The sequence below is a fragment of the Mercurialis annua genome, linkage group LG3 (assembly GCF_937616625.2).
Source record: "Mercurialis annua linkage group LG3, ddMerAnnu1.2, whole genome shotgun sequence".
Classification (NCBI taxonomy): domain Eukaryota; kingdom Viridiplantae; phylum Streptophyta; class Magnoliopsida; order Malpighiales; family Euphorbiaceae; genus Mercurialis; species Mercurialis annua.
Genome location: NC_065572.1, coordinates 63221664 through 63293752, shown reverse-complemented (window position 1 = coordinate 63293752; position 72089 = coordinate 63221664). Strand labels below are relative to the sequence as shown.

At 31.9% G+C, this 72089-nt stretch overlaps 6 protein-coding genes across 7 annotated transcripts in view; 4 read left to right on the top strand and 2 right to left on the bottom strand.

Moving 5' to 3' along the window:
* The first annotated feature begins 15637 nt into the window (after positions 1 to 15637).
* Positions 15638 to 20618, top strand: LOC126673356 (proline-rich receptor-like protein kinase PERK9). Its single transcript, XM_050367464.1, has 8 exons — positions 15638 to 17529; positions 17683 to 18093; positions 18183 to 18269; positions 18807 to 18877; positions 18956 to 19032; positions 19194 to 19341; positions 19883 to 20044; positions 20149 to 20618. Exons 1-8 carry the CDS (start codon positions 16446 to 16448, stop codon positions 20326 to 20328), a joined length of 2220 nt encoding a protein of 739 aa, XP_050223421.1. The 5' UTR covers positions 15638 to 16445; the 3' UTR covers positions 20329 to 20618.
* An 822-nt stretch (positions 20619 to 21440) lies between these two features.
* On the top strand, positions 21441 to 22184 carry LOC126674364 (uncharacterized). The gene has a single exon (XM_050368809.2). It carries the CDS (start codon positions 21661 to 21663, stop codon positions 22108 to 22110), a length of 450 nt encoding a protein of 149 aa, XP_050224766.1. The 5' UTR covers positions 21441 to 21660; the 3' UTR covers positions 22111 to 22184.
* Positions 22185 to 24993: 2809 nt separating this feature from the next.
* On the top strand, positions 24994 to 25940 carry LOC126674099 (probable calcium-binding protein CML16). Its single transcript, XM_050368475.2, has one exon. It carries the CDS (start codon positions 25316 to 25318, stop codon positions 25790 to 25792), a length of 477 nt encoding a protein of 158 aa, XP_050224432.1. The 5' UTR covers positions 24994 to 25315; the 3' UTR covers positions 25793 to 25940.
* Positions 25941 to 31896: 5956 nt separating this feature from the next.
* LOC126674116 (phospholipid-transporting ATPase 10-like) lies at positions 31897 to 37406 on the bottom strand. Its single transcript, XM_050368497.2, has 9 exons — positions 36804 to 37406; positions 34992 to 36337; positions 34517 to 34904; positions 34337 to 34425; positions 34138 to 34246; positions 33495 to 33701; positions 33253 to 33378; positions 32845 to 33135; positions 31897 to 32731 (listed from the first exon to the last, which is right to left on the bottom strand). The coding sequence occupies exons 1-9, from the start codon at positions 37203 to 37205 to the stop codon at positions 32129 to 32131; spliced, it is 3561 nt and encodes a 1186-aa protein (XP_050224454.1). The 5' UTR covers positions 37206 to 37406; the 3' UTR covers positions 31897 to 32128.
* Positions 37407 to 44093: 6687 nt separating this feature from the next.
* On the bottom strand, positions 44094 to 50242 carry LOC126674115 (phospholipid-transporting ATPase 10-like). Its single transcript, XM_050368496.2, has 10 exons — positions 50223 to 50242; positions 49145 to 49899; positions 47207 to 48552; positions 46738 to 47125; positions 46561 to 46649; positions 46359 to 46467; positions 45700 to 45906; positions 45440 to 45565; positions 45041 to 45331; positions 44094 to 44930 (listed from the first exon to the last, which is right to left on the bottom strand). Exons 2-10 carry the CDS (start codon positions 49544 to 49546, stop codon positions 44328 to 44330), a joined length of 3561 nt encoding a protein of 1186 aa, XP_050224453.1. The 5' UTR covers positions 49547 to 49899; positions 50223 to 50242; the 3' UTR covers positions 44094 to 44327.
* A 17027-nt stretch (positions 50243 to 67269) lies between these two features.
* LOC126673194 (tRNA(adenine(34)) deaminase, chloroplastic) overlaps positions 67270 to 72089 on the top strand; it is a 6241-nt gene continuing 1421 nt past the window's right edge. The window contains exons 1-2 of one of the 2 annotated variants that reach the window (XM_050367207.2): positions 67271 to 70774; positions 70857 to 70944. In XM_050367207.2, coding sequence (XP_050223164.1) covers positions 67467 to 70774; positions 70857 to 70944 — 3396 coding nt within the window. In that variant the 5' untranslated portion in view covers positions 67271 to 67466. Of the gene's footprint in view, positions 70775 to 70856; positions 70945 to 72089 lie in introns of both variants that reach the window. The other variant, XR_008790300.1, reaches the window with a different exon arrangement.

The window sequence follows — 72089 nt, the reverse complement described above, 5'->3', positions numbered from 1 at the left end:
GGTAGCTCGTCGATACATCAGTTACTTAGTCGAGTTACCTGTACGTTTAATCCATAAACGTAGGCTTAATATCAAAACTCTAAGTTATAAACTTAGGTTAATATAACCGTAGTTCAAATACGACTTTTAACCTTGATCGTATTCTAATACTTATGATATCTTTAAACTTTAGGGTTTAGTTTCATTCCGTTGAAGTTTCAAGTAGTTTTCAGGACAATTCGCAGGTGCTGCCTGCGCACTGACACTGTTTAGTAAAACAACGATCTCTCCCAATTGAACCGTTGGATCGAGATAAAATTGGACAGAGGCGTTCCTAAGAGGCAAATCTATAAACTGACCGTAGGGTTTCTGAATCTGGCAACTTTTAGATAGTGTGCGAACGCACACAATGAGTGTGCGAACGCACACCCTAAATTTCAAGGAGTGTGCGATCGCACACTCAATGTGTGCGAACGCACACCCTTGACAGCCCCCAGAAAAGTCATTTTCCGGGCGCTTCGCCGCTTTCCGGCACTCCCGACATGCTTCCGCTTCATTTTATCATATAACCCAACACAATTCTCACTAAAAATGGCTATAAAAACGCGATTACAATTCGTTTAATTCGTTAAAACGATATAACCCTAATTTACTAATTCTCACAATAAAAACGTCAAGCTTACCTCGATTTGAAGCTTAACGATGATAGAGGATCGAATTCTGGACGAATCGATATAAAGAACTCGCGATTTGGACGAGAAACGGCGAAACCGCGGCGGATCGCAATCGATCGTCGAAAACCCTTCGTCTGTTCTTTCTTTCCATTCTCTGATCATTCCTTCTTCTTAAGGAATCATTTATATATCTTGGTTAATTGTTCCTTTTAATCCTTCATTTCTTTAGCTCAAACCATTTCTCTTTTAAACTTTCTAATTTAACCAAATGGTTAAATTATTCTTTTAACTCAATTACTTACGTATTATTTATATCCAAATAAATAATACTAATCCATAATTATTATTTCCCGTCAATAATCTTTTAATTACTATTCTTGAGATTTATTTGGCTAATTTACGTTTTGGCCCTTGAACTTTTCAAAAGTTGTAATTTAGCCCAAAACGTATCCACGTCCAAATTTTAAAAGGTCTCCGATTGACCCGAAACTTTTACCACATATATTATAAAATATTTCGCGGACTTTGGCAAAGTAAATTTCCATTTTCGGGGCATAGTGGCTAAATTACCACTTTAGTCCCTGCACTTTGTTCTGGGACTTTCTTGACATTTTTCCCTTTAATTCCAATTCTAACTTAAGTACTGAGATATAATACTAAATTCTTTACTATAATATCTTTCAAAACCGATCTACTAAAACTTATTTATCTTACTTTTATCGGAAGACTTTCCGATATCGCCACTTTGGCGACTCAAAACTGGACACGTGGCCCAATTAGATAATTAAACATTTTGGGGTATTACATTCTTCCCCCCTTATAAAAATTCGTCCTCGAATTTTTTTATTCTTTTCTTCCTTTAATCCCATCTACATCTAGAATTCTTATTCATAGTAGGAATACCGTGTTCGTCTTACGACACTGATTAGCGTAAGTAATCGTTGTCTCACTTTCTGTACCTTTTGCACTTTGACGTCAGGTATCATTGACAATCTATCTTTGATCTCTTCTTTTTATTCTACAGCACAATCCATGTGTTTGACATTTATTACTATAAACACTTATAGTCGTACTTGAACTTTCAGTTCCTTACTGATGTTCAATGATAGCTTATCTTAATGATATTTTATCATTAAGAATGATAATGTTCGTCACTAAGCTTCCTTATTTAGACAATCCGTTAACCTTTTCTATTTGGTCGTTGTCACGACTTGATCTTATGCTCCAACACCGCCTAATCTTATTATTGTTTCTTGTTGAGTGATGTGGAGACTTAAGCAACTCGTGCTTTACTACTTACGTAGTTTCTCTTGTATGACTGTTGCCGTCGTCCGATTGTTATTTGTAGTAGCGTTAGGAACTTATCCCATTATCCGCTATTCTCTCTTGTCTCATTACTTTACTTCTCGTATGAAGATTCTTTCGCTATCGTCATCAATCATGGTTATCTATAAGGTGAATCCTCAGGATATATCCTTATGAGGTCTTTATTTACTTTCTTTGTAAAGCTTATTTACTTTTCTTTTTGTGTCAGTATATCTCGTATGTTTATTGACCTACTTCCTTTCCTTTAGCTTAACGCGCTATTCTTGAAACTTCTTGTTCCTTCATACTTTACATCAATCTGTTTTATCAATCTGGTTCTCACTCAGATAGGATTCTCATATTGGTCGCTAACTTCTTATGTTAAAGACAGCGTGTGACCTATGCTCACGTAAGCTTTCTTTGCTTAAAATCCTTAAATGAGGATCTTAATCTTCTTCCAATTATATACTTATATCAGAATGTTCCTTAATGACATCATGGCTCACTCCATGCTTGATCTTTTATTCATTATCCTTTTTCACTTCATCTACACTTTTCTCTTCTTTTTCCATTGTCTTTTTGACCTTGTTCATCTTTTGGCCTTCAAAGATGCTTTTAGCATTTATCACCATAATCCAGCTCTTTCTTAGCTTCTAAATCATTTCTCTTTATTATCACGTAGTACTAAACTTACTTCTTATTACTATTCATGATCCTTCCATTTCACTTGTTATTCCTACTTCTGTCCATATCGTAGGTATACTTCTTCGTTACTTTCTTTGACTTCTTGTCCTTAGTTAACCAATAGGAACAATAGTCTAAATGCTATGATCCTATGGTACTCTTATTGCGTTCCTAATTCACGTTCTTATCGTGTTTCTTAATCATCTTCTATTGCATTCTTTGCTTTCCTCCTCAGCGCATCTCGTACATCATGTACTACTTGTTTTTAATATCCACAACATCGATCACCAATTAAATAATGGGTTGCAGTTCTTTTGCCTGAATTATCGACGTAGTGCATTCTCGATTACATACATATCGTCCTATTGTACCCTTACTGACATCTTAACTGTCAGTGGATCCATTCATATGACTCTATCATCTTTATTCCTTTTTGTTTCTATGCGTTGATGACTACATAGAATTTAATCCATCTGATCCTCTCGTCATCTTTCCACGTGACTTTCTCTTTTTCATTTCTCAATAACTCTCATCAAGTTCCTTGCGACATACGCAGGTTATCCGTACTTTCCTTAACTCAGTTTACTTTAACTAATTTCTTATTATCCATAATCTACTTTTGCGTCTTTATACTTTATCATATACGTCATGTACCTTTGGAAATCCCTCGACCGTACGTAGGAAGTCAGTGGAATACTGTTCCACTGGTAGCATTCCTCGTAAAAAGGAGCGCATTCGCTTCCTACCCTGATCAGAGCCACTCGTGCCTGACCATTGGCTATCTCCGCATCCTCCCTCAGATTATGATATTTTCGTACACTGGATCAGAAATGCTTACTCTAGTACTCCTCGACATCGGACTAGTCTGATAACTCTTCTTCCTAGAAGTCCTCTTCCTGAGGATCTCTTTCTGGCAATGTATCAAACAAGTTTGATCGTGTTTAATACATCTTAATCCTTTAAGGATTATAATCAATCTTCTATATCGATCATATTATGCACTTTATTCTTTATTTGATCTAACTTGAAGTCTAAGGTTTAGCACTTCACAAGCATCCATTACATTTGTATTTTTCATAGCCTACTATTCTGCTTCATAATCGGAACCTTGAGGTGGAAGTTTCAACTCTCAATCCGCCGATTGCAGTTCTTGTTGTTTGTATCTTGATCTAAGCACCTTGATTTTTCCCGATTATCCTTAACCGGAACTAATAGTTGAAAGAATTTTCCAAATCGGGTCACAAACTTAGTTCATGTTATTTGGTCCTTCACTGCTCTAATTGCATGTCGGACTAATCATAGGTTGAATCTTTCATCGACATCTTTATTGACATTATTGTTTGTCCATCATCCGCTCGATGTGTACGAGCATCTTGCTTTACCTTCCTAGTGGATCTAGCATACCGCTTGACCCGTCAAACTCTTTTAGTCTTAACTTAAGTATACAAATATCAAATCTCCATAGGTGTCCCTTTCTTCACGTTGATACTATCTTTATATCCATAGTCCTATCATTGGCACACAATTCCTTATATCAGTTACTTTTACTGTTAACTGATTCTTAATGACGTTGGGTTACTGCGGCACTCCTGAGGCCTATACATTCCCACTTTATCGTGTTAGGTTCCTGTTGACCTTCATCACATTTCTGGCCTTTGCAGGCCAATTGGACTAGGTTGCATTCACCTTTGTCACCTCGATCTTCTTCTTGCGCCTCATATACTTGCTGTGCAACAGCACGCGTTCACGCAATTCTTCGTTCCTAGTATAACGATTATATAAAGGAATACTGATAAATTCCTTAAAATATAATCCTTACTAATCGTCACGTCTAATCGATGTCCACGTGCGTTGGACTTTAGAAACGTCTCCTCCCTTTTTACCTTCTATGATACGTCTCTTATTGCTAGTCTTCTGAGCGTTCTAACTCATTGTAGACTTAGCAATTTACTAAAACATATACTCGCATTGTATATGTTACACACATATATCCTCATAGCTATAAGCATTTACGTGGTCAGGATTCAAGAAAATCAGTGTTCCCTAGATTTCCTTGATTACGTATCATCACTTAAGTCTTGTGAGCATTCCGCTCACATGGACTTAATCAAACATCAAGAGTATTAAAAACATAGCATACATATCATACATTGTTAATCAGTTATGTTTTACTATCCGAACACATATCTATTATCCTAGTCATATACTAGTCTGTCTAATCAAGGCTAAGTTCATTAGCTAGAGGTACAAATCTTATGTTCTCACAACTATACGTATTCATTCGCCTCATAGCCTAGATCACAGCTTGCTCGCGAGCATCTCACTTCCGTCACAGAGTTTTGGTCTAGGTATACTTACATAAAAACAAAACTTCTTGAAAACTCTTTCAAATAAAACGACTCATTTGGAAATTCCATTTAAATCTTAGCAAAATTGTGCACTAGGGTGATGACGTCTCTCATCCCCAAAGAGTTGCCACATCTCACCTCTTCGTCTGAACATAATGCATATGATGCATGTCCTATTGATGCATGTATTGATGTATGTAGTGATGCATTTTCTATCGATGTCGTGGCATTTATCGATGGCTATTACGGGTCTAGGCACAATTATGCTTTTAGAATCATTAAACAAATAACTTTAACAAGTTATAAACTTCGAGTTTTGTAAGTTCTCTAGACCTTTAAACTCTGCTTCTGGAAAGTTCCTCAACTTCTACAACTTTGCATTCCTTATCCTCACTCTTTCTGAAATTTCGATCGATCGAATTCTATAGCATCTATCACGTTATCTGATGCTAAGCACACATATATATGACATCAAATTGCAATTATCTCAATATATTCTATTCATAGGAGGCAACACCTCTCCTAGAAGCTTCATTTCAAAAAGCACATTATTTATGCATGTCTCCTCGAAACAACATATACGCATATATTTCGTATATACGTGTTACAAGAAACAAACAAACGTTTCACAAATCAATTTGTTATACTGATCACCAAATAAATCACACTAACGACTTGGATAAGACAAACTCAACTCTATAGCTGCAGTAGTTCCTGGATTACTTAACCGACAAACGCATCTTAGCAGAGGTAACTGGACCAACTGCTCTGATACCACAATTGTCACGACCCAAATTATTGAGCCGAGACCGGCGCTAGGGAATGGGAGTGGTAGCTCCGAAACCCGTAGCAAGCCTAAAACCATTAATAATTTTTCGCAATTGAAAACATATTATTATATATAAAACGTTTTCAGAAAACTCTTTAAATAATATAATATAGATATTAAAATATCATATTAGAGTTTATATTCAAAACTAACTATTTGAAATCAATTTACCAATCTTAGATTGACAACTACTGACTACTGCAGCTCATGTAACTCATACTTGTGCAAGTCCAATGACTCCTGGCACAATGGAGATGGTTTGTCTGATCCGACTTCTACTACCTGCAAACATCAAAGTGAGGGGTCAGTATTTGGGAAAATACTGAGTGAGTTTGCAAGTTACTTATAGTATTATCAAAATATAGCGTCACACGCTTAATACGTATGCAAATTCCATACATAATATAAGCACACAGTAAACGTTCCTAATTAACAGACTCTATCAAAACTCTAATCCTTGATTCGCTAAACTTATATAATCGAATCAACTTGATCCAAATGGTCCAACCCGGGAGTGTTCACACTCGACCACGTCAGTCGCAACCAATCTCTTAATCCCAAAGTGTGAGTCCAACTCACTGGTGGGTCCAACCCACTAGATACGGGGCTCAGGTTACTTAACCGAGTTCACTCTCGTGGGGCTCAGGTTATTTTAACCGAGTTCACTCTCGTATCGCACTCTTATCGTATGCGCATTTCGTAATCTCATAGACAATCTAGACACGCTAGAATGACTTACTGATAATCTCATAGCCTATTGACACTCAATAGGTATTGACTTCTATAGATCTCATACTAGCTATTCATATTTAAACAATGAATACAAGAACGTGCATAATCAAACTCATCAAGCACAATATCTTATATGAACAACTCATATAGATACAATGTATATAATAATAACATTTATAATATAAGAAAATGACTTTTATAATAATACGTGAAAGTAAATTGCCACTCACAGTGACCGCTATCCAAAACTGCACTATTATAATCCCGCAAGCGTAAGCTCCATGCATTGTCCAATCACGTAAACACTCCGGCCCAATGGCTTGGTAGCTCGTCGATACATCAGTTACTTAGTCGAGTTACCTGTACGTTTAATCCATAAACGTAGGCTTAATATCAAAACTCTAAGTTATAAACTTAGGTTAATATAACCGTAGTTCAAATACGACTTTTAACCTTGATCGTATTCTAATACTTATGATATCTTTAAACTTTAGGGTTTAGTTTCATTCCGTTGAAGTTTCAAGTAGTTTTCAGGACAATTCGCAGGTGCTGCCTGCGCACTGACACTGTTTAGTAAAACGACGATCTCTCCCAATTGAACCGTTGGATCGAGATAAAATTGGACAGAGGCGTTCCTAAGAGGCAAATCTATAAACTGACCGTAGGGTTTCTGAATCTGGCAACTTTTAGGTAGTGTGCGAACGCACACAATGAGTGTGCGAACGCACACCCTAAATTTCAAGGAGTGTGCGATCGCACACTCAATGTGTGCGAACGCACACCCTTGACAGCCCCCGGAAAAGTCATTTTCCGGGCGCTTCGCCGCTTTCCGGCACTCCCGACATGCTTCCGCTTCATTTTATCATATAACCCAACACAATTCTCACTAAAAATGGCTATAAAAACGCGATTACAATTCGTTTAATTCGTTAAAACGATATAACCCTAATTTACTAATTCTCACAATAAAAACGTCAAGCTTACCTCGATTTGAAGCTTAACGATGATAGAGGATCGAATTCTGGACGAATCGATATAAAGAACTCGCGATTTGGACGAGAAACGGCGAAACCGCGGCGGATCGCAATCGATCGTCGAAAACCCTTCGTCTGTTCTTTCTTTCCATTCTTTGATCATTCCTTCTTCTTAAGGAATCATTTATATATCTTGGTTAATTGTTCCTTTTAATCCTTCATTTCTTTAGCTCAAACCATTTCTCTTTTAAACTTTCTAATTTAACCAAATGGTTAAATTATTCTTTTAACTCAATTACTTACGTATTATTTATATCCAAATAAATAATACTAATCCATAATTATTATTTCCCGTCAATAATCTTTTAATTACTAATCTTGAGATTTATTTGGCTAATTTACGTTTTGGCCCTTGAACTTTTCAAAAGTTGTAATTTAGCCCAAAACGTATCCACGTCCAAATTTTAAAAGGTCTCCGATTGACCCGAAACTTTTACCACATATATTATAAAATATTTCGCGGACTTTGGCAAAGTAAATTTCCATTTTCGGGGCATAGTGGCTAAATTACCACTTTAGTCCCTGCACTTTGTTCTGGGACTTTCTTGACATTTTTCCCTTTAATTCCAATTCTAACTTAAGTACTGAGATATAATACTAAATTCTTTACTATAATATCTTTCAAAACCGATCTACTAAAACTTATTTATCTTACTTTTATCGGAAGACTTTCCGATATATCGCCACTTTGGCGACTCAAAACTGGACACGTGGCCCAATTAGATAATTAAACATTTTGGGGTATTACAAATATATATTCTATACTCTATCTAATATGATGTTATGATTTTTTTTTGTTTCTACTCTGGTGTTGGATCTCAATCTCTGGTGTGCGATTGATGTGTGAATCGGATGGTACCAATTACCAAATAAAGGTATGAGCCTCTGGCTTTGGCTCTGTTTTTTTGTATGTTACTTTCTTTTAAATTCTTTTTAAATCTAATATGTTTTTACTTCTCTGTTATATGTTTGGTTCCTGAATCGTTCGGTTTCTGTTTGATTTGGTGACTCTCTATCTCTGAATATATGGATCCAAAAGGTATGAAGTTGATTTTGACGATTTTAAAAGTTTTATGTTTTAACTTCAATGTAAATCGTGAACTCAAATATGATTTCATTTTTTCTGTTATATGTTTGGTTGCTATCCGATTCGGTGATTCTCTGAAAATCTGGAATGGTTGCTTGCTGGCTCTGGCTGATTTTTTTGGTTCGCGGTGCTATATTGAAAAAGGTATGATCAACTCATAGTTTATTGAATTCATAAGTTGAGTCTGTTTCTGTGTTTCATGTCTGATGTTGTCATCTGATATGAATATGATCTTGTATAATCTGTAGGTCTACTGGTTTACATTATTGATTGGTGGTGGAAGCAATAGGTTGTGTAGTCTCTGTGTTTGAACTAATTCATTAACTTAGTGAATCAGTTGGTGGAAGCACTAATCTACTTGTTGCTAAATTGGTTTATCAGTTGCATCTTAATATGGTGAGAATGTTAATTGTCTATGATTTTGATTCAATTAGTTGTATATGTTAGTTTGTTGATGTGATTAATTGATTGGTTGCATCTATATTTTGCTTAGATGTCTAACTGTGAGCAAGAGCCTGTTGTTGTTGATTCTGGTGACAGTGGTGAGTTACCTCTGGCTTCAGAGCAGCAGCATGGTGTTGCTGGTGAGGGCTCATCTCAGCCCTCTCAGCAGCAACATGTTGTTGATGCTGATGGTACTGGAAATAAACCAAAACCAGTAGACAAGAAAAGAAAGGCCCCTGTAGTTAGATCCAAAGTTTGGGATCACTTTGAACGCATTTGTGATGAAAATGGTAAACTGTTGTTGGCTAAGTGTATGTATTGTAAAAAAGTTTATAACTCTGACACTAAATTGAATGGCACCTCTACACTTAGATCACATAATATGGCATGCTTAAAAAATCCTCATAGTAAAGACACTAGGCAAGCCTTGCTTACATTGCAGCCTGTTGTTATATGTGATGGGGAAGGGGGGGATGGACAGTTAGGGTCTTGGAAGTTTTCACTAGATGTTGTGAGGGATGCTCTTGCTTATATAATTGTAGTTGATGAGCTTCCCTTCAGATTTGTTGAGGGTATGGGCTTTAAAAAGTTGATGAATGTTGCCTGTTCTAGGTTTAAAATACCATCTAGGTGGACTATAACCAGAGACTGCCACCAATTGTATCTTGATGAGAAGTTAAAACTGAAAAATGTGTTAAAAAATCAAAGTCAAAGAGTCAGTATTACAACTGATACGTGGACCAGTATTCAAAGGGTCAACTATATGTATGTAACATGCCATTGGATTGACAATGATTGGAACTTGCATAAGAGAATTATTTCATTTGTTCCTGTATGTGGCCATAAGGGTGATTACATCTCTAAAACCTTAGAAAACTGTCTTCTTGCATGGGGTCTGAAAAAAGTGTTTACTGTCACCATGGATAATGCAGGCAGCAATGGCACTGCCATTGCTGCTTTTAAGTTGAAAATGCAGTCTTGGGGCACAGATGTTTCTAAGTGTCAATATTTGCATATGAGGTGTATTGCACATATTTTGAACTTGGTTGTTTCTGATGGCTTAAAAGAAATGAACTCCTCTGTTAAGAAAGTTAGGGATTGCATTAGATATGTGAGAAATAGTCCATCTAGACTTAAAAAGTTTAATGATCTTGTTGCTGATGCTGCCCTTGGTACTAAGAAGTCTTTATGTCTTGATGTGCCAACAAGATGGAACTCCACATATCTAATGCTTGATACTGCATGTATTTTTAAATCTGTCTTTGAAACTTATGAGGAAGTTGATGAATCATTCAGGGCAGATATGGTTGATAGTATCCCTAACTATCTTGATTGGGAAAATGTAAGGAAGTTTGCTACATGTCTCTCTTATTTTTATTTCACCACTTTGCGCATTTCTGGATCTTTATATGTCACATCCAATATGCATTTTCAAGAGATCTGTGATTTGTCTGTAATGTTGGATGAAATGATTGCAAGTGAGGATATACAAATTATGCAAATGAGGAAGAAAATGAGAGAGAAGTTTAACAAATATTGGGGTGACCCCCATAAGATTAACAAATTGATTTTCTTTTCACATATTCTTGATCCTACTTCTAAACTGAATGATTTGAAGTTTGCTCTGTGCAATTTATTTGGTTCTGAGCATGGGAGTGTTTTATTTGAGACTGTGAAGTATGAATTGACTGTTCTTTTTGATGAGTACAAATCTTGTGAGGGAGCTTCTGTTTTTGCCCAAACGCCAGTCCTGCCTGTTCCACCTCCTGTTAAGAAGCATATCTCCCTTATGAAGGCAAAGTTCATGGAGCACAATAAGGAAATGGGAGAAACTGGCAGCAAGAAATCCGAGTTGGAAGTGTACCTGAGTGAGGCTACGGTTGAAAATGATGATGGCTATGATATTTTGAAGTGGTGGAAGCTAAACTCAGGTCGTTTTCCTATCCTTTCAAGGATGGCTCGTGATGTACTTGCTGTTCCAATTTCAACCGTTGCTTCTGAATCTGCCTTCAGTACCTCTGGCAGAGTTCTTGATTGTTTCAGGAGTTCATTAACTCCCAAACCGGTGGAAGCATTGGTGTGCACTCAGGATTGGCTTAGGGCAGAGACTCAACCTCTGGTTGTTGAGGAGTCCCTCGATGAGCTTGAGAATTTTGAAAAAGGTTATGTGCTCAATTTCTTAACACTTTTTATAGATTCCTGAATTCTGCTTTGTTTGATTGGACTTTGGCTAATAAACTGTTTTTCTGGTATATGCAGATTTGCCAAACTGATTGAGTACTTCAAGTTGGATTCTTTTGGAAATCTATTTTGCTTTTGGTGGAAGCATATTGGCAATGCTGCATTGCTGTGATGCTGTCTGTTCTGTCCCTACTTCTGTCCTGTCCATGATTCTGTTTTGATTGGGATTCTGATATGAATCCTAAATCCTAAGAGGCTATTGAAAAGTCTGAAATGGTGGTGGAAGCTGGCTGATAATATCTTCATTTTGAAACTGTAAAGTGTTCAACTCATTCTCTTTTTTCTATTTATGTTAAATTTTTAAGTTCTTCAATTTTTCAACTCATTCTGTTTTTAACTATATTCTCACTTTGTTTCAAAATTTTAAACTCCTCTTTCATTTTTTTGTCCTCAATTTAAGGCTTTAACTTCTGTTTCTGGTTCAATTTATGTAAAGACTCAGTTTAAAACTTTTAAACTCATTCTCTTCTAAATTATTCTTTTTTTTTGGGCTATGATGAAGTTTCCACCACTTCAAAATCTGATTAAATAAGGCATTCTAATTTGCACGAGGAGGCTCTGTAAATTTTTGATACAGAGAAACCGTGCGAATAGGATCGCCTTATAGTGATCTGACAATTATATAATTCTGAGCCCCCTTTTTAAAATTCTTTTTAGTAGTTTTATAATTTAAGTAGGTTGGTTTACTTGTTAAGTTGTTATCTATCAAATTTGTAATTTGTTTTTCATTCTACACAGAATGAAATTCTGGTAGAATCATTTTACTGGTTGATTGCTTGCTTGCTGCGTTGCTTAAGTTGCTTTGCTTGCCAGTTGCCACTGCTCAAGTCTCCATCTCTGCACTTGCTGTTGGTTGCATCAATTTTTTGTTGCTTAAATTGGATTAGAACTGATTGAATTTTTGAGTATCAGTTCATCATATAATTTTGCTTTTTTGTAAAGGTATACAGATCAGAACATTTCATTGTGTAATAGATTTATACATTTGTAATCAGTAAATGTTAATTATACAGCTTGCTCAATTTGTAATTGCAGTAAAAAATGTACTAAAACTGTAAATGGAATATATATATTTATTCAGATGTAAATTTTATCTTTTTTTTATAAGGCTTTTGGTTTGTTTTCTTGTTAAAATATGGGCCTATTTAAGAAGCCCAAACCGAAATGAAATCACCGAAACCGAACCGTGCCGACCGAAATTTTCGGTTGAAATAATTTTCGGTTTTATGGCTTTTTTAAAACGGTTCGGTTGGTCATTTAATTACTTTCGGTATGGTCGGTTTGGGGATTTACAAAACCGAACCGATCGACCCGAACCGATGCACAGCCCTAATCAAGAGTTTTGTGATTGATGCATTTGAGCTTATTGGTGTCCATAATATGTCTAATCATTATTCAAAAGGTAATAAATTAGATGTATTAACTCAAAAGAAAAAAGCTTAATCACCTTAAAATTACAAAGTCTTGCCGGATTAGTTATAACCAAATTTTTAAAAATCACCTCATTTAATTTGTTTTGGAATGATGGATTTTTTTTATAGTCATTGGTGAACCAAACTAATTTTTGTTGCCCCCAAAGCGTCACACATAGAATTATATAGTTTTGGAAACAAACCAGGTATCACAATCTATTGTTTTACGGAATATTCAGATCAGTCAGACATGAAGTATCCGTCAGGATATTTTACGTCTTTAACAATGTTTGTAGGACTGTCAATTCCATCACATTAGCAAAAACGGTGACACATCATATAGCTCAAACACTTAGTTCACAATTCAAATTTTGTAGCAAATAATTTTTTTGTACTGATATATATCGACTAGCTCAAATTGTTAGTTCACAATCCAAATTTTGTAGCAAATACGTTCTGTTGTATAGATATATATATATCTTTGAAAAAAGTGGAGAAAACAATAGATTTTAGATTAAAGATAATATAAAGTAAAGAAAGATAAAAAGACAATATATGGCCATAATATAAAATAAATTTCCAGGTCATGAATGACATACTATTTTATCTAATACTTCACACTTTGAGAATAATTCCTTCTAATCAGAGGAGCAATAACATAATACAAGCTTCCACTTTGTTCTTATAAAAAATTTAGAAAATGGTTACCCATTTGCAAATTAGAATAATAATAAAAAATAATTTCTTTTTAGGTTTAAAAAAGACATAGTCACATTTTATATGTTTCATCTAAAAAGATCATATCGTGTTTTGTATATCAATTTATATTGCACTTCTACTTTATCTTTTCAAGTATTCTAATATTGTATTAAATGTAATTCAATTTACTAATATATTTATTTTAGGGTTAATTCCTAAAAAAATCACAAACTTTACACGAAGTTTCATTTTAATCATGACCTTTAAAAGTTGCCATTTAAAAGCACGAACTTTCATATTGTTTCAAATTCATCATTTCAGTGTATTTTTATTGACTAAATTCTTCACTAAACCATTAATTAAAGATCCAAGTTATTAATCAACATCAAATCTTATTATCTTTCAATTAGAGTATTTAGGATTAGAAATTTTTAGTCAGATAAAATACACCGAATTTTATTTTGGTGATAGATTGAAATAAAATGAAAGTTTGTGCCTTTAAATGACAACTTTTAAAGGTCGTGATTAAAATGAAATTTCGTGTAAAGTTCGTGATTTTTTTTAGGAATTAACCCTTTATTTTATTATTAGATGAGATCACACTGATTAATACTCCGTAGACATATTAATTAAAAAAAAAATACTCTGTAAACATGATAATATAAAATATTGTTTTATTCTATTAATTTTGATATAAAATTCATTTGTCCCTTCTTAAACGGGATGGAAGTAGAGGTGTAAATGAACCGAGCCGTTCGCGAGCAGCTCGGTGTTCTGCTCGATAAGAGCTCAGTTCATGTTCATTCGTATTCTAAACGAACCGAGTTGGATCTTGATTTTATGTTCGTTAATATAAACGAGCCGAATATGAGTATAGCGGTGTTCGACTCGTTTACGTTCACGTACAGCTCGAATAAGAGTTCGTGAACAAGCTCGTAAACGAGTTCGATTAAGAGTTCGTGAACAAGCTCGCGGACGAGTTCGATTAAAAGTTCGTGAACGAGCTCGTATATAGTTCTTGTGTTTTTTCGTTTAACAACTCGCGTTCGTTTATCCGCTAAACGAGCGGGCTCGCAAACAAGCTCATTCAGTACTTATCGAGCTCGTTAGCGAGCTTATTCGTGAACGAGCTTATTCGTGAACGAGCTCGTTTAGTACTTATCGAGCTCGTTCGCGAACTTGTTCGTTTAGCGGCTAAACGAACAAACACGAGCTGAACACGAACCGAACATGAACACTAGAAAATCTAAACAAACCGAACATGAACACTCTATTCAAAGCTCGACTGAACATGAATATTCGCTAAACGAGCAGAACATGAACACTTCAAAACTCGGCTCGGCTTGGTTCATTTACACCCCTAGACGGAAGGAATATGAAAAATTAAGTATTTTTATTTAATAGATTTTGAAAACTATATAATAAAATAATAATTATTTATTAACAATAAGTAGAGTCAAACAAAAACCTCACGGCTCCAAAAGAAAAGTCCAAACAAGCAAACGAAAAACAGAGCATTACACCATTAATTTATAGTATCAAACACGGCCCCAGAAAACAGAATAAAGTATATATCTTTGTCAAATTGTCATGTAAATTGTAATAAAGATTTTTATGATAAAAAATTAAAGGTTAACCCATCAAAAAGCTCTTGAATTTTCAATTTATTTTATATATAGTCCTTCTCAAAAGTTTCCTATTTGACCGTTTTATGGACAAAAATTATGAGTATAATTCAATTGTTGTTCGTAATTAAATTTTTCCACGCCGAAAACAATAAAAAAATTCTTTTATTTTTATCTATTTAATCATCTTTTCAAGTTTTATACTTAATATATCCATGTAGATATAAGTTTTGTTTCTTTGTTTTCTTTCCAAATTTGACGATATAATTCATTTTAAGAGCTTGTCAACTCACTTTAACATTTAAATTCAGATTCACGCACGTTGTACTACAAGTGTACTAATTTACACTTATTTTCCGTTTAAAAAAATTAAAAATTAAAAATAAATTAAATTTAAGGGCTAGATAAAAACAAAATTTTGAAAAAAGAACAAATAAATAAATTAAAAAAGTACAGGGACCTAAAGATTAATTTAGCCTTTTTAGTTTACATGGACTTGACGTTACCATAAAGCAAACTCTGTCTCTGTGCACAGTTCTTTCTGATCCTAAATATTATGAAAAAATAATGAAGCTGATGATTATAATGATGCCATGATATTACTCACCTTTCACATTTCAAAACAAAACAAACTTATATTTTTATTGATTACAAAAAAGGGTCTCAATCAAAATTAATTTGGAATTGAGACCCCACAAATCGTGTTCTATTTTGAGCTTCCTATGTAACAGGAGAGAGAAGGCTCAAGAACAGTTACACAACCCAATTCTAAACATTTCACTTTATAACTAACACACAGACACACAGTTCTGATTCAAAGGTATGATCTTTGCCTTTAAGGTGGTCTTGATATAAAGGTTCTGCATTTGCTGACTGATAAAAGTGAGTTTTTTGTGTACTTTTATCAGTTTTATCAGTTATTTTTGGAAGTTGGAGATTGAATTTCTGAAATTGGTAATCTGGGTATTGTTTAAAAGTTGTTTGGTGATGTGGGTTTTGAGTTTTGAGTGATTTAGTGATCTAGGTTTTAGCTGAAATTTGTGTTGTGATCCGAGTTTTTGCTCAAGAACATGAACAGTGATTAGGGTTTTGTTCTGATATTAGGTGGTGATGGTTGTTCTGATAGAGGTTACTTTGTTGTGAAGAATGAATGTTTGGTGAAATTAGGTGATTTTTGATATTAATTCATTGTGAAGATTGAATTTTTAGATGATGAATTGTGTGCACAAATTTGTTGCTTTAATGGAGTTAAGGGGAGGTGAAAGAAATTAATGGCTGACTGAATATTTTGGCATGTGAATTGTATGTGCTGAAATTGAGTGATTTGATATTTGATTTTGATAATTAAATTGATGGCTACTGTATCTCCAACACCAAATTCATCACCTTCTGCTGTCCCACCTGTTTCAACTCCACCTCCACCAACATCCACCTCTAATCCGCCGCCGCCGCAATCCTCGTCTCCTCCACCGGACGCTTCTATAGCTTCTCCACCTCCACAGTCTAATGTGACTACTCCGTCGCCTCCTCCTCCTCGGACTCCGTCTGCTGTTGTTGTAATTCCTCCTTCTGCCACTCCACAACCACCTGTGGAATCACCACCACCTACAACTTCACCTCCTCCACCTTCACCAAATGTTGATCCTCCAACCTCCAATCCTCCTCCACCACCTGTACAGTCGTCGTCGCCTCCACCTATTGTATCACCTCCACCATCAACTCCAGCTAATCCACCTGCCTCTCCAACACCTCCAACTTCTCCTCCACCACAACCATCAACACCACCACCGGAGAATCCTCCTCCACCAGCATTACCAAGTCCACCTCAAACCTCACCTCCACCACCATCAAAGCCTCCTGAAAAGTCTCCATCACCACCACCACCAAGAACCCCGTCACAACCACCTGCCAGTTCACCCCCTCCACCAACACCGGTGCCACCTCCCAGAAGGTCACCTCCGCCACCATCTTCAAACCCTCCTGAAGTAAACTCACCTCCTCCTCCACCAGCATCAACTCCTCCGGAAAATTCACCTCCTCCACCGGCATCAATAGCCCCTACCTCGCCTAATGCACCACCACCTCCTGCAGGTATTCCGACTCCCCCTTCTCAACCAACACCGGCACCTTCAAATTCTACTCCAGGTGGCTCATCACCCTCTCCACCATTGATAAGAATGAGTCCACCTCCTCCCTCACTCAGCTCTCCACCACCATCTGGCAATAATACGATTCCTAGTGCACCAGAAAGTGCAAATTCAAAAAATGAAGGCATTGGTACTGGAGGCATAGTGGCTATTGGTGTAGTAGTAGGTTTCATAATTCTCGGCCTTGTTGGGTTGACAGTCTGGTGCATGAGGAAGCAAAGGAAGCAGGCACCTAGAGCCGCTGGTGGTTTTATTTTGCCGTCTTCATTAGGCTCTTCCCCAAGAGCAGGTAATTCTTTCGCATAGCATTTCATTATTTTTTCTTTAGTGTGGTATGAACTACTTGGATATAGAAATGTAGACAATGACATGTGTTTTTCGTAATCTAAAGAGATTGTTGGTAGGATTCTGAAGTTATTTATTTTTTGGTGCACCTGTCCAGATTCAAATTTTACAAAGGCTCAAACTACAGTGCCCTTAATGGGAAGTGGGTCTAGCCCTGAATATGGTTATTCACCAAGTGGTTCTGGTGGATTAGGCAATTCAAGGCCGTGGTTTACCTATGATGAATTACACAATGCCACAAATGGATTTTCGTCCCAAAATCTTTTAGGGGAGGGTGGATTTGGTTCTGTATATAAAGGTAGCCTACCAGATGGGAGGGAGGTGGCAGTAAAACAGCTTAAAGTTGGCGGAGGTCAGGGCGAGCGAGAATTTAAAGCTGAAGTTGAGATTATTAGTCGGATACACCATCGCCATTTGGTTTCACTTGTGGGTTACTGCATCTCTGACAACCGAAGATTGCTTGTTTATGATTATGTTTCAAACAATACCCTTCACTTCCATCTTCATGGTAAAGATACAACTTGCAACATAGAATTTGAAGTATAGATTCAACTTCAACTGTTTAACGATTTGCATCTTAACTCCTGCATTCTATAGGGGAAGGGAGACCAGTTCTGGACTGGGCAGCACGTGTTAAAGTTGCTGCTGGCGCAGCTCGTGGAATAGCTTATCTTCATGAAGACTGTAAGTAATTTATTTCAAATTTTATTTAATATATTAATTTTCATTTATATATTATATTCCATTCTGAATTCTGCACACCATTCGCACGTTTTATATATGATTCCAAGTCGAATTTGCCAATTTCAAATATTATGATTTATTGTTAAAATTACTGTTATTTTCATAAAATGGTCTGCAAACTTCAGTCTGATGAACTTAAGAAGGTCGTAAAGCATCACGCATCGTTTTTAAATGATATCTTATTTGGGAAGAAGATCATATAATGACAAAGTTAACGATCGAAGTACCTTCTCCTGATCATTTCTAAGTGGCATCTCCTCTAATCCTTTCCTCCTTTTTCATTGAAAATTCTGGTTGACCAAAATGTCGTTATCTTCATGGTTACCTCTTCGTCTGAATGCTGAGCACTGAGTTATATTGGGAATATAGATTTTAATAATTCAATCTAGTTCTGAATTCTACCTAAAAAGGATGTAAACAATTTTTGTTCCATCAAGATAAATATGTTATTGATTTCGTTTATTCTTATGCATGCAGGTCATCCTCGGATTATTCACAGGGATATTAAGACATCCAACATTCTTTTGGATAACAATTTTGAAGCGAAGGTATGCACTCCTCTACCTTGGTAGATTTATGGAATATATGTCTTATCCAGATTATGTTTTAATTTTTTCACTTTGTAGGTTTCGGACTTTGGGCTTGCCAAGTTAGCCCTCGATGCAAATACACATGTTACTACACGCGTTATGGGGACTTTTGGGTAGGTAGCATTTCTTTTATTTGCTTTGATACCCATGACTGCTGATCGTTGTTACACTTCACTCTTTATTTTGCTGTTGTTTTTGGAAGTGGAGATAATTTACAATGCCTACGTATTTCAACCATGCCTATTCTCATTTAATAGTTTGATTGGCTATACAGATACATGGCCCCGGAATATGCATCAAGTGGCAAACTAACTGATAAATCTGATGTATTTTCGTATGGAGTTGTGCTTTTGGAGCTAATTACCGGACGGAGGCCTGTGGATTCATCCCAACCCATTGGAGATGAGAGTCTTGTGCAATGGGTAATTAATTTGGTCCCCAGCTTCTTGATACTATTATTCTACCAAAAGATTCCTCATTTCAGTTTCTTAAAACTCTCATCCCTTCTATAACTGTATATATGCTTTGACCCCACATTGATCTGCTGAACTTGAATCTTTCATAGTAACACATCATTCAGTAACATTTGCATAAAAAATATAAGCTTTGTTGTGCTGTTCGTCGCACTATCTTGTATGGTTCTGTTTGTGGATGTTGATGAAATATTATTGAGGAATCCCAAAAGCTGATGTAACTATATTCTGAACTTCTTGTTTACTCAAGGAATAGTTGATAAAAAAAAAAGTATACCTTTGTTTTTAACTGTTTTTTTTTAATTGAATAATATTTTTCATGCCATGAAAAATAATAAATTCCAAAACAGAGGCTCATGCAGACTTGATTTCAAAAAATAAAAACTGAAAAAATTAATTGTTGTCGTATGAAGGTAAAACAATAGTACGCCTTGAGAAACTAATTCTTTGTGAATTTTGATCTTCAACAAAATTGCTAATTTTTCTGCAGGCTCGACCTCTACTTGGTCATGCACTGGCGAATGAAGAATTTAATGGTTTGGTAGATCCAAAGCTTGAAAATAATTTTGTTGAAAGTGAAATGTTTATAATGATCGAGGCTGCAGCAGCCTGCGTCCGGCATTCAGCTGCCAAGAGACCACGTATGGGACAGGTAAGAAGAATTTGTCCACTCGACTTGGTGGAAATTCTCGCTCCTGAGTTTCAACAGAAAAATTCCAAATCCTTTGCTTATTACTTCTGTGTTTTACTTGTTAGGTTGTCAGAGCTTTCGATGGTTTAGCTACCGCAGATCTAAGCAACGGAATGCGAGTGGGGGAAAGTGAGGTATTCAACTCAGCACAACAATCAGCAGAAATCAGATTATTTCAAAGAATGGCATTTGGTAGTCAAAATTACAGTACAGATTTTTACAGCCAGATTAGCTTGGATAGTTAACAGAAGACCAAGTATACATCTTTAGCGACAGGGTTTGTCGAGTAGAGACGAAATATTAGTCCTACGCGATGATAGCTTTATTATTGCGCGCGGAGGCTCACCTCTAGATCCCGATGATGTGTAAATCTGGCACCGTCTGCATCTCTAATCCAAACCCTGATTAGTAGTTACCACTTACAGGTTATTTGATCTTTTGCACATATATCACACGCTATTCAATTTTTCTTGTAAGTAGCCCATGCAAATTTTGTTCCTATCATCAATAAAGCTATGATTCAATTTTTGTTCCATTTCTTCTCTGTTCCTCAGGACTGCATACTGTTTGCTATTCAATTTTCATGAGTTTGTTATATTTTCCAGTGTAAGATTCCAACATTTTGCTTTAATATATATTAGTTACAACCATAAAGCAATTGAAGCAGGGATAAGAATCTAAACATTTGAGAATTTTCTGAAACCTATATTGTACATAAATAAAAATGCTGAAACAGACACGTCGACATGAAAAATGATCAAAGATATTTTTATCAGAATATGTTATAGATAAAAAGCTTCGAAAATGAAGCATCAAAATGAGACATAGGACTCGATAAATTTTTAAGATACAGAATTTGGAGAGTATCTCTTCGCTAGGAGTGCGAAAACGATAAGTTCAGTTAAAAAATTGATCGATTTAATCACAATTGAATTAATCAAATTATTTAAATCTTTAAGTAAACAAATCAAATTGACTGGATTAGCTGAAACCAAATTGATTAAAATCTTAAAAAAACATAATCAAATTGTTCAAAGTATTTAGTTAGTTTGACCAAACCGATAAAATGATAACGGATAAATATTCGGCTAACCAAATTCTTAAAACCTCTGATGATATCAAAGCCAAAAAAGTTTATTATCCGAATCGAACTGACTAAATTAACTAAATTGATGAAAAACTTTTAATTGAATTAACCAAAATAGATCGAAATAATTCGGTTTAACTGAATTTTTGCTCACCCCTACAATTAGCCACAATAAAAATAAGAAAAATTGCTTTATTTTTGTAAAGACATAATCCAAAACTCACAAGGCAAGGCATGAAGTCATTCAAGTAACCTTCAAATTCCCCTAAAAGAGTAGAATTCAAGAAACAAAAATATTCCTTTACGTCCAATATTCTATTATAATTCAATCATCCCCACTCCATGATTTTCTCTTAATCTATACATGTTTGCTTCACCCTTTTCCTAATAGCCTCTTAAGAGGACAACCAACTTAACCCTTATCATAACTTCATCAAGCCATGATTTTTTATAAACCATTTTTCACCTGCCTCTTCATTTCTTCACAACCATGGAAGATCGGAACGCGCTCGTCGCGGATTGTATTGTTATATCATGTTGCTGCCAATGCTTGGTGTTGAAGGTCATAGTCTTCTTATTTCTTAACCTTCCTTGCAAACTTGTTAAAAAGAGTATAAAATTTGCAAAGGAGAAATTTAGAAAGAAAGCATCGAATACGGGGATAGAATTAGCGACGAAGGGAGGAAATGGCGACGAGCATTTCGAAACTTGTGATGGGAGCTTCAGAATTATTATAGAAGAGTTTGATGATTGTGGAAAATGCATGGGAGATATTGAAGGGGTTTTAGAGGAATTGTCCAAAAAGGGAGAGTTTGCATTTGGAAGCTTTTGGGGTAGGGATGGAATGGAAAATGGTGTGGTCGCTAAACAAGAATTTGATGTAAGCCTTGTACAGTTTGAATTAGTTGAATTAGTTCATTCTTTTGGTCACTCAAATTGATCTTTGGCGGCCAATTATGCAATTAGTTATATATGTTGTTAACTTTAGTGACGAAATTTAGTTTCATTTGATGATGCATTATGATCATTTCAGTTTGGAAAGCCTACATCATGCGTATATATACACACACACACTACCAGATCAATAGATTATAGACAATTTATTTATACTCATATTCTGTCTTAATTTAACAAATTTCTTTTAGTATTTTATTTTATTTGATAATTTCTATTTATAAATATTTTTTATATTCTATTCTTTTATCTTATTTAATTCTAGTTTAGCTACATGTAACATGGGGATATAAAAATAAAATTGATAAATTCTTTTAAACAATGTATCAAAATGAGAGTAGTACAGTTATAATTGATTGATATGCTTGTTTTAACTTTTAAAAACAATCGTTCAAATATTATAATTTTACTAATTTATTAGCTATGCTGGATTTTAAAGTCGCTTCTTATCCAGAATTTGACTATAAATCTCTATTTAAGCGAAAAGGGGATATTAAACTCCATTTGACACTGAACTTATCTATTATTATAAAAAGGATATTAAAATTTATTTAGTTACAAAAAGGTCACTAAGTTATACCTTCTATTATAAAAAGATTTGTATTGTCACAAAAAAGGCAGTATCCTTCTCGTGAATTATAAAAAAGTTCACCGAATTATACCTTTTATTACAAAAAGGTCGTCTGTTTGTAATTTTGGCTTGCCACGTCAGTAAAAATGACGTCGTTTGGCATGGGTGAACCCCTTTGTGACAAAAAATATAGCTCAATGATTTTTTTAAAATAAAATTTAGTATTTTTTTTGTAATAGCAAGTAAATTCAGTGATATAACTATATAAAGGAGTTTAATATCCAGTGAAAAGGAGTCCATGCCGCTCCATTCAAACTGATAGCACAGTTCTTAAGTAAGTTAATTTAAAGAATGATAGCAATTTTAATCTCATTTCAAAAATCAATTAATTAGCTTAATGATATATGATACATTAAAAAAATTAATTTTGATAAGTTATGTATGTAAAAAGATAAATATAAAATGAATATATTGTAATTAACTAAAATTGAAAAATTAGTGAAATTAAAATGAATAATTAGAGAAATTGACTAAAATTATTATTAGTTTTTTAAATTAATTAAAATTTTACCAATGAATTGTAGTTCAAATGGTATAAACACTAGACAACAATTATGCTAGGTTGTGGGTTCAATTTCTCTTACAAACGCTCCCTCTTTTTCAATTATTAAAAAAAGATTAATTAAAATTTTTAAAAATTAAACTTTAAAGAAAATGGTGAAAACATTTGAACTTTTTGCACGATTTAAGCATGGATTATCCTTCAATTTGGGCAGAAGATTTTGCCGGATTTTATAGAAATCCCGGCTAAACTTTGATCTCGCTTTGGCATCACACCATATGGAATTGAATAATCTTCTTTCATTGTAGTATTGTGTCATTATCTTGAAAAGTAGTGCCCCACTTTTTATATTGATTGATTAAATATAATTTGCAATTAACCAGAGAACTAGTACAATTAATTTCCCCTTCTAATTTATCTTTAAAAGGTTCAAGTTGTCCTATATGTATGAGTAATGAGTTTACACAGAGATGCTATATTAGCAATATCACTTTTAAGAGCAAAATTAATTTAACATTCATATATCTATTATTTTTGTACTTTTGTACTTTTCAACTAATAGTTAACTAGGGTGTTCAAAAACAAAATAAAATAGGATGTATACAAATTCAAAACGAACCAAATAACAAAACCGAACTAATAAATTTGGTTTGATTTTATGTTATAAAAAAATGCTTTTTTTGTTTCAATTTAAAATTATAATCCAGCTAACTTTTGATATAACTTGAATCAAAATAAATCAATTGAACCAACTGATTTAGTTTGATTAAATTTTAAAAAGTTAATTTTTTATAAATTGTTTGGCCTAATTGTGTTTGATTTTTTAAAATATAAATCTTAATTTAGTTTAGTTTATTTGGATACCTCTACTAAACTATTTCAAGATATTAATTGAGTGATGTCTTACCTCCCAAACCTGCAATTTTAGACACGATACAATTAAATGATACAACATGACACGAACTTAAACGAGTTTGGGTTTAATGTAAATGAGTTTGGTCAACCCGTTTATGACACGATTAATTTCGTATTTAAATGGGTTTTACAAGCCTAACCCGTTTAAACCCGTTTAAACACGGTTAACTAGTTTTAATTAACTAATATTTATTTTTATAGTTTAAATATTATTAAATTCTTGATTTTAATTAAATTTTTTCTATTATCTATAGTACTTATCTCAAAATATAGTAATATTTCTTTTAGTATTATATTAAATAAATTAAAAAAATAGTTAAATAATTAAACGAGTTTAAACGTGTCATTTTAAACGGGTTGATGCATTAACACGTTTAGATAAACGTGTTTATACGTGTCATGTCGTGTAATCCGTATAATATATGTGTCGTGTTTGAGTTTTGTATATCAAACCCGATTAATAATCATGTCGTGTTCGTGTTTAGGCTAATCATGTTCGTGTTTAAACGGGTTTTGACCTGTTTATGACCCCCAGACACGAATTGTCAGGTCTAACATATATACATTATCTATTTAAATTTAGTTTTAAGTTTATTCAAAGCTCAATTGATCGTGTGAGCTATACAATCAAAACTACTATATATCTTATAATATTTGTTAGAAAAATAACAAATTTTAATCTAAATAGACGAGTATAATCGTATAAATAATAAAATTCCGCAAATTTTTCAGAATATGAATCACACAACTCATTCATAAAATTAGAATAAATAATAGAAAAAGGCACCGATATCCACTCCACATGCATTCATGTGCCCTAACAAGAGTCATAACCTAACCTTCATACCTCATTTACACCTACAAATGAACCTCAACAGAAACTTCCCTTCCCCATCCCTTTCCATTACATCTTTTTTCTCTCGACAAAACAAAACAAAACACAACCCAACACAACTCAACACAACACAACACGCTTTCATTTTTGAACCATTCCAATAAAAGACACAAAAACAATCACACAAGCCTCACATCACACATCTACCACAAACCAAAAATACCTCAAAAACACAATTGAAACCAAAAATAAACAAGAAAAAAATCAAACATTCTTTTTTTCTTCTTCATTAAATCCATCATTTAGCCATGATGGCCACTCTCCAATCCGACCAAATAAAGCAACTAAAGGACATATTCATGAGGTTCGACATGGATTCCGACGGCAGCCTAACGCAGCTAGAACTCGCGGCCCTTCTCCGATCTCTCGGCTTAAAACCCACCGGGGATCAACTCCAAGCTTTGTTATCAAACATGGATTCAAATGGCAATGGTTACGTCGAGTTCGACGAGTTGGTTAGCGCCATTTTACCCGATATGAACGAAGACGTGTTGATCAATCAAGAACAATTGTTAGAAGTTTTTAGGTCATTTGATAGAGATGGTAATGGTTTTATTACAGCGGCTGAGCTGGCCGGATCAATGGCTAAAATGGGACATCCATTGACTTATAAAGAATTGTCTGAAATGATGAGAGAAGCTGATACGAATGGAGATGGTGTTATTAGTTTTCATGAATTTGCTCATATTATGGCTAAATCTGCCTCTGATTTTCTTGGTATTTAGTGCATTTTTGTATATATTTAAGATGTTCTTGATTTTTTTTGTTGATAAATTTGGTGATATGATCATGATCAAGCTCAAGATTCATTTTCGTTTGAAGATTTCATTCGTTTTTGTTAATAACATATTTTTTTATGGATTTTCTTGTTGATCATGATCTGGAAAATGTTCAATAATGGTGATGATTTCAAGGATCATAATTTTGGATGACCTCTCAAATAAATCTATTGACTTTTCTAGTCACAATGCAATTGTCAATTTTACATTTTTCACATACTTCAATGAAATTAAATTGATATTTTAATTTTTTACTAGTTTACTGTCTTTTATTTAATTTTATTTTAATCTTATTAAAAATTATGACTAAATTCACTTATTTAGAATAATAGCGGCAAACAATAAATTTTAAAGAAGAACAATACAGAAATATTATTTTTAAAGATTATGATTTACAAAAAAATTGATAAATATTTTTGGAAAAGAAAAAGTGAAAAAGAACTGTTGGAACGTAAATTTTTTTTTTTTGGAAAATGAGATGCTTTGTTTATTTTTATATGCACGCTGAAAATGAAAATTCCAAAATAGAAATCCCAAAAAAATGAACGGTATTTTTATAATAAGATTTTATAAATATTCAATTTCAGAGTTTTTAAAATAGATTAGAAACTGAAATACAAGATTTAAAACTTTTATTTGTTTTCATATTAAAAAGATCGGAACGAGAGAGTGCGAGATTGAAATGACTACAAATGAAATGAAAATATACATCCGGACACCTTCATTTCCAATGTAAATCATCTATTATATTTTAGGAGGTTGGATTTTGATGCTTTTTGAAGAAATTTAATCTTAAGACTTTAAAAGAAAAAAAATAGAAAAATATATACTAATTGAGCTACAAGCATCGGTATATATTTTTAATACCACTTGCATATAATGTATATTGTATTTATTGTTAGTGGTTTAACATTAAATTTGACATGAAAGTGATATTCTTGAATCTATTGACTTGACTTTTAGTAGTGTTCATGATATAGATTTTTTCAAAAATGATATTTTCTTGTATTTGTCAAACATTACTATTCATGGTGGTATCATCTACATATTTAATTTCTAGTATTACTTTTACAATTGTTAGTAATATCTTTTTTAAGCGAATAACTTGGCTTTATTTTCATTACTAAAAATACTATGTACCATAAGAAAATAATAATTTAATTAGGATTGTAATTTCTATTTTTGCCAATTATTAGAATTGGCTGAAGAAAAGAAAGATCCAAATAGTTGTATGTATCCAACCATACATGAGAGGCAAACCAGATCAATATTTTTAAAACTGGACTGGTAATCAAACCGTCTTCACAAGGGGTCGTGCTTGGACCAAATCCACCAGTTTAATTAATTTGATTATTTTTAATTTAATAAATAATAATCATTAAATTTAAAAATATATAATATAAAAGTTTTAAATAAGAAATATGGTGATCCATTAAAATTAAAATAATAATTAAATTTTATTGTATGAAATATAATTACAATTATTCAATGTTTAAAAATAGGCTTAATTACTTAAAAAACCTTCATCTTTTAATATTTTTTCGTTTATACCATGACCTAGGAAAAGTTTATTTGTACCCTTTTTTGATTTTTTGTTTTCAACTCTACCCTAAAGCACTAAATTGAACTTTTTTTATCTAGAAAAAGCTTAAAATAATCCTTCATTTTTTAACTTATTTGTATTTCTTCAAATAGAAAAAAGATGATATAACCCTTCTATTTAATTATTTTTAATATTTTCATCCTATAATTAATTAAATTGTCAAAAAATAAAATTTTGGGGTACAATTGAAAACGAAAATTCAAAAAAGGGTAAAAATGAACTTTTTCCTAGGTCAGGGTATAAACAAAAAATTGTTTTAAGGTGGGGGTTTTTAAGTAATTAGGCCTTAAGAATATGTAGAATAGTTCTTTTATATGGGAGAGATAATAAAGGTATGATTTATTTTTTTCAAAATTTTAATAACAACGGTTATTAAATTAAAACAAAATTATGAATAAAAAATACAATGACAGAATTAAATAAAAATATTACTATTAAATTTGATTATGTAAATATAACTATAAACAATTAAAACTTAAAAATATGTAAAATGACGAATATGTATTAAAGGAAGAACGAGATTAAGAGCGTCCTATGAAAGAAAAGTAGGTTCAATCATTCAAAAACATATCTTTTTTATTTTTTATTTATATTTTTTATTTTTTTATTTATATTTTAAATTTTTTAAATTGTCAATTTTACCTCATTTTCTAATGGTCAACTTCAATTATATCATTTTTTTTAATTTGGAGTTCTTTACTATAAAAAATATTCAAATATATTCTACATATTCGGCATGTATCTAAATCAAAGTTTAATATTTTTGAAAGAATTAAAAATAAAAACTATGAGTCAAAAAAGAAGTACATATTTGAATTCTTTTCAAATGAGAAAACTAAATTTTTTAAAAATGGATACAATTAAAACAAAAAGTGGATAAAACTAACAATTTTAAAAACTAGATTACTAAACACCACCCCTAACTTTACCATTTTACCCTTTTCTTTATAAAAAACAAATTCTCTGTATTCATTCAAATCTATCAAACGAGAACCATATTTTATAGTGTAAATACCAGATTCCGGGCGAGATAGAAGTCGGGAACCGCCGATGAGCATTCGATTTTAAATTTTTTTATCGTATTGATGTTTTTTATTTTTATTTTACAAAAAAATTTCCTAGCGGACGTCCCCGGTTCACGTCCGGCCTCCGGGCTGATGTTAACCAGTGACATCCCCAAGAAAAAAAGACATAAAAATTGGGAGATGTCGAGAGACGTCCCTCTTCTGGGGAGACGTCCTCGAAGGACGTCTTCCCATTGGGCCGACGCCCCCAGTTGGCGTTAGGGGTGTTCAAATTCAGTTTGGTTGGGTTATGAGCTTATAACCACCCAAACTGAATTTCTATGGGTTATAACCAAAATAATTTGGGTTATGTTAGTTTAATTATTCAAAACCAACATGGGTTATATGGGTTATTTAACTTACTTTTTTTTGCTTTTTATCACTTTAGATGAAAAATTTAAAACCCAAATTTCAATCTGATTTTTTTAAAAAAATATATATATATTTCCAGAAAAAAAAATATTTTCAGGAAAAATATTTAAAATTTTTTTCCAGAAAAAATATATTTTGATAAAAAAAATAATTGTTTTTTTTAAAAAAATTTCCAGAATTTTTTTTTAAAAAAAATATTTATTTCCAGAAAAAAATATATGAAAAAAATTTAAAAAAAATTTTAAATTTTTTTTTCAGAAAAAATATATTTTGATAAAAAAATTTTAAAAAAAAATTTCCAGAATTTTTTTTTTAAATATTGTTCCAAAAATATTTATTTCCAGAAAAAAATAATTTTTTTGAAAAAACTTGGTGAATCAATCAACAAATGTATATGCACTTTAAATAGGCCTAATTACTTAAAAAAAACCCACCTTATAATATTTTTTTCGTTTATACCCCGACCTAGGAAAAAATTCATTTGTACCCTTTTTTTGATTTTTCGTTTTCAACTGTACCCCAAAATTTTATTTTTTGACAATTTATTTAATTTAAGGATGAAAACATTAAAAATAATTAAATAGAAGGATTATATCAACTTTTTTCTGTTTGAAAAAAATACAAATAAATCCTTCAACTTTAAAAATGTTTAAATAAATCCAACAAATCAATTATATTTAAATTTTTATTAACAAACTAAATAAATTAAAAAACAATTCCGACAAACCACCGTACTCTTTCAATTTATACACCGTTACAGATTTTTTTACAAAATTTTTTTTTTTTAATTTTTTTTCGGGTCGCTCGAAAGGAGGAGCAACCCGCTCTTCCTCCATGGAGGAGGAGCAGAGATCTGCTCCTCCTTCAATGTCAGGGAGGAGCAGATCGCTCCTCCTTCCATGTCAGGGAGGAGCAGATCGCTCCTCCTTGGCAAGTAAGGAGGAGCGATCTACTCCTCCTTGACAGAAAGGAGGAGGAGCTGCTCCTCCTTGACAGTAAGGAGGAGCGATCTGCTCCTCCTTACTGTCAAGGAGGAGCAGCTCCTCCTCCTCCGGACGGAGAATTCGATTGTTTTTTTTAAAAAAAAATTATATAATTTTACGGTTTTGTGTTTAAAAATTATTTATAGATAATACAAATTCAATAATTATTATAATTTTAATTTTATAAAGAAAAAGGTATTTTTGTATTAATAATAACATTAAAGTCTAATTAGAATATAGGTTATAAAATGAAGGACTATTTTAAACTTTTTTTTAGCGAAAAAAAGTTCAATTTAGTGCTTTAGGGTAGAGTTGAAAACGAAAAATCAAAAAAAGGGTACAAATGAATTTTTTCCTAGGTCGGGGTATAAACGTAAAAATATTACAAGTTAGGGGTTTTTTAAATAATTAGGCCCTTTAAATAATATATAATCCAAACAAACCCAGATAAACCAAGAAACTGTTTTAGTTGGGTTATAAAATTTCAATAACCCAATGGTTTATGATTAAAATGAATATAGTGTTTTGGGTTGGTTTCACATGGTTGGTTTGGGTGGGTTATGTAAATTTTCTACACCCCTAGTTGGCGTCGACCCACTGGAAAATTTTAAAAAAAATAACGAAAAAAATACGATTTTACTTCGAAAAAGTCGGAAAAACTTGTTTCGGAAAGTCGATACTCGTTACCCGCATGTGATTAAGAGTTTTTTTTCTTTTTTTGGAGAAGGGTAAAAAGGTATTTTTAGGAGCGGTGTCAAGTAATTAGAGGCGGCGAATAGTAAATTCTTTTAAAAATTTGAAACAAATAAAATAATAAAAAAATGAGACATTTTTAAATTATTAAACTAACAAATATTGTGTGAGGGATAATATTGTTTGTGTAATAGAGAAAGAGAGAGAGCGCATATGGATAAGAGCAAAAGCCAACTAGGGGTATAAACGAGTTAAGTTACTCGCGAGTTATTCGATAGCGACTCGAAAAATTTAAGTCTAGCTCGAATATCAATTAAGAAGGCTCGCGAGTCTAAACAGAACTAAATGAGTTTCATACAGACACAATATAATAGTTTATTTTTATTATATTTATCTTTTAAATCTTAAAATTTAATTGTAAACCATTTTAATTGGTCATATATAATATTCTATGGTGAATTTTTAAAAAATACATGAAATAATATAATGTTTTAGCAATTAGTTTTATTTTTTTTATTAAATTTAAGTCGAGTTTGAGCTCGAATAAGCTCATGAACTAGAATTTTTATAAGACATTCGAGCTTAAATTTGACGTAGTTCGGATTCGACTTGGCTTCTTTATACTCCTAAGAGTGTTTATCCCATGCAACCGTTGCGCCACGTCATTTTTACATCAAGCCAATGAGCATTTGCGATAGGGAATCTTTTAATTATTACTTATTTTTTTTATCATTCAATTTTCCACGTGGCTAACGCACAATTGGTTTGTTGCACGAATGACATGGCGCAAGGGTTGTGTGCAATAATTTTTCTACTCCTAAAGGCAACACATATTTTTTGGACAAAAAATGCTGCTTATATGTCAAAAATTGGATTTGTCCGCCATTAATATATATATAAGAATTTGTTTATAGATGTCTGATAAGAAAGATGAAACTTATATATTGAAACCTGAGAATCAAGTTTTTACACTATTAACACTGAAAAATTTGATTTTTACCAACACGATTCCTTACAATTTAGTAACTTGACTATCAATTTTTTTTCTTGTAATTGCATGTGATATTGAGCAATTAATCTCATAATAAATTTTTTAAAATTAATTCATTGTTTTTTTACTTTTTATCCATTACCTTATATATATATATATCAATTATAATTTTAATGGGCTAATTAACTAATAATTATTTTGATTAATTGGTAAAAATTAATAAATTTAAGGGACTGAATGATTTAAAAAATTTAATTTAATGTTAATTGTTCATTACATATAAGTTCAAGAGGAAAATGAATATTTGCATTCAGTGTGATATAACATAAAGAAGGAAAAAAAAGTTTGATAAGATAATTTTACATTATTATTGAATTTCAAAATGTACAACAGAAAGTTGTATAGAATGTGTAAGAAAAATAAAATAAAAAAGGCAGTATACATCAATATCTCACTTCTATGCTAAACACACAGAGTAACTAACTTATACAAAATCAAGTATACAACAAAGAATATAACTATCCTACTCCATGGAGAATGATGTGCTGATATCTCTGTGTGGTTCCGGATCGGTCGCTACGAACGTCTAACTGATGCTTTACGTGCTGTGAAACCTACCGTTGCTGTGCTTACCGATCTTTGTCGCACCATTTCAGAAAACTCGGGATCACTTTTACCCTCATGATTCATCCACTGTAGCATTTGGTGATACATTGGAAAGAACTGCATTTGAATAGCTGAAAATAGGAAATACGGGATCAGCGTCGTGAGCATTACGAATAAGGTAACAAGCCAGTAAGACGGAGTTGGGGCGAGGGCTTCTACGAAGAGCATATAAGCGTTTCCGGATGATACAGGACCTACAGCTCCATAGATCATAAGGAAAATATACCATAAAGCGATAGAACCCCAAACTAAGGCGTGTTGTACACGAGTGAAATAGTTTATGAAAAGAGCCATTTGAACGTTAACAGCCCATACGACACATGTGTACATTGTTGCACCTAAGATGTCCCTCCCAACCGTTCTGCCATCTTCGTCGAAAGCTTGATGCTCTAATGCTTTTGTGCATAAAAAGAAAATCATTATGGCGCTGTAGATACCGTTAAACATCCAGCTAATTATTCGACGCCAGCTGAAGAGTACGTTTTGGACACCTTGTTGGTACAATAGAGGAAACTGCAACAAAAAAATTCAGAGTTAAAAAATCATTGCAAATATATGACTGCGAACCTCTACAGAACATAATGGCGAACAAACGAGTTTGCTCGATCAATATGCATTATATATACCTTGAAGATAGATTCTTGGGATACATCCTGGTCGAGAATTCCCAAAGCAACAACGGGAAACGAACTGAAGAAGATACTATACAAGGACATAAACCAATCATTATATAAAGGTTGCCCGGAGAATGATGCAAATGCCTCGTATAAGAAAAGAGTGAAGCCAAATGTGATATTTTTGTAGAAGAAGTAGCAGATCATTGACGAGATTCTCCGATAACACCAATGTCCGTGCAAGAGAAGCAAACGCTCTAAATAACGAAACTGAGCTATGGAAACGTCACTTGACATGACAGCCTAAGATGGAAACCAGAATAAGATCAGATTCACAAGCAATAAGAACTACATCAAGAAAAATTTATATGTATATACAAGATTCAAATTGATTATAATAAACCATTCCGAAAAACACACCTGCATTCCTTCAACACCACTAATTCCTATTCCGATATCTGCTTCTTGAAGCATACCCACATCATTGGCACCATCACCAATTGCCAATGTTGTTTTTCCAGTTCCTTCTTTCACTAGCTTAGTGACCTGTCAGTTTTAATTAAGTTAACCATTTTTAGCAATGTTTCAACCAAAGTACAGTAACATAGACGTAAAACAAAATAACGGAAAACAAGAACAAATGTAATAAAATGATAACTCACCAGTGCTTTCTGTTTTGGTGATGATCGGCAGCAAATTACAGACGCACAACCAACAGCAAGCTCTAGAAACACATTCTTAATGTCATCATCCAAAGCATAAGTAAGTGATTTTCCATCAATAATCAATGCATGAGCATCAGAGCCTGTCGATCCTTGTATCAGAGCCTTCCCGTCATTTATTTGGCGTAAAATACTGTCTTTCGATGCCTTAAAAAAAGAATCAACAAATCCATTGTTACTTACTTACTACAGATAAATTTTGCAATTTAATCTATATGTGAAAACAACGATGCTTCTGAATGTAATGCATTACTAATCTCATTCGGTTTTATTATGCCTGGAATGGCATTTTTATGCAATACTAGGCAGGCAATTGAAACATTTTAACTGGGTTGAACTGGACACACTTTGATGACTTAGATCTTTCGCGTAGTTTTCACAATATTATTTCGAGCAACTAGCCATTTGTCAAGTGGACTCTTAATATGTAAAGTGCATGAAAATGACCGAAACTACCAATCGACAGAACTAATTTCTAGACTATTAATAGCATGTATATTGTGTTGAGTAACTGAAAATTGCACCCTCCCAAGAAACTCACAAAACTGGAATGAACCTATTTATGATCTTAAATAATATTTACCTTGGCAATCGCGTTTTTGTCCCCTGCTTTTTCCAATGCTTGAATATCCGGAGTCTCCAAAGTGATCAAAATTTGTTTCATTCCTTGTCTAAGCAAACTACAAGCGAAACTGCAAATACATATACTTGTATCAGTCTCCGTGGAATAACAAGTACTCTAGGCATCATCTTAAAACTCTCATAGAAAAACAAGTTCTTACCCAATGTTGATGGCAGTCTCCATTTTATCTCCTGTCAGAACCCATATTTTAATTCCAGCTTGAGCAAGTTTGTCAATGCATTCAGGAACCTGATAGTGGAAAAGACGAAAAAACATTTCAAAATCTTTAAAAATGCTTCCTTACTTAAATTATTATGGTCTATTATTTCTCCCAACTCACCCCCTTTTGGAGTTTGTCTTCGACAGCAGTTGCACCAAGAAGAATTAGATTCCTCTCCATATTCTCTGCCAAGTCATCAATCAATGTATCGCGATCTGCACTTACTGAATTCTTCGCCTCCGTAAATTTCTGATTAAAATCTACGTATTCTTCTTCCTTAAGTTCTCGGTAGGCAAGTAACAGAGTCCTTAAGCCTGCATCTGCATACTCATTCACATGCTCCCTAGTCTTATCTTCATACTCCTTACCATTCAGAGCAAGCCTTTCAAACATAACGCTGTCAGCACCTTTACAAAGTAATAAAATATTTCCCTCTTCATCTCTTACTATCGCAGACATTCGTTTCCTTGCACTGTTAAACTCTAAAACATTCAAAAGTTTGTATGACCTGCATGAAAACATAACATTGATTAGATACTTTCACAAATATATCTGTCATAAACCAATAGAAAGATGATATATGTAAGATACTGACCTTTCTACTCGCCTTCTCGTCTCCAGAACCAACTCCCTCACTGAAATAGTTGTTTGAGTCCTGCCGCAGAATTCAAAACCAAGTTCTCTTGCTGCAATCACAAATGAAGCTTCATCTGGTGATTCAGCTTCATATGAAATCTTCCCAGTCTGTTCATCTTCTTCAGCTATAGCGGTATGACAGACCGCTAATAAACGTAAAAACTTCTGTATAACAGAAGCATTAGGCTCATGAACCCAGTTTCCATTCATTATCCTCTCATCTTCAAAATTAAAACCTTTAACAAGTGGTGTTCTATCCTCAGAAGAATTATGACCCTGACCGTTTACTTCTTGAATCTCTGCAGTTCCTTTTCTTCTATCCATAGCTCTCCCAACTTCCGTATCACCACGGCCATAAGCTGTCCCAGCCACAGTACACTTGATGAACTCCATGGCATTGCATGTCAATGTTCCAGTCTTGTCAGATAAAACTGTATCCACTTGCCCAAGTTCCTCCGTCAAATTTGAGGTACGAGCATGGGCTGGTTTGTCGGTCAGCTCATAATACATTTGAATATCTCTATTGATGAATACACTTTGAAGAATTTTAACAATCTCTATCGACACATACAAGGAGATGGGAATAAAGAAGGTATATAGCAATAAAGCGGTCAAAAAATGAAGAAAAGCGGCTGTTGATGCTTCCTTAGGATCAAAGTAAACATCAGAATCATCAGGTCTGAGGTACCACCTTTTCATCCTTCCATTTTTCAAGTCATTTTCAGTTTCAACACCGAACACAATAGATCCAACTAACGCCATTAAAAACACAAGACTCAACAATACATACACAATCAGATCCATCTTCCTTTCAGTTCTGCTTCTCTTTGAAGGAGGAGCTCTAGAATTTTGCATAACCTTGGTGTCATGTCCAGTGAATACAACTGCTCCAACTATGTATTCTGTATTTCGGAGTTTGGAATCTCTAAGGAGAAGTTGTTGAGGACTGAGGGGATACTGGTTTTCTTCATAATCAAACGTTCCAACAAACGCATACAAATTTGCATTTGGATCCTCACATCGGATAGTAGCTCTGAAATCCTTATAGTTTGAATCCTCACCTAAGTCAGCAGTTGCTGGCAATGCCTGTTTTACTTTCAAATTCGTCTCCCCATCGAGGTTCATGGTTTCAACATAGCAGACTGCATCGTCAAAACTAGAAGAAAGCAAAAGGAGATCAGCCGGAAAGTATTGATCCTTCTCCACCTTCACTATATCTCCTACTTTCAGATTCTTCCATTCTGTCTGCTTGAAAACACCATCACCTTGATGCACCTTAACTACTCTATTGTTCATCTCAACATCCTGAGTAAATGAATGAACAAGCAAATGATAAGTTTCCAGTAAACGACGACATTTTTTACATAAAGCACAACCAATAGGATTTAGCTGCTATTAACACATTTATTATGACAATCAACAGAAAATGCAGGCATTCTCAAAGTTCACTATAAAATATAACCTCTACGAATTATTCTGAGCATTCGTATCAAAGGACTCAAACATAGATTGAACAGAATTATAGCATCAACCTCCATTTGCACAGGCCACAAAATTGAAGTCATTTTGGTTTACATTCTTTATATGCAAATCAATACACCATACTCTACGCTGCACGAAAACTTGTCATTCCAAAAATGCTTCCAAAACTCATAAATTTACATTTTGCAGCATAATAATTTCAAAGTTTAACCATTTCATTCGACGTTTTCGTTTCATGCAACACAGATTAAATTCAATAGTACCAAAAAAGATGAAACCATAATTTTACCTGCTGTCTTCTCTTCAAATCCTCAATGAGTTCCTTAACCATAGTAGCTGCAATAATAAAAATAAGAGGAATAATAACACTGACAGCTCCATAAGGAGCCAAATCAGTAAAAGATAAGATACCACAAACCAAGAAGTAAAAATTGGCCACTCTTCTAAACTGCTCAAACAATGACTTAGGAACAAAAGAAACAGGAGTATACTTAGTAGTCCTCACATAATTGTCAACATAGTTCCGAATTCCAGCTTCGAAACTCTCTGATTCATTACAGAACACAACTCTTGAAAACCCTGGCCCTCCTATCTGAGAATGGTCATCTTTGTCTGATTGTTTCCCACATGCAAATGAATAGATTTTGCTCAGACGCAGTCTCCTTTTCTTACCACCTCGACCAACTGCCATTTTGACTCTATTATGTTGCTGTAAGGTACTGAAGTTTGGTTCTTGAAACAGAAGCCCAGAATCAAGAATTTTCGAGGAACTAATTTGTTTAGTTTGGTTTATACATTTGTAAGAATGTTCAAATAATAAGTTTTGAATTGAGAATGAGAAGAGTTGGTGTTGAATGCCATATTTAATAGGACAGGAAATGTGAACATGTAATCAAATTTTGCTTGCCCTTGGGGTTATGACTCTGATGACTTTGATAATGTATAAAAGATAATGTGGTACTTTGAACTATTCTTGGAAAGGAAATGAGTAAGAAAGTGAAGAAGAAAAGTAAAAAGAGAGGGTGTATATTGGAAGTTGGAACGATTTGAACATAGACTAACGACTTTGGGATGTTGATGGTTGATGGTTGAGGTTAATGTTTTTTTAAAAAAAGGGATAAATATGCCCTTAATGTTTATTATGAGGCTGAGATAATGCTCTTAAAGTCTAAAAAAATGTTAAAAATGGCTTGCTGTCTTTAAAAAGGGTCAAGAATGCCCCTCGTTCTAACGTGGTGTTGACTTCTGTTAACAAAAGCTAACGGTAGGTTAGACAAATTAAAAGAAAGAGAAAATTATGAAAAAAAGAAGAGAAATTTATGTTAAATTTCTTAACACGTCATTGAATAGGTTCATGGATAATTGATGGATCAGGTTTATATTAGGGCCTCTTTGGATCAATTCTAGTGTAGAATTCATTTCATTTCTAAATGAATTCAACATGAAAATCATTTGAAAAATGAACTTTTGTATTTGATTTTCCGAATTTTAAATATAAAAATAATAATAAATTAAGTGAAATAAATTGAATATTGTATTTCGAGTATAAATATAAATTTAAATTGTGAAAATTCATTTGAATCTAACACATACCTTATAGAAATTCAATTGAATTCCATAAAAATTGTGAAATTCATTTGAACCAAACAGACCCTAGAATTTTCCATTATATATGGCGAGCTAAAATCACATGCAAGTTTGACGTGATTAATAAGACCTTTACTCTATGACGGTCATATTATGCAATTGAAAATAAAAGGCCAAACCCATGTAGAGGTCTCTATACTTTACATTTTTTTTCCGTAGGTCCTTATACTTCATTTTTGTATTATCTGGTCCCTCTACTTACCTATTTTTGATTTTCAGGTTCTTTGTGAATTTTTTCCAGTCCCTCTATTTACAATTTTTGTTTCCTCAAGTCCCTCTACTTACAATTTTTGTTTCCTCCAGCCATACAAAAGGACCGAAAAAAACTCATAAAGGACCTGAAAATCAAAAATAGGTAAGTAGAGGGATCAAATAATACAAAAATGAAGTATAAGGACTTACGGAAAAAAATGTGTAAAGTACAGGGATCTTTATATGGGTTAAGCTAAAATAAAATTAAAAATTAATCTGCAAACAAAATTAAAATCCCTAACAAAATCTTTTTTATTTTTTTGGAATTACAAAAAAATCTCCAAATCTTCAAAACAAAATGACCGTGTTAAAGTAAAAGGGAAGGTAGAAGGGAATTTCTTATTTGAGTGCTGCTCATTATAGATATGTACCAAAGGTTTCTATGTGTCTTTTCCCTTTCTTTTTGTGCAATTGTTGTATGTTGGATACTTTACATTGTTAGTATAAATTTTTTGAATTTGGATAATCTTTGGTTTTATTTAATGTGGCGGCATAAGGGTGTTTGGTTCAAACAATTAATTAATAAAAGTAAAAAAATTGTGTATTTAAATAATTTATCTATTACTTTGTTATAAAAATAATAATCCATTATTTCATAAATTTACATTTTAATAAACTACTGATGAATATTTATTTGCATGCAATTTACAATGATGAACAGTTTAGCAGTTGGAGATGATTTAGATAGCTTGCTATCAAGAACTTGGATCCGTATGCTATTTTCATGTACAAGGAATATCTACTACTACACAACACATTTGTCTGTGCGAGAATTGAATATTCTCATATTCTAGAATGCCAATATTTTCTGCTACAACTTTTTGAATAGGAAAAATAACAATTTAAGAAATAATACTTTTTGTATTTTTTTCGGTAATGTTAATGTGGAAATGATAATGGAATTGAGAAATTTTTAAGTTTCTTGGAAATTCTTACAACTACGCGTTCAATTTGATTTATCATCAAGTGGCTAATTACATTAACAAGAAATTAATGGATAGAAATCCTCAATATGATATACTCACTACAAGAAATTTTGTATATGGCAACAAATTATTTTGCAGCTAATTTTTTTTTACTGCTAAAAAACATTTTGCAGCATTAATTTTAAAAGTTGTTGCCATTAGTTAAGTTATAGCAGCATTTTATATTAAATTTTGTTACCAATTATTTAACGCAACGTTTTATTAGCAGTAACATGACACAATTTTTTTTTTGTTACTATATATTAATTGTAACAATTTTAGTATTATTAGCAGCAAAAATGTTTGCTGCTAATTCTAGTATTTTTTGTAGTGACTATTAGTAGAAATATCTTCCATAATTACTACTCGTTTAGTCGAAAAATAAAGACCATCTAAAAAGAACATGAACAGTTATATTGTTTTTTCTTCTAGTACCAAACACAAAAAATGACTGAAAAATATCTTCCATAAAAAGGTTTAATACGAAAATTATAAATTTTTCGTTGTAGCGCATGTACTATTGTCGAGCGTCACTCTTGATGTTATATTTCCGAGCAAACAGTCTCAAGCCATGCATAGCCCGTAGAAGATTGTTGGAGCTTCTACTCGAATAACATCAAGAACCGGCAAACTTCGCTTAGCCGCAAAGACCATTCCTAATAACAGTCTCGAACCTAGTTGAGCTCCCATTTGTTGGAATAATTTTTAAAATTCTATTTGTGTTAGGAGTTCACTAATGAAATATTGCGATGAATGGTAATTTTGTTGTCATCAGACAATTAGAAAGTTTAATCCAATGAGAAATAATATTTGTTGTGAGATTAGTCGCAGTGTAATAACAGAAAATTAATTAATAAATCAAACTTATGACAAAATATAGAATCGAACTAAAACAAGCACAAGATTTACGTGATTCGTCAAAGACTAATCTATGGACAAAATAATGAGTTTTATTCACTAATAAATGAAAGTTACAAAAGAATGATAGAGATTTTTCTAATGATCAGACCCAACAATAACCCAAAATAATGTTTTGGACGTACTAATTTGCCTCGCACTTTTAAAAATTTTACAAGTCATGTAATTTGTCTATTTATAGAGTTTAAAAAGATCAAAAGAATAAGGAGTCCAAATCTAAACAGGATTGTAGTTCCTTTCCTACACAAAGAACAATAATAAGTATAATTAATATTCAACACATATTAAGGTAAATTAAATAACTAAACTAATTAAAATTATAGAAATAATCCTAATAGTCTCCTCCCTTAACTAGAATTCTTTTGCATCTTCAATAAATTAGAATAACACTCCACCTTCTCCACTTTACCATAACCAGTTATTACAATTGAGAAATTTTAAATAAGTCCAGAAACGTCTTGAACTTTTCAATGCTAAATGACACAACAGATAAATCAAATAATTTATCAACCAATTAGCACGTAGCTGCAAATTTGTTGGTCTTGATCTTGGTACCGTCATCAGTAGAATTTGACGAAAGAGACGAACTCGTAACTAATCCATCAATCTCATACGAATGACCAATTCTATGAGCTTTCAATAACACCACATCATCTTACACAATATCTAAATCTCCATTCCTACCATAAACTCATACCCACAAATTTCTAAATTGGATAGAGAGATGGGATTCTTACTCATTTCAAGAACATGTCGAACATCGATGAATGTTCTAACTTCTCCATCATGCATATTGGTCTTGAATGAATCAATGCCCAAAAATTTGCAAGTTCAACTGTTTCTCATAACTACAATCCACTATGAATTATGTTGTAGTCGAAAAACCAATCTAAATCGAAACAAATGTGATATGAACAACCTAAATCTGCATAAAATTTCGAAGTTACAAATTTGTGCTGCACTTTTGGACCAAGTCGGTTCTCTCGGTTAAACCGGTTATAGAACTGGCTCCCCCTAAAACCCAAACTACTAGAACCTTTTTATAGTCCTCATCTGATTCATCTTCAACAATGTTGGATTGAATATTAGCCTTTCGATAGTTTTTGGTTTTTGAAATTTTTTTCAACAATCAATTTTCCCTTTTTTTTGCAATTACAAGTAGAGTTTTTGTGTTTCGGACACTTGTTATCATAATCTATTTTTATGCTAGTATTGATTGTAAAGATAGTATCAGACATCTGACTAGCATTACACATTAGCTTCTTATCCATTACCTCCTTCTAAAATAGGGCCTATTTAACTCTTTTAATAGAAAGCGTATCATGATTAAATATTAATTTTCACGAAATTGCTTATAATCAGAAGATAATGAATAAAGAAATATAAGAGACAAATCTTCTTCATCATATTTAATATCTATATTCTTCAAATCCATTATAATGGAATTGAATTCCTCAAGTTGTGCTTTCAATGACGTACCTTCAGCCATGTGGAGCATATATAGACGGTTTTTGACAACAAGTTTATTGGTGAGATTTTTCTTCAAGAACTGCATTCCGAATTTCTTCCACCAATTCAAAGCGGATTTTTCGCGTAGAACTTCACGTAAAATATCATCAGATAAACATAGCTGGGTGGTAGATAATGCTCTCTCATCAAATCTTCAATCTCGTCTTCAGTCATCTTCTATAGCAGCTTCATCTTCTCCACTGATGCTTTTCTTAATCCAGCTTGTGAATCACGCATCTTGATTTTCCATAAGAAAATACTCTTTGTGCGATCAAACTTCTCGATTTCAAATTTTGTCATAGCCAATATAAAAAAAATACCAAATAAATATCAAATTAAAATTGTCGCTCTGATGCCACTTATTGTAAGATTAGTCTTAACGGAATAGCATAAAATTAATTAGGAAATCAAGCTTATGGAAAAATATAGAATCGAACAAAAACAAGCATAAGATTTATGTGATTCGTCAAAGACTAATCAACGGAAAAAATTGTTTGTACAAAATCAAATTAGATTTATACAACTTTTAAAGAGTTTCAAACAGTTTTCAAAAACAAAATTTGCAACCACTATCTACAAAAAGTTTTAAAAAATAGTTTCAAACAGTTTAAAAGCATTAAAAAACAGTTTCAAATAGCTTATAAAGTTTTCAAAAACTGAACAAAGACTTCAAACAGTTTCAAACAATTTAAAACAGTTTCTATAAACAGTTTCAAATAATTTATAAAAAAATTAAATTAATTATAAAAAATAGTTTCAAAAACTCTTTTAAACAGTTTTAAACACTTTTTAAAAACACTATTTGCAAGTTTTATCTAAAATAATTTCAGAAAAAAAGTTGGAAATAGTTTACAAAAATTTCAAACCGATTATAAAGATTTCAAACAATTTCAAACAACTTACAAAAGTTTCATAACAGTTTATAAAGATTTCAAACAATTTAAAACGGTTTGGAAAAATAATTTCAAACAGTTTATAATGGTTTCTACAAACAGTTTCAAACTATTGACAATGGTTTTAAATATTTTTATATCGCTTCTAAAAATAGTTTCAAACCGTCTCAAGAAAATAAAAAAATTAGTTGGAAACGGTTAAAAACGGTTTCTAAAATTAATTTGAAAAAAATAAGAACAAAGGGTCAAGTCGCCCCTGAAATTGTGACATGGATCATCTAATTCAATTTATACGTTTTTGAGCAATTGACCCCAAAACTCTTCATTTTTGGATATGACCCGATAATTTATATTTTTATTGCAAAAAATAGATTTAGGTTAATTTTATCACAACAATTAGGATATTCTCTAATTTCTTTTCCGCATCCCTCACTTCCTATTTGTATTTTACATGTTTTAAAAATACAATTATGGGATAATATGACCCAAAAATGAAGAGTTTTAAGGTTAGTTGCTAAAAAAAGTATAAATTGAGTTTAATGACCCCGTATTACAAGTTTAGCGGGCGCGTTGACCCCTTTGTTCGAAAAAATAATATGAACAAAATCGTCAATATTAATTGACAATTAACAGATAACAGAATAAAAAGAGGAAGAAGACGATAAAAATAAGAGGATGCAGTGGTGGTGATGACATAAAATTTTCAATTTCTTTAAGACATGCGATTTAATTTTTCATTGGTAATTTCTTATTTATCTCGTATTTTTGATTGTTTGTATTATGAATCAAAAATATTAGATGACCTATAAAAAAATAAAATAAAATTTTAAAATAGAATAAAAAAAGTCGAAGAAGAAGAAGAAGAAACATGAGGAGAAAGAATACGACATACAAATGTTTAAAGGAATAGAATAAAAATGCTAATAGGTTAAATTTTTGTTGAGAGTACAATTAGAAATAATATAAAAATAAATTTTTAAAAATAAAATACTCATGACAAATAAGTCAAAAAATTGAGTCTTTTCTGCAAATTCTTCTTTATATATTACCAACAAATCTCAAAATCAACTTTTCTGTTAAGTAATTCCTTAAAACTTTTTAAACGGTAGGACCACATATATAAATTTTAAAAAAAATACTGTAGCGGGCTAATTAATTAAAAGAATTGATTAATTGATCATAATTTAGATTATTTGATAAGAATTTATAAATTTGAAGGACTCGTTGATAAACAAATTAATATTAATATTAATTGTTAATTACGGTAGGAAAATTAATATTTGCATTTAGTGTGATTTAAGGTACTGATTGACAAACAAATTAATTTTAATATTAATTGTTAATTGTTAATTATGTATAAAATCAAGAGGATTTAAGGTATAGAAAGGAAAAAAATGAGAAAACAATTTTACATTATTATTGAATTTCAAAATGTACAACAGAAAGTTGTATATAATGTGTAAGAAAAATAAAATAAAAAAGGCAGTATACATCAATATCTCACTTCTATGCTAAACACACACAGTAACTAACTTATACAAAATCAAGTATACAACAAAGAATTAATATAACTATCCTATTCCATGGAGAATGATGTGCTGATATCTCTGTGTGGTTCCGGATTGGTCGCTACGAACGTCTAACTGATGCTTTACGTGCTGTGAAACCCACCGTTGCTGTGCTTACTGATCTTTGTCGCACCATTTCACAATACTCGGGATCACTTTTACCCTCATGATTCATCCACTGTATCATTTGATGATACATAGGAAAGAACTGCATTTGAATAGCGGAAAATAGGAAATACGGGATCAGTGTCGTAAGCATCACAAATAATATGACAAGCCAGTAAGATGGCGTTGGGGCGAGGGCTTCTACGAAGATCATATAAGCGTTTCCGGATGTTACTGGACCCATGGCTCCATAGATCATGAGGAAAATGTACCATAAAGCGATAGAACCCCAAACTAAGGCATGTTGTATGCGAGTGAAATAGTTGATGAAAAGCGCCATTTGAATGTTAACAGCCCATACAACGCATGAGTACATTGTTGCACCTAAGATGTCCCTCCCAACCGTTCTGCCCTCTTCATCGAAAGCTTGATGCTCTAATGCTTTTGAGCACAAAAAGAAAATCATTATGGCGCTGTAGATACCGTTAAACATCCAGCTTATTATTCGACGCCAGCTGAAGAGTACGTTTTGTACACCTTGTTGGTACAATAGAGGAAACTGCAACAGAAGATTTCACAGTTAAAAAATCATTGCAAATATATGACTCAGAAACTCTAAACAACAAAATGGGTATATGAACGAGTTTGCATGATGAATTTGCAATATACCTTGAAGATAGATTCTTCGGATACATCCTGGTCGAGAATTCCCATAGCAACAACGGGAAATGAACTGAAGAAGACACTATACAAGGACATAAACCAATCATTGTACAAGGGTTGTCCGGAGAATGATGCAAATGCTTCATATAAGAAAAGAGTGAAGCCGAATGTGATATTTTTGTAGAAGAAGTAGCATATCATGGATGAGATTCTTCGATAACACCAATGTCCATGCAAGAGAAGCAACCGCTCTAAATACCGAAACTGAGCTATCGACACATCACTTGACATGACAGCCTAAGATAAAATCCAGAATAAGATCAGATTCATAAGCAAGAAGAAATATATCAAAGAAAACATAAATATAGAAGATTCAAATCGATTATAAACTATTCTGAAGCACACCTGCATTCCTTCAACACCACTGATTCCTATTCCGATATCTGCTTCTTGAAGCATACCCACATCATTAGCACCATCACCAATTGCCAATGTTGTTTTTCCAGTTCCTTCTTTAACTAGCTTAGTGACCTGTCAGTTTTCAATAAGATGACCACTTTTAGCAACGCTTCGACCAAACAAGAACAAATGTAGTGAACTGAGACAAGTGAGAAAACTACAGAAAGAATGAACTGGAGAAAATGACAGTAAAAATGATAACTCACCAATGCTTTCTGTTTTGGTGATGAACGGCAGCAAATTACAGATGCACAACCAACAGCAAGCTCGAGAAACAAATTCTTAATGTCATCATCCAAAGCATAAGTAAGTGATTTCCCATCAATAATCAATGCATGAGTATCAGAGCCTGTTGATCCTTGTATCAGAGCCTTCCCGTCATGTATTTGGCGTAAGATACTGTCCTTTGATGCCTAAAAAAATGAATCAGCATACCATTGTTATTATAAATAAATTGTACAACTTTTGATATATATTTAAGTCTACCGCACTGTACCACAACAATAACACCAAGAAAGACTAAATAAAAACAATGATGCTTCTAGATGAAATGCATTGCTAATCTCATTCAGTTGTTGAAACTTTATTACGCCTGGAACGGCATTTTATGCAATATTATTGTCCAATCCAAGGAAGCAATTGAAACATCTAAACCAAGTTGAACTAGACCCACTTTAATGACTTAGATCTTTCACGTATTCTTCAGAAAATCCTTTTCAAGCAACAAGCCATTTATCAAGCGGACTCTCAAGAAGTAATATCTGGACTATTTATTGTTCAAATAATAGCATGTGTCGAGTAACTGAAAATAGCAATACCCTCCCAAGAAACTCATCAAACTGGAATAATCTTAAATAATCTTTACCTTGGCAATGGCGTTTTTGTCCCCTGCCTTTTCCAATGCTTGAATATCTGGAGTCTCTAAAGTGATCAGAATTTGCTTCATTCCTTGTCTAAGCAAACTACACGCGAAACTGCAAACGTATATATTTGTATCAGAGTCTCCGCGTAAATAACAGAAACTCTAGGCATCATCTTAAAACTCTAATCAGTAAACAAATTCTTACCCAATGTTGATGGCAGTCTCCATTTTATCTCCAGTCAAAACCCAGATCTTAATTCCAGCTTGCGCGAGTTTGTCTATGCATTCAGGAACCTGGTGAATGGTAAAAAGAAAAATCATTTCAAAATCTTAAAAGATGGTTCGTTACTTAAATTTTTAAGGTCTATTTCTCCCAACTCACCCCTTTTTGGAGTTTGTCTTCAACAGCAGTAGCACCAAGAAGAACTAGATTCCTCTCCATCTTCTCTGACAAGTCATCAATCAACGCGTCCCGATCTGCACTCACTGAATTCTTTGCCTCGGTAAATTTCTGATTAAAATCTCGGTATTCATCTTCCTTTAGTTCTCGGTAAGCAAGTAACAGTGTCCTCAAGCCTGCATCTGCATACTCATTCACATGCTCCCTGGTCTTCTCTTCATACTCCTTACCATTCAGGGCGAGCCTTTCAAACATAACGCTGTCGGCACCTTTACAAAGTAATAAAAGTTTTCCCTCTTCATCTCTTACTATTGCAGACATTCGTTTTCTTGCACTGTTAAACTCTAAAACATTCAAAAGTTTATATGACCTGCATAAAGCATAACATTGATTAGATACTTTCAGAGATCTGTAATGAAACTAATATAAAGATGATAAATGAGATACTGACCTTTCAACTCGCCTTCTGGTCTCCAGATCCAACTCCCTCACTGAAATAGTTGTTTGAGTCCTGCCGCAGAATTCAAAACCAAGTTCTCTTGCTGCAATCACAAATGAAGCTTCATCCGGTGATTCAGCTTCATATGAAATCTTCCCAGTCTGTTCATCTTCTTCAGCTATAGCAGTATGACAGACTGCTAGTAAACGTAAAAACTTCTGTATAACAGAAGCATTAGGCTCATGAACCCAGTTTCCATTCATCATCCTCTCATCTTCAAAATTAAAACCTTTAACGAGTGGCGTTCTATTCTCAGAAGAATTGTGATCCCGACCATTTACTTCTTCAATCTCTGCAGTACCTTTTCTTCTATCCATAGCTCTCCCAACTTCTGTATCACCACGACCATAAGCTGTCCCAGCCACAGTACACTTGATGAACTCCATGGCATTGCATGTCAATGTTCCAGTCTTGTCAGATAGAACTGTATCCACTTGCCCAAGTTCCTCCGTCAAATTTGAGGTACGAGCATGGGCTGGTTTGTCGGTCAGCTCATAATACATATGAATATCCCTATTGATGAAAACACTCTGAAGAACTTTAACAATTTCTATGGACACATACAAGGAGATGGGAATGAAGTAGGTATATAGCAACAAAGCGGTCAAGAAATGAAGAAAACCGGCAGTTGATGCTTCCTTAGGGTCAAAGTAAACTTCAGAATCATCAGGTCTGAGGTACCACCTTTTCATCCTTCCATTTGTCAAGTCATTTTCAGTTTCAACACCAAACACAATAGATCCGACTAATGCCATTAAGAACACAAAACTCAACAATACATACACAATTAGATCCATCTTCCTTTCAGTTCTGCTTCTCTTTGAAGGAGGAGCTCTAGAATTTTGCATAACCTTTGTGTCATGTCCGGTGAATACAACTGTTCCAACTATGTACTCTGTATTTCGGAGTTTTGAATCTCTAAGGAGAAGTTGTTGAGGACTGAGGGGATATTGGTTTTCTTCATAATCAAAGGTTCCAACAAAAGCATACAAATTTGCATTTGGATCTTCACATCGGATAGTAGCTTTGAAATCCTTATAGTTTGAATCCTCACCTAAGTCAGCAGTTGCTGGCAATGCCTGTTTTACTTTCAAATTTGTCTCTCCATCGAGGTTCATGGTTTCAACATAGCAGACTGCATCCTCAAAACTAGAAGAAAGTAAAAGGAGATCTGCTGGAAAGTATTGATCCTTCTCCACCTTCACTATATCTCCTACTTTCAAATTCTTCCATTCTGTCTGCTTGAAAACACCGTCACCTTGATGCACCTTAACTTTTCTATTGTTCATCTCAACATCCTGAGTAGGCACCGCATAAAACAAAAGATAAGTTTACAAAAAGGACAAACAATAATACATGTAGGCATTCTCAAAGTTTAAAGTATGAACTCTATGAATAATATGAAATTTTTTACTACATTGGTTTTCAAGGGACTCAAGCTTAAATTGAACAGTTATACTGCACAGACCACAAAATTGATATCAAGTATAGACTAGATATTCGTAAAATCCAAAGACTTCACGAATATCTAGTCTATACTTGAGACTTCTTAGATAAAGAAAATGCAAATCAATGAATTCTATTCTATTTTGCAGAGAAGCTTGTCAAAACCTATATTTCGCATTTCGTTTATGTTTCCGAAAACGCTATTGAAACTTCAAAAGTTTATATTTACAGCATAATGAAAAAATAGAATTTCAGTATTTCTCATTTCAATATTTCCATTTCTACATAGATTATATTCCGTTTCAACATAGATTATATTCATGATCTAAGTGTCTAACATAGGACATAGCAATGAAACTCTGACTGAGTTCCTAATATATAAGCAAAAAAAGAACACTAATCACCAAATTAAGCTAAATTACAGAAACAATGAGATAAAATTACCTGCTGCTTTCTCTTCAAATCCTCAATGAGTTCCTTAACCATAGTAGCTCCAATAACAAAGATAAGAGGAATAATAGCACTCACAGCACCATAAGGTGCCAAAGGAGTAAAAGATAAGATTCCACTAATCAAGAAGTAAAAATTGGCCACTCTTCTGAACTGCTCAAACAATGACTTAGGAATGAAAGAAAAAGGAGTATACTTAGTAGTCCTCACATAATTATCAATATAATTCCGAATTCCGGCCTCAAAACTCTCTGATTCATTACAGAACACAACCCTTGAAAACCCTGGCCCTCCTATCTGAGAATGGTCATCTTTATATGATTGCTTCCCACAAGCAAATGAATAGATCTTGCTCAAACGCAACCGCCTTTTTTTACCATTACGACCAACCGCCATTTCGACTCTCTTATGTTCTTAATCCTAATCACCCCCCAAGAACACAAATTTGTAAGAATTCCTAACTTTTAGCTACTGAACTTTCTTGAAGACAAACTCTCACTTATAAATGCAGCTTGGTAATGAATACCAAGTACCAAAATTTCTCCAAAAAACTCAGAATCACTAAAAAGAACTCTACTTTGGTCCTTGAAATTAATACCCAGAATCACCAAACCAAGAATTTTCAAACAATCTTAGCACAAATACCCAAAATAATGAAAAATATGAAGAAAGTTCAGCTGAACCCAATTAATCAAACAGCTTAAAACTCCAAAACCCAGAAACAAAAAACTGAAAAGACACCAAATTTGCTGCAATATACCAAGAAAGATTAGAAATTTATCAGAAACAGACAGATTCAATAATATTAGAACTATCAAAAAATATCAATTTTTTTGTTTTGTTTTGTCTGTGTTTTTTTTACTTAAACCAATTCAAACCAAACCGTGTAATCTCTGTCTGAAACAATAAGAGCATGAACCAGAGAAGTTTGTAATTAGTTTTGAATTGGAATTGAGAAGAGTTGGTGTTGAATGTCATAATAAATAGGAGGAAAATGTGAACAAATAATCAAATTTAATTTAAAAAAATAATAATATTTTAATAATGAGAATTAAATAAAATAATCACGTACTTTGAATTTTTCTTGGAAAGGAAATGGGTAAGAAGAAGACGAAGAAGAAGAAGAAAGAAAATAAAGATGGCGCAATTGGAACGATTTGAACGTAGACTAATGATTTTAGGAACTTGAGGTTAATTTTTTTTATTGACTTAATTATTTTATCTTTTAATTAGAAAGACTATGATTAGTCCTTTTTGACAACTGAATTATAATTAATAATCCCCAACTGCTTTTTTTATATTATTAATAGTTGTTGTTTTTAGGCTTAATTCCTTAAAAAAACCCCACCTTGCATTTTTTTTTCGTTTATACCCTGACCTTGTAAAAACACCATTTGTACCCAATTTTGAGTTTTTATGTTTCATCTCTACCCAAAAGCATTAAATTGTACTCTTTTCATTTGAAAAAAAGTTTAAAACAATCCTTCATTTTTAACTTATATACTAATTAGATATTAATATTATTAATAATACAAAAACACCATCTTTTTCAAAAAATTAAAAAATAATAATAATTTTTTTAATTTTTTTAAAAAATATTTCGAGTTTTTTTTTTAATTTTTTTTAAAAATATTTCCGACAAAAAATTAAAAATAATAATAATTTTTTTTAATTTTTTATTATTTTATCAAATTAAAAAAATTAATTAATTATTTGGATGTATTTGATTATTTTTTAAGTTTAAGGATTTATTTGTATATTTTAAAATAGAAAAAAGTATGTTTTAAACTCTTTTCCAAATGGAAAAAGTACAATTTAATGCTTTTGGGTAGAGATGAAACATAAAAATCCAAAATTGGGTACAAATGGTGTTTTTACAAGGTCAGGGTATAAACGAAGAAAAAGTGCAAGGTGGGGTTTTTTTAAGGAATTAAGCCTTGTTTTTATGAGCAAGAACTTGTCAAAATACTCTGCTAATTGTATTTGTACCTCAATATTTACAATAATAGGCACTTTTTTTTTTGAGAGAGAAATATCTAAAATAAAAAAATTGTGCGAGAATTGAATATTCTTCCATTCTAGAATGCCATTTTCTACTACTTTTAGAATTAGGAAAAATAACAATTTAAGAAAGAATATTTGTTGAATTTTTTTAGGTAAGTTTAAAGTGGAAATGCTTATGGTAATAGACTAATAGTAGTTTTTAAGTTTCTTGGAAATTCTTACAACTAGGGGTTCCATTATTGTTTAGAACAAATTATTTTTATATCTCCATATAAATTATAATTTTTATTTTTATTTAAAAATTAAATGATTTGCCTTTTTTTTTAGCATTAGGTTACATTTTTATTTATCAATATTAATTCTTCACACTTTTAATTTTGTAGACATTTTCCGTCACAAAAATATTATCAATGTTAATTCATACCAAAATTATAATAATTTAAAAATTAGCGTCAGCAAAAATAAAAAATAAATAAGAACTAGATTATCCACTGGCACTAATAGTGCACGCATTTCATTTTTCTGAGTGACATATTTTTTTTAAAATTAAAAATATAGATATTTATGAGCAAATAACTCTAAATCTCATAAGTCATGATTATACTTTCATCCTCCTTATTTAAAGGTTAAAAAATATGCTTTCTCGCTTTTCTCTTTGCTAACATTTTAGTCCTTCGTTCTTTTTTGGTATCAATCAACTAAAAGTCAAACAATTTAATTAAAAAACTAAATTTTAATATAATTTTTAAATTTATTTTTAAATTTATTTTTAAATTTATTCTTAAATTTACTTTTGACACAAATATAAATAAAAATATATTTTTATAAAGTTTAATGGTTTAATAAATGCAATGTTTTTTACTCTATTAACGTTTAAATTCTTTTTTTTTTAATATTTTCTTAACTTTTTTTATTTCCTTAAAGAATACGATGTGAATTCAAATAAAAGAAATCTATTTTAATCCTCTAATTTTCTACTGTTATATAATGCATTCTTATTCTTTATTTTTATCGATTAAATTCTAACATTTTTTAGTTAACTCAACTTATCGAACTATTAAAAACTAAGTCGGTAATTTTTATTATTTATTATAAATAATCTTTTTAATTTAAACTACAATTATAAAATAAAGTTTATTAAGTCATTTTGTGATCAATGTCATACTTTATAAATTTAAAACTAAAATTAAACTTAGTTTATCTAATTTTTAAAGAAATTAATAAAATTTGGAAATATAATTTTCAATACTTCTCTTATTATTTAATATTATATATGTATAATATTATAAAAATCATAAATAAAAATGAAACTAAATTAAAAAGTAAATATTTTAAAATTATTATTTAAATAATTCATTAAAAATCAAATTTTTAAACTTTTAAATGACTGAATATGATATTTGTTTAAATATAAATTTCAAATATTATTTACTTAATATGTATTCAAATGTTACATGTTTAGTATAAAATTTTTAAAAGTATAATTAAACAACTAATGATTATAAAAAAAAATCAACTGAACTTCATATTTAAAAAAATAATACATGGCCTAAATTTTAATAAAGGAAAAGTATGAAACAAATAAAAATTTATATTAATTGTATTAACAATGCGTGAAGTACATATATGTTATTTTCGTGGATGGGAAACATGTGGGTATAAAATGAAAATTATAAAGACTCAATGTTGATAAGTAAAAGTATAAAAACTTAATGTCAAAAATTAATAAATATAAGGACTCAAATATATATTTGCCTAATAGTTTACGTTAGTACACTTTACAACTGATTTTCTTACAGTACCATATCATTAAATTGTCTTATATATATACTTTTTGTATTTTCCTCCTAATTCATTCACTGTTCATAAGTTTTAGATTTGTCTACTACTTTTTCCGTCCCACAAAGATATACAGTCGACCCTTTAATAATTAATATTCTATAAATTAATAATTCTAATAATTAATAGAAAATTGAGAGAACCAACTTTGTTCCACGTCGGATAATTAATAATTCTATTATTTAATAATTAATAAAATTAAAATATATTTTATATGAATATTAATTATTAGAGAGATTTTTTTAAAAAAATATATAACAATTGATGATTTATTTGAGGCAATACTAACCTTAATCCATAAAGTGGAAGTTAAAATACCATCAAATTATGACTTTTTTATTCTTTTGACAAATTTTAAAAGAAGTTATTAGATAAACAAATTAAAATAAGTAAAGTATTTCTAGTATAAAAAATATTAAAAATTATTTTACTTTATGAATACAACTTTTTAATAATTATTTTTTAGTTTGATATCAATTGATATTTTTTAAATTGAATATAAAATTATTTCTTTTAAATTGAGTGATTATAAAGTGTATTTAGTTAGTTTTTTTTATAATATAATATTAATATTAGGTCTATTAATGTAGATGCTTTAAAATATCTTTTATAAATTTTTTTTATATAAATTAATTAAATTAATAATTCTAATAATTAATAAATTTTTAATCCACCATGTGTATTAATTATCAGAGGGTCGACTGTACCTAATTGAGTTATGCGGAAATTAAGAAATAGAAGTTAAATTAGTTATTATAAGTTACTATCTTCCTATAATATCCTTCCATTAATTATCTAAATGTTTTAGATAATTTTAATTATATGTTTTGAAAACATCAATTGCTTATTAAGATTACAAATAAATTTTAAAAAACTAAATTTGTTACTAATTTTTATATTGAAAATTATTAAATGATAATTCGGAGAAGATAATTTGAATGGTTGAATCATTAAGAATAAATTTAATATCTCAACTAAACTAAATAGAACTTGACCTATATTTTGGAACGCCCAAAATAACAATTTGGACTATTTTTGTGGGACGGAAGGAGCATTACAACCTTGAAAAAAAAATATTTGGTTTTTATATTTATTCGTTTTTTGATATTATGTTTTAATATTTTTATTTATCTAATTTTTGTTCTTTTAAATTTTAAAAATATTAGGTGTATTTGTTCCAAAAATAAAATGCTTGTATTCCTCGCGCATCCATTGATACTGGACTAAGCTTTTTTTCATTTACTTAAATTTTATTAAAAAAAAAACTAGTCTCTATAAATATTTTGGCAAAATTAAGTTCCTCAATTATAATCTTTTCGTTGAATGGATACCGTTAATATTTTTTATAATGTAGGCATCCAATATCTATAAATTAAAAGTGGAGGGATTTGATTTTGATATAAAAATTATAGAGATCTAATATCAAACAAAACAAGTGCAGGGACCTAAAATATATTATGCTTTACATAGTAAAACTTATCATAATGTCCTTATACTTTACGTATTTTATTTATTTAGTTCTTCGTATTTTATTTTAACTTTCTGGTCTTTTGTAACTAAAAAACGCGGTAAAAAGTTCTTAACTGGAACATGGCATGCTGCTAAACACCTTGCTCGATGAGCAAAGGGCGATTCTGACAGAGGTTTATCAGTCTGTTTTTTCTGTTTGAGGTTAAACACTAATCAAAAGAAAAAATTTATTTCCAAAGTGATTAGAAGACTTCATTGCTAGAAGAAAAAAAATTATTACTAAATAATTACTTCTATACAAAGGCAATGGTGATTTAATCATCGGCTTTCAACATGTTCTTTTTTATAAATTTCAGCTTTCAAGTTGAATAGTTTAATTTAGTGGAAGTTTAAGTCAATAAAGAATAATTGTTCAAAAATACTACTATTAAATTTTATTTCTTGAATATTTTATTTATCAATTTAAAGCCTAATGTCCAAAATATATCCACTTTTTTTATCTCCTTTTCAATTACACCTTAACGTTATAAAATCGATAATTGTTTCAAATGTACAACTTTGAAGTTTAATAGTACCTTCAATTTTTAATGGCTTAATTGCACCAAAAGTCACCAACTTTCGCGTGTTTTTGGTATTTAACATAATCGTTTTTTCTTGGCATAAAAAATCATCAACTTTCATTTTTTGGCATATTCGTCCACATGACTTTTTCTTTGAAAAATTAAGCGCAAAACGACGCCGTCTTAACGTAAAACGGCGCCATTTTACATTCAAAACGGCGCTGTTTCACAACTCGTGGACTAATATGCCAAAAAATGAAAGTTGGTGATTTTTTATGCCAAAAAAAAAGATTATGTTAAATACCAAAAACACGCGAAATTTGGTGATTTTTTATGCAATTAAGCCATTTTTAATTTGGACGATTTTCTTATTAAAGGGATGAAATTATTCAAAAATACTAAATATCGGGAATAATTAAATTATTTTTCACTCAAAAAGTTTCATAAATCCTTCATCTTTAAAATCTAATTTAAAATCTTAATCAATTAAATTAAAATAATTTTTTTAAACATAAAATTAATTTTTTTTCAATTTATTAAACAAAATAAGATAATTTAAAAATTGTTATATTCATCTAACCCTATTGCCTTCCGACCCGCCACATCCTTCTAGCAAACATCCCCGAGACTCGTGAGAAAGATGAATTGGATTCGGTTCGTCTTCCATGGACGAACCAGCCGTCTGTTTTTTAAAATAAAATATTTTAGATTATTTAATCCAAAAATTAAATTAAACCAAATTAAATTTTATCTTGGTGCGATTTTTAACTTTAAAAATAACCGGACGGTTTAGACATTGATAATTTTGCACCATACCGAAAAGCCAAATGTAAAGCCCTACACATGTGTTATGCATATAACAAATGTATATAGCAACCAACCAATGGGAGTTGGTCCAAGTGGTAACCGGCTTGGTATCGCTTAAGCAAGGTCTCGGGTTCGAGTCCTTGTGAATGCAGAAAATTCCCACTGGCAGACTCACCTACCATGCCAGGTGCGCGACGCGGGTCGGATCCGGATTAGTTAGGGCGAAGTCTTGGAAACCGGATGGGCTTAAAAAAAATGTATATAGCAACCAGCGTGGGGTTTGACATTTCAACAGCTTGAAATGCAAAAACAAAGAGAAAATACTTAGGAAAATTTAATACAGAACACACATTTGAGTTGAAGTCAACAAACACTAAAAAAGTCACGCCAGACTTCACTTTAAAACAAAAATGTCGTATATAATAGTATGTAATTGGTTCAACATAACCACCTATCATATTCATTTTATTTTATTTTTATTTTTCTTGAGAGGCTTATTATTTCTTATTTGTTCTAGAATGCAGCTTCTTGTTTGATTTATTTAATTTAATCATTGGATATTCGGTTAAATTTCATGATTTCAAATTGGATTCATTATTAGTGGCTTGTTCATTAATTTTTTTTATTATTTATATAATTTCAATATCATTTTTTTTATTTTTTCAACTATAGTCAAATTTATTTATTTTTCAATTGCAAAATACTTATGAAATTAAGCATAATTAACGAAATTATAATGTTTAACCATAAACAAAAGATCAGAAAAAATTTAATTTTTATAATAAGTATGTCTAATTAGCTACAACTAATCAAATGTTATAATTTGAACAGTAAACTATTAGGTCGTGAGTTTAAATTTTTCCAAAAGCGTTTTTCTTTTTCAATTATTAAAAAAAAGCTAAAAACCACCTCCGAAAAAAACAAAAATTATGGAAGAACTAAAAAAAATTGAATTTGGGAGATTGGCCGGGAGGGTGATTTTTGGCTAAAAATAGCTAAAAACCACCTCCTAAATGAGAGAAAAAAAGATTTATTATTGTGTATAAGATTTCTTAAAAAAAAGAGACGGGTATCATTGTATTTTTTTCACAAGAGCTGGTTTGGACCTTTTACTTCTAATAAAACATTATCATTGTATTTATTTTTTCACAAGAGCTAAAATTCTCCCTCTCATGTGATAAAACAAAAAAAAGGACTTATCATTATACACATTGTTGGCTTAACATTAAACTAAACCAAATTTTACAGAAGTTATTTGGCAATAAAAATATTTGTTTAAAATTTAAATAATATGTGATTTTTTTTATTAAAGAAACTAATTTGATAACTAAATACTGAATTTGAATTAGTTAACCTTATAAACTGTGGTAGATATAGCTACAAAGAAACATTTGACGTGTGTTCAACATATTTCATATATATATATATATATTCATTCGGTTTTACAAATATCCAGAGATTTAATCAAAATTAAATTAAATTAAAGAATAGTTTAATTTGATTTAACTAATTCCATTTATTCAGTTAATTCAGTTTAAATTAAAAAAAGTGCTTACCCCTAACAACGGGGCAATTTAAAGAAAATTAAGCATCAATCTCAATCAAAATTTGAGGATTGCAAATTAAATGAATACAATTCAAACATAAAATAATTATTATAATGGTGGCTCGTCAACTAGTATTTACGTGTTCACCCAACTGCTAGTATTTATCTAAATTTATTGACCTTTTTTTATTTTTCAGATTTGTGATATAACTTTGTTCTAGAAGTACTTCTCAGCTGATCCAATTTTTCATTTTAAAGCTACAATTAATCATGATATAGCTTTACTGAATAAACTATAGTATAATTTAAAATATAAACTATAAATTAATCAAAGATTCTTTTGCGAATCACTAGTCCAAAGATTTGTTTGCAAGTCTAGTTGATGTACACATAAATATTCTCACACCAAATTCACTAATTAAATTAATTTGTGTATCTTCAGTTATTAAATTTCAGTTTGCAGTTTTATAATTTTTATATAATTTATGAAATCTTTATAAAATTGCATAATAAAATTCAGATGCATGCAACATAAAATTAACATTATCGAGTATCGAGTATTTAGATCGACTAGTTTAATAAAGAAATTAAATTACATCCTAAATATATGGTATAACTGCTTTTAAAATTTATTCGAGAGTTTTACAGTTTATATTATCACACTAGTTTAAATATAAATTAATTGAAATCTAATATAGTGATTAGATACCAAAATAATGAAGAAAAAAAAAAGATTATTATTGTTATTAAATTATTATACAAAATTCATATAAACTACTAAAGATAAAAATATCAATACTAGAATGAAAGCAACATTCAAAAAAGATTGATATCACATAAACAGCTCTACAATGTTGAAAATTTTCAATTGTCAAACTAAATTTTTTTTTTATTGCAGATAGCTTTTCAACTCCATCCATCGATAAAATTGCTTTAAATCATAATCTTCTAGAAATTTATGACAATACATTCTTATTTACATAATATATGTAATTCTATGATGGAGGCTTATAATGGTATATTACTCTCCAATTATTATACATATTATATTGACAATTCCATCTTTAAATTTTATTATTTTTCTTAGAATACAGTACTTAAATGTCATTTTTAGTCCATCTATTCTAGATATATGTTGCTGTAGAGATTGACATTTTGGGTTGATTTGTAATTTGTTGACATCTTGTTGCATAATATTAATTAGAGTGTAACATAGTGAAAAGATTTTCGCCGTGTATTTGGAAATTCAAGAGTCCGGACCTATCTTCAGGATATGTTGGAAAGTTGGAGGGTTCAAGTCACCATTGTTACAATATTCATGGCAAGTGGTAAAATGCTTAAATATTTCTATGAAAAAGAAAAGGCAAAAATTCGATCTTGTAACCTCTTTTTGATCCTATTATAACATCGAAAATTTGTCGATTTTACCTTATTTCGCATTTTATTGTTTCAATTGTATCCTGGAATATTAAATTGACGTTTTTTTCATGTAAAAAAATCGAAAATGTTCTCCATGTATAGCATATATTAATTGTACATATTTAAAATTTATTTAAATTTAATTAAATTAATTAAAAATTTAAATTATTTTTAAGATAATTATAGTTTTTAGTTAGTTTTTAAAAATAAAAAACTTATCTATATTTTTTAATAAAAATAAATTTAATTTTATCTTTAAACTGGTCAATTGAATAATTTTATTATATAAACAAAAAAATAAGGTATAATTAAAATAATAAAATATAAAATAAAATAAAATAAAATAGACAATTTTTTAACGCCAGAGTCGAAAAAGAAATTTAAGACATAGGCCCGAGGAAAATGAACAGTTTACTTCAATAAATACAAACAAGAGAAATACTAGAATTAAATAAATTTAGCCCACACATTTGGAGATTAATCACTCCTAGTGGAGTCAGACGCACGCAATTTTGAAACAATAATTTTAATTAGGTGATTTTTTTTTTGAAGAAAAAAAAAAGTTGACGATCAAGACTTTTCTTAGGGATGTTGACGATTTAGACTTTAATATTTGCTTAATGATTTATTCTTTATGATGAAAGAAGTCAGCTAGTCCTCCTATTAGCTGTTTTGGGTTCTTTTTTATCAAAAAAAAAAAATAGTGAAAATATTTGTACAAAGATTAACTTTTATTTTTATAAAAATATCAAGTTGTCTTAAAATTTTATAAAAATACCAAAAACTAAAAAACAAATATATAAAATATTTGAAAGAGTTAGAAAATAAAAAAATCCTAGCAGAGGCGATAGCGACGCAGTACTTTCCCCAGCACCGACCGGCAACAGTTCCAGACTTCATGACCTGTCTTCCGCAGGTTTACTTCCGATGATTTATTTCGAAATTTTTTCGGACCATTGATTTCATTCCGATTTACAAAGACCGTTCCTTAAATTTAAATATTAAGGGATGAGTTACCACAGCTCGTAAGAAGAACCTCAAGAATATGGGATTTGGATTTTCCATTTAGATGATCATGATCAGATTGGTGATACTCTTTATAGATATGAATAATATTGGCTCATACGTTTTATGTGCCTTTATTTCTCGGTTTTCTAAACCTAAGCCAGCTCCCATGCCGTTCAAGAACGTTACTTTTGGAATTGCAGTAGTTAAAAAGATGTTATTCTTTTAATTAGGGACTCGCGATCATACAGGGTGGTTGACCTGAAACCCATTGTTTTCACTTATTTTTCGGATCAATCGTCAACTGTAGTTATAACTTCAATCAAGCGACTTCCAAACCTCCTAGATGTTAAGAAGTTTCTTCAAAATCGGGGAGTTATGTTTGAATCTTTCTCTTTGTTTTGAGGAGTCTTTGTTCTCATTAATTACTTTTCTAAGGAAGATAGGATTCAATTTGAATGTATCTTTAATTCTTTATCTAGTTTCTTTACCAACTACAAGCCTTGTGATGGTCACTTTTTATCAGGTGAGCGTTTTGTATGGATATCAATTCCCGCACTCCTATTAAGGCATGGGATGAAAAATTCTTTTTACTTGTGCGTGATAGCTTGGGCAATTCTATTTATGCTTCACCATGGGTTTTAAACAAGGAAAAGATGAACTCAGGATCTGTCCTTATTTCAACAGCTAAATTCCGGACTGATTATGACCAACCTGTTATTATTGATGGCAAGGAGCTCACCATTCATGCTCAGGAATCTGATATACCGGATATTATGGACATCAGAAACGCAGAATCGAGCTCAGTTTTTGATGATGAAGACGTTCGTACTGATATTGTTGAGGTTTAGTTTAAGAAATCTGCTTTTTCAGAGGACTAGTTTGTTGATTCATCTTTAAACAAGGATCACACTTTGCATTCCAAGGACCATTATCCTATCCAAGCTCTATCCTATGATATTGTTTCGATTAACTCCATCAACTCAAAAGCAGCCTTCCCGAACCTATACTCTTTCTTTGTCACGAAACACAAAAAACAAAGATCATATACTCCTACATCTATTCTGAACTCGGCATAACAGTTCAACTTCTATGCAGTCAGACAAGAGCATGAATACTTTGAGCAAGGACAATGTGAGTTCTCAGAATACAGTTGTTCCTTGGAAGCAAAGAAAATGTGGGATATTGGCATGTAGTTGGGTCTCTTCTCTATTGAAAACCAAGATGAAATTTGGAGGCTTTTGATATAGGCCCTGGACAAAGAGACCCCAAATATGGTATAACAGATTTCTATGCCTCGAGGTTTTTTAATCCTTTTAATGATTAGTAACTTTAATTGCATTGCTTGGAATTGTCGTGGTAGTTTATTTTTTGCTAGAAAACAGCGTATTATTAGATCTTTAATGTCTTAAACTCATCTTCTAAGTTGTTTGATGAGCTCTTGATTAGACGTTTGTGGCATTCAAATAATTATGGTTTTTGTTTTTCTCCTTCTTCGGGAGCTTCAGAAGGCCTTGCCTGATTCCAATATTGTGTTCCCCTTTCGTATTGTCACTCATTCGCGTTGGATTAGTATTGACTTTGAGTTTTCTTCTCTCCAGTTCAAGTATATTTTGGATTATGGTTGCTCTGTCAGTTGATATAATTGCTCTTTGGGATGTCATTGTGTAAGAATTACAGACTAACAAACTTTGTTTTTTGATGGGAGATTTTAATGAGATTATGCATCCTACAAAGAGGCTTAAATTTTCGGGTTATACTTTAAGAATGCAAACTTTCTAGGAATTCATTCAGACTTCTAATCTAATTGAGGTTAACTTAAATGGTCGTTTATTCACTTGGCAGAACAATAATTCTAGATCGAGGACTTATAGATGTTTTGTGTCCTCCTCGGGTTTTTCCTTATGACCTAATCTGATTTTGAAAGGTCTTAGGAACTACTCAAATCATATCCCTTCTTTTTTTTCCGGCTTTGTCTGTGGATTTGGGTCCTAAACCTTTCAAAGCAATCAAAACTTGGTGGAAAGCTCCTTCTTTTACAAATTTGATCAGTGATTCTTGGTCTTAAATCTCTTATAATTCGCTAGGTGATAATCTTGTGTTCAAGTTAAGGGAGCTTCACAATATTATCAAAGTTTGGAATAAGGATTCTTTTGGCAATTTAAACACCAAGTTTGATAAGATTCAGCTTGAGATTCAATCTCTGGAAGGTAAAATGGATAGAGGGCTGATCTCAGAGGAGAATTCGGATAGGTGGGCAACCCTTCATGAAGATTTTAATTTGGTTTCTAATTAACTTGAATCTCTTTGACATCATAAATCAAGAGTAAACTGGAACCTTTTTAGAGACAGGAATACAAAGTTTTTTTTCACACAGTAGCATCTGTTCATTCTCGTTCTAATTTGATCGGTAAAATCACGTTTGACGATTTATCTTACTCTTCTTCGGATGACATAAGGCACATTATTCAAATTTTCTTCAAAAACATGTACAAGTCGAACCATAGTGTGTATTTTTCTCTTGATGATTTGGTTATTAAGCCTCTCACAGAAGATCATTTGGCAGAGCTGATTATGGCTTTTACCGAAGAGGAATTTGAGAAACTTTACCGGGTTGCGATGATAACAAGGCTCCGGAGCCGATTGGTTTTAATATCTTCTTTTATAAACGAGCCTGACATTTTATTAAGCAATATTTTCTTGACTTATTTTGCATTTTTTTCATAATGGGACAGACTCTTCCTTCTAAATTAAACACATATTTTTTAGTTTTTATTCTTATGCTAAGAGGAGCTTTTGACATCAAGAATTTTCTCCCTATCAGTCTCATCAACGAAGTTTTTAAACTCTTGTCCAAAGTGTTAGCCAACAGTTGTCTGGTTTTATTAATAAAATCCTTCTAAGAATTTCTATATGGTAGAGGGGTCAAACAGAGAGATCCTCTTTCTCCGATGTTATTTGTCATGGCAGTCGACGATTTAATGGTAATCATTTTTAAAGCAACTAGTTTGGGGTTGTTAGATGGTATTCTTGTGGATGGGTATGCAAAACCGATTTTTATTCTGCAATTCGCTGACGACACTCTTTTGTTTGTTCCAAAGAATCTTGATATGGTTAGAAACTTATTACGTATTCTTCATTGTTTCGAATCAATTTCGGACTTGCAAATTAATTTCAGTAGATCGGTAATATTAATCTGAATGTGGATGATGCCTCCTTGAATGCGGCCTCTGATATTTTCAATTATAAAATTGAATCTTTACTTATCATGTATTTGAGTTTATCTTTACCTTCTAAATTGTTAATGACTAATCTTTGGAATCCGATTTCTTCTCAGCTTGCAGCTTGAAAATGAAAATTGTTTTTTCCTGTAAGATAACTCACAATAAGAAGTTAATGTTTTGCACCAATAAATAACAATATATACATGGATAAATCATAGTAAAACTGTATTATTAGGCTTACCTATTATTTTTCCTTTATCTTGTATTATTAGTTCTATTTTTTGATTTGTCCACCATGATAATTGTAATTGTTAGTGATAAAATCCAAATTTTTCAGTCTGAGTTTAAGTTTGGGTTAATTGCAAATGCATACACAAACTTTACCCTAATTTGCAATTACAACATAAATTTTGAAACTTGGTAATGTCAGTAACCAACTTTTATTTCTTGGCAAATTGGTACACCGACCAATCACGCAACGACACATGGCGGTATATTACAATGTCCACGTTAGTGTTTTTCGTGTTTGGTGTATTGATTTGCCAAAAGTGTAAAGTTGGTTACTAACATTGCCAAGTTTCAAAGTTTATATTGTAATTGCAAATTAGGGTAAAGTTCGTGTATGAATTTGCAATTAACCCTTTAAGTTTTAATAAACTTTTAACTTTTTTACAGTCTAAATTTAATCTTTATGTAGTCCTAAATGCACTATAAATTATATCTATCTTTTAAAAATATGATATCTATTTTTAAAAAAGAAATCTGGTTTCAGTCTGAGTTGGAGCCTATCTATGCTAAGATAGTTCAATCCTGATAGTTGTTCAAAATTTTTAGAATCTTTACATTTATTAATGAGTAATTTCTTTAATAAAAAAAGAATATAAATTTAAAAATATTTAATATTTCTAATTTTATGATGCATGATTTAAGAAGTTGTTTCCTTTCTTTATCAACCATTTCTAGTCTTTTAGAAAAGTTGATGTAATGAAGATGCAATCTGCATGTCATCTAAACTTAGTAAATTAGTTGGCTACAAAACTAAGTTTATTCTAGTTATATTTGTAAAGATTATATTTAGAATTAATTGCAAATCAATATACGAACTTCACCTTAATTTGCAATTATAACACGAAGTTAAAAACTTGACAAATTAGTACACCAATTTTTATTTTTGACAAATTGATGCATGAAGCTAGAAAAACACTAGCGTGGACATTATAATATATAGCCACATATTGTTGAATGATTGTTTGGTGTAACAATTTGCCAAAAACCTAAAAGTTGGTGTACCATTTTGCCAAGTTTCAAAGTTCATGTTGTAATTGCAAATTAGGCAAAGTTCGTGTATTAATTTGTAATTATTCCTTATATTTATTTATCTGATTGTTATAAAGTATAAATTAGTCATTTAACTACGCGTTACCCGTTTTATTATAATTCTATTACATAAGTTATACTATATTTTATAAAAAATAAACTATTTCTAATATATGGAAAAGATTATGAAACTTAAATGTCCTTTTATTGATTTTCTATTTATGTAGAATATTTATAAATTTGATATTTTATATATAAAAAATTATAGAATAGTATACTTTTTTTAAAGATTATTTTTCCTATATATAACCTCATTTTTTGCTTTTTTTATTCAAGCATATTCTAGAAAACGTGACATAATATATTCCAACCTTTCATTTTATAATACATATAGTCTTAGTGCCTTATTTAACTTCGTTTTTTCAATCACACGGCAAAATACAATACCATTTATGTGATAAATAATGTATAAAACATAAACGGGGCCATAAAATAAAAAAGAATTAAAAATATTAGAGTGTGAAGTTAGAAGTTTTTAGATTATATTTAAAAAATAAATACTAATTGGATATATTAAGGAAAACCCTTTTTAAATATGGAAACATGGTTAACTTCACAGGTCAAGAGTTAATAATCTTTAGTCAAAAATGTCACCTCTAATCATTTGTCACACTGAAAAGAACGTCTTAAAATTAAATTACTCGCTTCCTAATCTCATTCATTAGCAAAATATTTTGTCAAAAGTGAATATGCCAAACAACTACACAATTGAATTTTAATCAAGTTTTAAGGGTTAATGTCACAGTGTATTCCATCTATTTTTTTTTATTCAAACATAAATTCCAATTTTTTTATTTTATAGTCCAGTTATTGGTTTATGTTTTATTTTTCATAAAAATATACCATTCTAACCGTTTCAATAATGAAAACAATATCGTATAAAGCAATATCGGCTATATAATGCTGCAAAATAGAAAATTGGAATTTTTGATGCTATATTTTTCAGATTATGTTTCAATAAAAAAAAAGAATTTCTGACAATAACCCATTTTAAAAATATGAACATACAATACAAAAATAATAACCTATTAAAGTGTGAGGATTAGCCTAAGTGGTTAAAGTTTTCCATAAGTATCTCAAGTTTTGACTTCGAAGCTCAATAGCACCGGCGATTTAAGACTGATTTAAAAATTTAAACAATCTAACTACTAACCACTAACTATTAACATAATTCTATTTTCGAAAACGCCTTAATATTAATGGTAAAAAATCTGCATGACGTTTGTTTATTTAATGAGGGATTAAAAATTGTTATAGTCCCACGAATAGAATCTCGTCACGGACCGGAAAATCTACTAGATTTCGAACGACCTATTATTAGTGAAAAAGAGATTTCTCTTTTCAAATTTTAATTGAATTTATTCATAGTTTATTATTCCAAATTTAATTTCTTTAAATAGAGAAAAAACCTTTACTGATTGCAATTGGTAATCTAAAATAGTCCTAATTAGAATATGTATATCATAAAAATTCATCAACTTACATGATTTTTCAATTTAATCACTATTTTTAAAATTTGTCATATAGATACACGAACTTTCATGTTTTGTTAAATTCATACACGGTGTTGATATGTCATTCATTCATTAATTAAAAATAACCGTCATCTCAGCAAATTACACCAACGAATGAATGCCACCTCAGAACTGTGTATGGACTTGAAAAATAAAATAAAAATTGGTGTATTTTTATGACAAATTTTAAAAAGCGCGATAAAATTAAAAAAAGATACAAAGTTGATAAATTTTTATAACATCACCTTTTTAATAAACAAGTGTGTTTCTTCACATATTTATAGGTGTTCAATTTTAGTAATATATTTTGCGAGATTTAATGAGATTAATTTATTTAAAAAGGATAATGCAGTTGGTTTTCTTTATTATATTTAGAATTTATGTTTTTCTATACCAAGTTTAGATATATAGTTTAAAAATAATTATATTCATCCTTTTGTTCATGAAGAATGGTCAATTATTTTTACATTATTTTACAAATCTTTTGAAAATGTTTTCAATTTTTGTTAAATGATTGAAACCATGATAGCAAGTAGCAACTGCTTCAAAATTTATTTTTTAGAAATTATTTTCAAAGATAGTTGAAAACATTATTAAAAGCAGTTGAAAAATATTCTAAAAAGTATTTTTTAAAAGTGTTGGAAAAACATAAATCATCGAAATGTATTTTTAAAAACTGTTGCAATATATTTTTCAAATTGTTAAAAAATATTTTACAGACTGTTTTTTTTAACTTCTAAAAATTGGCGTTCCAAAATATTTTTAAAAACAATTGCAAACTGTATTTTCAAAAATTATTTTTATAATAAAACATGCTAGAACAGAATTTATAATAGAAATAAAAATACAAGAACTTTTTAATTCTCAAACGCCTCGGGATAGTGTTTACAAGTTATTCGACAATATTTAATTTTTAGGGTCAATATCATAAAAATTCACCAATTATACACATTTTCTTATTTTAATCACATTTAAATTTTCTCATTTTCATGCACGAACTACCACTTTTTCTCAAATTCATGCACGGTGTTGAGTTGTCACGGCTCTATTGGTGTAATTAGCTGAGGTTGAAGTCATTTTATATCAATGAATGATTGCCACCTCAGCACCAGCTGCACCACCGTGCATGAAGACATTAACCCTAATTTTTATAAAATATTTTTACTTTTTAGCTATTTTTTTAAAAGCCCGTTGTAAAAAGCCCTAAAATAAAAACAATTTTATCCTATAGCTTTATTGGGCCATCAAGACCAGTAAGCCGAGGATAAACAAAGCCCATATAGACTCAATTCCCAGCTGAGCCGAGTCAGAAGAAACTCAGCGAGTCAACTCAAAACGATTTCCAACAAAAGTACAAAAAAATAGTTAAAACAGTACTCTAGCATTCACCCTCTTCCAATCCAAATCCAGACATTAAGACATTCGATTTGGCCATCAGTTTCTGCATCAAAAACCTCACATAGCAACAGACAAACCCACATTTTTAAGGTAAAAAAAAGTTCTGTCTCATTCTCAATCCAACTTTCAAATGCTAATTAATTGATAGATTTAATGTATAACACTTACATTAGTTCAGCTGTATTCACACTTACTACAAAAGGGTCGCTTTTATTAAGTGAAACATTCGAAAAGAACCCATCTTTATCTCACTGTTGTAGTAGATCATGTTGTAGTTCTTGTTCTTGCTGTTGTGCATCATCATTTTCAACATATAGATTGCCTAGTGTAACCCCTAGTTTGTGTTATGGATTGAGGCAGTCTACTCTAATTCAATTATCACCTTGTAAGAGGTTGATTTTTGGCGGTAGGGACCGGTATTATTACCGGGTTCCGAGTTGTGATGATATTGATCATGGTTGTTTTGAGGTTTCGTGCTCTTTTGAGGAGACAGGTAGTGGGGAGAGAGTTGGGAGGGGGAGGAGGAAGGGGGGATTGGGAGGGTTGAATTTGCGGGGAAGGCGTCGGTGTTTGAGTAGTAGAGATGATGTTGATGATGTTTTAAGTTTGTTGAGTGAGGAGTGTTTAGGTGATGGAGATGAAAGTGGGAGTTTTTCGTCGAGAGTTGAGGTGGGTAGGAGAAGTGGTTATAGGGATGAGTGTCGAAAGGGGGGAAAGAAGAATGCTGGATTGCGTTTATTGGAGAGTGAATCCAAGAGTCAATATGAGTTAGTTAATAGAAGGAATGAAGAAAGCAAAGAGCGTCGAAGGAAGGAAGAGAGGAAAGAGTACAGAAAGGAAGATGAGAGGAATGAGAAGGACGAGAAGGAAGAAAATAAAAGTGTTTTCAGAGGTGAGAATCAGATAGGAAGGAAAGCAAGTTCTAGTTTTTCATCGTATTACTCATTGTCTTCATCAGGAGATTTTGAAAGTGACCGAGAAGCTCAAGATGAGCATATTGGGTTAATGGAAGAGTCATCAAGTGGATATAAGAAAGAGTCACAGAGTGAAGAGAATAGATTTAGGAGGGCAGCGGTGGAGGAGAATTCCGAGCAGAGAGCTAGTGCTGTAAGAATTGGTGCGGAATGGGATTTGAGAAAGAAAACTGAGAAGAAACTTACTGAGATTGAAGAAACACAGTCGATTAAAGATTCCTCACAATTGAGCTCAAGAACAGCAAGGACCAGTGAGAAAGAGTATGGGAAGGGTTCATATAAACGTCTTGATGACCAGAATGAGAAATCAACTTTGGAAGTCAATTTTGATAAAGAAACAAGAAAGAAATATAATCAGAGAGCAGACCGCATTTCAGATCAGTCTCATACCAGAACAGATTACCAGGAGATTACTGATACACAGGAAATTCAAAGAAAAAATGGAAAAACTGCTTCCCAGTCCCAAAGGCAGTTTGGTGCCGGAGAAGAAAACCTGATTGTAAATGCAAATTTGCTTGCGGAAAGAAGAAGTCGATATCATCAAACTGCCAGTGAAAGCATTGGAGAAGAAAATCTTAGGAGAGAAGCCCAGCAATCCTCCGAAATGTCAAAAGCTAGATATGATGATAGTGGGAGAGTTTCTCATTTGAAGAGTCAATCTGAGTCTATAATGTCCAATGCAGATCAAGAAGCTATTCAGAGAATTCAATCCAGAAAAGGGTCCCAAGGTATTGCCAACGTATCGGTGAATGTCACCAATGTATCAATGGTTAATGCTAGTGATAAAGAAAGAAGTTATGATTCTAAAGTAACTTCAGAGAAGAGAATAACTGATCAAGAAAGTAAGTCAGCACAAGCTGCAAAATCCACTCCAAAAATAAGAGAAAGAGATAATCAAACTAATGAAAGAATCACTGACATTAAATCAAGAAATGAGTCTCACAGGACTACTGAAGTATTGAATTTTCAGGAAACAACTTCTCAAGAGGCTTCCAATTATCAGGCATCCTTGCATATGGTTTCGCAAGCAAGAGTACGACAGGTTGAGGAAGGCGATTATAGAGGCTCACAGGCAATGACAGCGGCACCATCACGCCAAGTGCTAGATCGAGATGCATTGCATGTTAATTTAACTAGTGGCCTGGCAACCCAAGAAGTGCTTGGACAAACTTCTGAAAGCAGCTCTAGTGCTTTGTATACAAATTCAGGAGGGAAAACTCCAACTTCACTGGAGGAACCATATCGCAGAGATGGGAAGGCTCGTATTTATGGCGAGCCTTTGAAATCTCTGGCCCCTGAAGATGCTATTGGCTCAGCTTATCGTCTTGAGGAGTCATCCATGCAGTATGTGGGAGAATTCCTGGAGACGGCTAAGCATGAAGTGTCATCTTCTGAAGTCCAAAGGATAAAGAAATCTGACCAAAAATTGGTGGAAGGGAATGAGGACAAGAAAAAAAATTCAGGTCACTATGGTTCAGAAGACTTGCAGCTGAAGGAACAGAACTTAAGGCGATTGTCTGGGGGTTCTGGAGAGAAGGGTCCTTCTGATGTAATGTGGGATGTGACAGACTCATCCATTCAGGTACTTGCAGGGACAAAAGCACCAGAGGGCAGCACAACAGTTAGTAATACTGTTACTAAGAGGACCGGGAGGTCCTTGTGGAGTATTATAGGTGATGTTGTTCGACTGCGCTGGGGTTCACATGCTGAAACTCCCAAGTCAGCAAGAAAATCTGGTGGAAAGGGTTCATCAAATGATTCTGGTAGTGAGGCGTGGTTTTCTGGCCGTGACCCTGAAGAAAACAGTGACAAGAATGTGGAAAGGGAAAGAAGGACATCTAAAGAAGCCTCTTCTTCTCATCACCTGCGGCAAACTTCTAGTCAGGGTCAAGGGGAAACATCCGACACAATTTCTTCAAAAAGTGAAGTAAGACAGCTTGAGGCAGACACATCGTCTCCTTCTACTGTATGGAAAAGTGGGGTGACATCAAAAGGTATTTCCTCTCCATCTGAGGAGGAAAACCTGATTTGGGCACCTGATATAAAGAATATTGAAGTAAAACGGGAACAAGATAGAAACAGTTCTCATCTATTCCCTCCTAAAAAAGAAGTTGGGGAATCATCATCTGCACCACCGCCTTCTACGGCATTTGTTGTAGAGGAAAGTTATGGTCGGGGTAAAACTAATGTGTCTGTCAGCGGCTCAATAGAGCAACTGGTTGATGCAAAGTCAACTGAAATATTGGGCCCTGAAAAGATGGAAGGAGAATTGAAAAGAAGGAGACTCCAGCGGAACATACAAGTTCCAAAAGACAGATTTGATGAATGGGAAGAGGCATATATACGTGAAAGCGAGCAGCGGAAAATTGATGAAATGTTTATGAGAGAAGCTCTGCTAGAAGCTGAGAAAGCTGCCGATACTTGGGAGGTGCCTGTTGGGGCTGTTCTGGTGCAACATGGAAAAATAATTGCTCGTGGTCACAACCTGTAAGTTCTCTTAGTACTGTTGAATAATATCTTTATGGTTCTTGCTTTGTTTTGTGTTTTTAATTAGAGATTGATGTTCCAGTGTGGAGGAGTTGAGGGATTCAACTGCCCATGCAGAGCTGATTTGTATACGGGAGGCTTCAAATCAACTTCGGACCTGGAGACTCTCGGTGATTTCTTAATTCTTAGAACCAGTCTCCTCTTTGAAAAGATCAAGTTCTTGAGGAAACTGGTTGCGATTTTTATAATTTAAGATGTTTCCCATTTAGTAGATTGAAGTGGCATGTGAAAAGAAACAAAATTTTCTTATGAAATTTACATGGAGTGGAGGTTGATTTATAGATTAGAAAACTAAACAAACAATATGTAGGATGAAAAAAATGTACAGGGGTGGATGAGGAGCGCTCCTTGTGTTAGGATTCATTTAATTGAAATTATTGAATGTGAAAAAGCACTTCAAAAGAAATGAATAAGTATTGTAGAAAACTTGATTCTTTAGTTCGTTCAGTTTGGTGAAAATCGGAATTACTGCCGATCTAGGTCCGGCGGGAGTGAAGATTCATTGGGCTAATTAGCTAATGACTTCGAAGACTTCTCCATATGTGTATATGGATATGTGTGGAACTATTAAGCTTAGAATTCCACTATATGAAAACATTGCAGAATACCTGTGTAGCATGGAAACATATATGCTGAAACAGAAAATGCAGAACGGAGAAACATCATCTTTTGCAAGAATTAATTATAGATATAGAATTTTGGAGTTTCAGACGCGTTTTGATTTGGAATCAAAAAGCCGAAACATATGACTCAAAAAGTTATCATGCAATATAGTATACTAAATGCTTTAAGCATGCAGTGATTGGAATCGTTGACATCAAATTAACCATGTATCTATATTGGGAATAAAGACAAGAATGGATACTGTGTTTGCAAGAGATGTCGATCATTAATGCTTGTAGAGCCTTAGTTTTAGTAGAGAATGAGATATCATTATCTGTATTCAGAACCTCTTAACTTCCTATTAAATATGGTGAAGCAACCATAATTTCTAGATGTGATTGCTTCAAACTCCTTGCTTATTTGTATATCTTGTCCTGTTTATTTCATATCGGAATTTCCAGCAATGTAATGCTGATCCAGCTCCCAATTTTTATCTTTTTAGCCTCTTTTTAAGGTTTTGTTTACTACTTGGAATTTTATGGTAAACAAAATCCTAAAAATTGGAATTCTAAGAAAAATAGTCTTCTTGAATTGAGTTGTCATTCTTGACCCATCTGTGTGCCATACTTCAAAACATTTGTCATTATTCCTA

Excerpts from the sequence above, each read along its gene's own strand:
- LOC126674115 (XM_050368496.2), bottom strand. The coding sequence starts at position 49,546 with ATGGCGGTTGGTCGTAATGGTAAAAAAAGGCGGTTGCGTTTGAGCAAG. Across the intron at positions 48,553-49,144 it reads ATTTGAAGAGAAAGCAGCAG|GATGTTGAGATGAACAATAG; the intron begins GTAATTTTATCT and ends GTGCCTACTCAG. Across the intron at positions 45,566-45,699 it reads CACCAAAACAGAAAGCATTG|GTCACTAAGCTAGTTAAAGA; the intron begins GTGAGTTATCAT and ends GAAAACTGACAG.
- LOC126674099 (XM_050368475.2), top strand. The coding sequence starts at position 25,316 with ATGATGGCCACTCTCCAATCCGACCAAATAAAGCAACTAAAGGACATA.
- LOC126674116 (XM_050368497.2), bottom strand. The coding sequence starts at position 37,205 with ATGGCAGTTGGTCGAGGTGGTAAGAAAAGGAGACTGCGTCTGAGCAAA. Across the intron at positions 34,905-34,991 it reads ACGAGAAGGCGAGTAGAAAG|GTCATACAAACTTTTGAATG; the intron begins GTCAGTATCTTA and ends GTTTTCATGCAG. Across the intron at positions 34,426-34,516 it reads AAGACAAACTCCAAAAGGGG|GTTCCTGAATGCATTGACAA; the intron begins GTGAGTTGGGAG and ends TTCCACTATCAG.
- LOC126674364 (XM_050368809.2), top strand. The coding sequence starts at position 21,661 with ATGGAAGATCGGAACGCGCTCGTCGCGGATTGTATTGTTATATCATGT.
- LOC126673356 (XM_050367464.1), top strand. The coding sequence starts at position 16,446 with ATGGCTACTGTATCTCCAACACCAAATTCATCACCTTCTGCTGTCCCA. Across the intron at positions 17,530-17,682 it reads AGGCTCTTCCCCAAGAGCAG|ATTCAAATTTTACAAAGGCT; the intron begins GTAATTCTTTCG and ends GCACCTGTCCAG. Across the intron at positions 19,342-19,882 it reads ATGAGAGTCTTGTGCAATGG|GCTCGACCTCTACTTGGTCA; the intron begins GTAATTAATTTG and ends ATTTTTCTGCAG.